Consider the following 71,285-nt stretch of genomic DNA (forward strand, 5'->3'; position numbering starts at 1 on the left):
CGAGTTGAAAACTTCAGGTTTCTTTCTTGGATGTGGGAAATTAGGGATTTTAGGGGGGGAAGTTGGGGATTTCGGGGGGAGGGGGGTAGGGAATTAAAAAAAATGGCATTATTTTTTTAAAAGTAAATTTTATTTTGTGGCGTTTTTTATAAAAACGCCGCTATTGCTTATCTATTGCGGCGTTTTTTACACAAACGCAGCAAAAAATTATTTTATTTGGAATAAAATGAGGGAATTTAAAAAATGGCGCTATTTTGTTAAAAGTAAATTTTATTTTGTGGCGTTTTTTTATAAAAACGTCGCTATTGCTTATCTATTGCGGGCAAAAAATTATTTTATTTGGAATAAAACGACACTGTTTTGTTATATAAAATCTAAATTTTTAAAATAAAATTATTTTTGTGGCATTTTTGTAAAAAACGCCATAAAAAATTATTTCATTTGGAATAAAACGACACTATTTTGCTATGCTAAAAATCTTTTATTTTGTCATTAAAAATTATTAGTTAAGTGATTTTATAAAACATTTATTATTTTTTATAAATTAAAATTTTATAAAAAATCAAGTACTCTCAAAATAAATATCGTATATTTTAATAAGAAAAAAATGATTAAATGGTGTACTTAATTATTAAGTTAGAATTATTCAATGTAAGCAATTAATCTCTCACATATCAAGTTTCTATTAAAGATTGAGACATTAATCATGATTTTATATTGTTCATTTCCGATCTAATCTCCATTTTATTAGAGATATTGTAACACCCCTTACCCGTATCCAACACCGGAATAGGGTACGAGGCATTACCAAAACACATACGCTTGTAAACGTATTTAAGTGAGTTATAAAATTTCAACTAAATTAAAACTTTCAAAATAATTAGAATGCTTCTATAACTTTTCACAATATATCCTCAAAATATTATAATCATAATAATTAGGGCCTACGAGACCGGTACATACTCATACAATTCAATGCTTCATTTCCATTTCATTTAATTCGCAATTTCTCATGCTCACAATTTAGATCATATCACTAGCAATTTCCATTTAATTCACGTACAATTCAATGTCACTAAGTTTAACACTAATACGTATTTATCATTTAACTCAACGTTTATCGATTATATCATTCAATAACACATTTATGAAATTCTTAATTTTGCAATGAAAATATCACTTTAGCTTAAATAACAACATCATCCCGGTATAAATACACTACCACTTATTCATTTACTTTAATTCATTTGGGCCCATTTGTCACTTACCATCCTTAATCAAATTAGGGGCAGTTACGGAAAATTGAGTACTTCACTTTCACTTTGCCATAGTATAACTATGGTCTTACGTATGATCACTTATCACTTGTCTCGATCGGATAAGTGTAGCCACTTATCACTTTGTTTCTTGATCGATAAGTGTAGCCACTTATCACTTTGTCTCTTGATCAGATAAGTGTAGCTAAAGCTATCACTTTTCACTTTTCACTTGTCACTTGATCGGATAAGTGTAGCAAGCTATCACTTATCACTTTGTCTCTTGATCGATAAGTATAGCGAAGCTATCACTTATCACTTTCCACTTGTCACTTGATCGGATAAGTGTAGCCAAGCTATCACTTATCACTTTCCACTTGTCACTTGATCAGATAAGTGTAGCTGAAGCTATCACCTATCACTTTGTCACTTGATCAGAAGTACTCAAATCCGGCGTTCCGCTCAATTTGATCATTTATTCAATTTTCGTATTTTTATTTTACTCTCTTTTCAACACTAAATACATTTCATCATACATTATATAATTCATGAAATTAACATTTAATCATTAAATTTCAGTCATATGAACTTACTATTTCATTATCTTACCACACTTGTTTCCTATACACATCACACAAGATATAAACATAGCATTCAACCATAGTCACAAGCTAGTATATTTAAACATAACTCTTTTTGGAACTAACCACATGATAAACCATTCATGAAATTATTTCATACCAAATCATATACCGAATATACGATACACACATACTATGAAACTTTATTTTCACACATGAGCTTAAACCAAAACCAATAATGCACAAATATAAGCATTATTTCTATTTCATCGTTTATCAATTATAATCAAGCATATGACCAATTATACACAAATCATTCATATACTTCCCAATTTTCCTCCTCCTCCTCTCCATTCCACATCCTTAATGTGTATAACACACTTAAACAACATTAGCTATAATTTTACTATTCACTCACATGTATATTCAAAGCTGTTTATCCGAGTCAGAGTCACTAAATTATTTTTATCCGGAGATACAGAGCTCCAAATTAAGATCCGTTAATTTTACCTAAAACTAGACTTACATACCTTCTTACCATAAAATTTTCAGAATTTTTGGTTCAGCCAAATAGTACAGTTTATTCTTTAAAGTTTTCCCTGTTTTGCTGTCTGACAGTTCCGACCACTCTTCACTAAAAATTAATTATCTCATTGTACATAATTTGGATGATGTTTTAGTTTGTTTCTTATAAAAATAGACTCATTAAGGATTCTAACCATATAAATTATAACTCATAATCATTTTTGTACAATTTTTAATGATTTTACAAATTCAGAACAGGGGAACCCGAATTCATTCTGCCCTTGTCTCACAAAATCTATTATATCTCATGATTTACAATTTCATTACTTACACCGTTTCTTCTATGAGAAACTAGACTTAATAAGCTTTAATTTCATATTTTATTCACCCTCTAATTCAATTCCCACAATTTTTGGTGATTTTTCAAACTCAGACCACTGCTGCTGCCCAAAACTGTTTAGTGTAATATATTGATTACCAATTTGACTCTAAACTTTTAATACATGATAATTTCGTCCCTGGGCTTGAAAAATGAAATTCTTGCAATATAATCCTTAATTCAAGCCTAGTATTTCTCATACATATCAATAACAGCCCATAGATTCCATGAAATTTTAGAATTTATCCATGATTTAATCCCTAAAACATGTTTTCCTCTAAAATTCTTTAATAAAACACCTTTAAACATCCATTAACATATCAATTTCATCAAAAAATATCAACAATCATATGAACTTATCATTAGTATCTTCCAAAACTTTCAACAAAATGAGAAACTAGTAGAATACTAAGTTGGACCTAATTGTAAAAATCTAAAAATATAAAAATTTCAAGGACAAAGCAAGAATTAAACTTACGTGAAGCCAAAATATGGAATACCAGCTCCAAACCCTCTTCCATAGCTGTCTCCCACCGAAATTTCAAGAAGAAATGGTCTTGAAATGCTTAAAATAAAATTTGGCCACATAAACTTTATTGTAATTCCAATTTTGTCCTTAATACATAAAAATCTTAGATTTTTTTAACGGTATGTCATCTCAGCCCTAAATTGGTCCATTTTCTCTTTTAGTCCTTCCTTATTTAATTGTTAAGCTATTTAATCACTTTAGCAAGTTTTGCATCTTTTCAACTTAGTCCTTTTAATTAATTAACTGCCAAAACATTAAAATTTTCTGTGAAACTTTAACACTACCATATTGACACTCCGTAAATATTTATAAAAATATTTACGGCTCGGTTTATAATATCGAAGTCTCGATACCTCTTTTCTCAATTTCTTGACTTAATAAATTTTATAAAATACAAATTACTAATTTAAAATCTCTTAAAATCATATTTGGCTCGTAATTATTGATAATAAAATTTACGAGCTTATTTTCTGAATTTGGTGATCTCGTACCACTGTTTTCGACATTTTTGAAAATCGGGCTATTACAGATATTTCTTCCTAACTAAAATATAATTATTTTACTAGATGTTCGATGTGGAATGATTTTAGTTTTTGTATTTTATTTTATTTGCTATAATTTGGTCCTATATATCCAAAATAGATAGTTACCTATCTCGTATCAATTTGTTACATATTTTTATTAATTTTTTAAATCTAATATTTAAATATATCAAATGGTTTAGATTAAATATTTTTAGTTATAAACACCGCTAATGTTACATTTTCCGCGCTCTGTAAGAAACGCCACTAATAAATTAAATTCTTGTAATGAAACGACACCGTTTTGAAAAATTCTAATACATATTAGCGTTTTTTTGCTATAAACGCCGCTAAAGCTCGATATTTTATAATTTTAATATTCAATTATTGTATATTGCATATCAATTTTAATATATAAATTTATTATTTCTCTTTTACAATTATATAAGAACTTATTTAATATATAAATTAAAAAATACTAATTAATCTAAACCTTAAACCCTAACTCGGCCCTGAATCTCTAAACCCTAAATCACTAACTCTTAACCCCAAACCCCAAACCCCAAACCACTAACCTCTAAACCTTATTTAATATAGAAATTAAAAAACACTAATTGATCTAAATCATAAACCCTAACATGACCCCAAATCCCTAACCCCTAAACATTATTTAATATATAAATTAAAACACACTAATTAATCTAAACCCTAAACCCTAACCTAACACTAAATCTATAAACCCTAAATCCCTAACTCTTAATCTCTAACCCTTAACCCCTATCCCCTAACTCATAAACCTTAAATCACAACCCTTAAATCAGAATCCCTAATTCCATAATTTATAAACCTTAAAATTGCAACTCTTAAACCAGCCCTAAATCCTAAATTAACCATATATATACCCTAAACCATATATATTAAACCCTAAATTATAATGATAATTAAATTAAATATTTTAAAATAATACTATCGTATCTTTTACAATTATATTTGAAATTATTTAATATATAAATTAAAAATCAATCAATGATGTACACAAAAAAATTTAAAATTATTTTAAATAATAGTATTTTAATTTCTTCATTTTTAACAAATATTATTCTATGTTTTTTTATTTCAACTTATTTTTACGTGTCATTATTTCAAATTTATACATTTTTAACATATATTCAATTAAAAATAAATTAAATAGTAAATAGCAGATAAAATGTTTTTGCGGCGCTTTTTCAAAAACGCCGCTAAAGCCCTGAGCATTAGCGGCGCTTTTTCAAAAACGCCGCTAAAGATCTGAGCATTAGCGGCCCTTTCTCAAAACGCTGCTAAAGATCTGAGCATTAGCGGCGCTTTTTTAAAAACGCCGCTAAAGATCTGAGCATTAGCGGCGCTTTCTCAAAAACGCCGCTAAAGATCTGAGCATTAGCGGCGCTTTTTTAAAAATGCCGCTAAAGATCTGAGCATTAGCGGCGCTTTCTCAAAAACGCCGCTAAAGATCTGAGCATTAGCGGCGCTTTCTCCAAAACGCCGCTAAAGATCTGAGCATTAGCGGCGCTTTTTTTAAAAACGCCACTAAAGATCTGAAAGGTACAAAACGACGTCGTTGGGCTTAGACTTTTTGCGGCGTTTTTCCGTATTTTGTACTGTGTACTGGTGCCACCATTGATGAGCCAAAGACCCAAAAAATTTTTATTATTTTTTCGTATTTTATATATCGATTCGACACGAAAAAAATAAAAAATTTTTTTATTTATATCTTGGTGCCGCCATTTCTGAAGCCAACACCCAAAATTTTTTTTATTTTTTTCGTATTTTTATATCGATTCGACATGAAAAAATAAAAGAAATTTTTTTGTATCATGTACTTAGTGCCGACCATTGATGAGCCACTCCCAAAAAATTTTTTTCAGATTTTTTATCGATTCGACACGAAAAAATAAAAAAAATTTTAGATTAATATCTTGGTGCCGCCATTGATGTGCCAAAGACCCAAATTTTTTTATTTTTTTCGTATTTTTATATCGATTCGACACAAAAAAATTTGTCTTGTGTCTTTGGTGCCGGCCATTGACCAAAGACCCAAAAATTTTTTTTATTTTTTCAGATTTTATATCGATTCGACACGAAAAAATAAAAAATATTTTTGTATCAGTGTCTTGCATCTTGGCCATTGATGAGCCAAAGACCCAAAAATTTTTTTTTTCGTTTTTTTTCCGTATATCAGTATTATATAATTTTAAAAAAAATACATGGGTTTCGGCCATTGATAGGCCAGAACCCAAAAAATTAATTTTTTTAAGTCTGACACAATGATTAGGCAATCATTGGTGCAAAAAAAGAGTGGATACTGTTCATTTCAGGTTATTTTGGTGATTATTTTTAAACTTGAGTTATTTTTGTAAATATAATATTTTTTTGGGTTATTTGGGTAAAAGGGCCTCAAAAGCACAAAGCAGGCGATGTATCCAATGCTATCAGTACATCAATGATTACATACCAATATATAATAAACATTATCATAAAAGTATTTATTTCATTTAACAATTTTAAATTAAATAACTTAAACTACAAGGAAAATTTAAAATCTACATATGGTTAAGTTAGGAATTAATTTTTTTAAATGAAGGTTGAAGTAAATTATTAGGATAAATCTTAAAATTATATATGAATTTTAGTTTAATGTGTAATTTTATATATGTACTTTAATTTTGTACAATTTTATTCACGAAAATTTAATTTGTTCTAATCCTCATAAATTATTAACATAATTATTGATATAACATCATTTTATATTTATATATTACATACACGTATAATTATATTTATCCAATATAAAAATATATTAATATATTTGTTTCTTTAAATGTGCATGATTGAATCAAAATTAAAGTTTCATGTGTATAATTATATCAAATTAAAATTTATGTATCGAATTACATATCGAATTAAAGTTCATGTATACTTTTGTGATTTATCCAAAAATAATATGAAGATGTAAATAATTAAAGTCTATTTACACTAAACACGGGCGTATCTTGGCTAATGATGATGCATCATTGACCCTACATGCATATATGCATGTTATTGCATCTATCATCCTATTCTTCGGGCCACAATTCCACACGCACCACATTAACATGCAAACATATATGACACACATACATACACATGATGTAATAATAAATTACTCTCTTTAATCGATTGGTCTAGCTCTAGCATATATGATTTTACCTTGAAATAGAATTATTAACTCTTCAAAGCAAATTTAGCCTCCATAATTACAAGTATTCCTATATGTCTTGTGGACCAGTATTTATCACCTTCATTAGGGTTTAGCTTAAATTACTCTATCTGTTGATTGCTTGCTAAGATAACACCCAGCACTTTAATTGTTCCTCGCTGTATATATATGTTATCTACACCTGAATAAAGCAAACTCATTACTTTACAAAGTGGGCAGACTGGTCCCCAAAAAAAGCATTGCCTACTCATATCAATCCACAAAATACTGCACTTCTTTGCATTACTTTGCTTCGTCTTGTGGCAATAAAAATTTATTGCAACAATCAGAATTTTGCTGCATTTGGCTGAAATTGGGTAGTACCTGAACCAATGTTGAAGGTATTATTGCAATATCAAAATTGATTGATGAAATGCCAAAAGTTTTAAACCTGCCCCCACTTTTTCTTCTTGAGAATTTTAAATGATTTTGCAGAGCAAGAGGAAGAAATGAGACTATCTACCTAACATACAACTATATCCTTTAAACAAAGTTCATTCACCTATAAAACCCCAAGAATTTTCATGGAAAAGAAATGTCTGGTATTGAAGATTTTGTGTGTAACTTGACACTATTATTGGGTTTTCGGTGGATAATTAGTCTTAAAGGAAGAAGGAAATAGAAAAGAACTTGAAAGACAAAGAGAAAAGGGGGAAAATGGGGTACTATATTTATAATTGAGAGGGAGAGCTGAGCAAGCAACAATCACACCTCCATTGTTGCCAAATGTTGTTATTGGCTATTGCCTGTTGCTGTTAAGGCTTTCTCTTTCTCTCAATGGGTTCTTCTTTGTGATATATAAATAAATTTTCACAGAGTAAAAGAAAAGGAGGAAGCTTTAAGCTTTTCTTAAAGCTGAAGCCAGCAATGGGTTTGAGTAGACCTCAAAAGCCTCCCAGTGGAATTCCCACTAGATGGGTTTCTCTCTTTTGCATTGTCAGTTTCTTCTTGGGTGTACTTGTTGTCAACAGGTTTTTTTTTCTCTCTTCTCTAAGTGGACTATGAAATGAACAGGTTCTTGTTTGGAGTTGCCAAACTTTCAGAGTTTATGTTGCATTTTAATGGTTTTTCTTAGAAGCTTTAACGATTGCAGCATTTCTCTGCCATCTTGTTTTTTAGTACATATTGGAGGGTTTTGCTAATTTGATGCAGAATTATGAAGCACTTATGTCTATGGTTTTATGGTTTCAATTTTTGAAAATCAGCTTCCAGTAATGTGCTTTTTGTTAGATATTGACCCAAATTCACCGGTTGTTGAGCTCTATAAGCCTGTATTATCACCAATAAACTTGAGCTTTACTAAGGTTGCTTTTTATTTTCATTTGTTTTCTTTAGGCCATCAAATTTTGTTCTTATCAATTGCATTATATCTGCATTTCTTAATTCACCATGTTGTTGTATGTAATTGTGCATTGACTAGTGGTGCATGGCGTTCGTTTACAGATTTTGGGATCCAGTTGAAGTGGAAGAGGAGGCTTCTTCCGCACAGAAACATCGGAGAAACGAAGTTCATCCCATGGTTATTTGTGATAAGGTAAGATCAGAGTACAATGATGTCATAAGCTATACATTGCATGCCTAGAATCTTGATGGTGTTATGTATGTTGTAACAGGATGTTTCTGTTCGGACAGGGAACATTCTTTCTCGAGTTTCACAAACCCGGGATGTAATTAAGTAAGTTCTTATGTCTTGCCGGAGAATTCTTTGGTAGGTTATGTTAACTTTCTCCTTTAGTACATCTAGTATCTCTAAAATGCATTTAGAACTTAAGGCAGTTCGCATTATACATACTTTCAGTACATTAGACAAAACAATCTCCTCATTGGAGAGGCAGCTAGCTGCAGCTCGAGCTGCCAAAGCAGATACCGAGGAAGGATCTCCGGTGGTTACAAAATCAGGAACCAAGGACTTGAATGAAAGCCGGAGAGTATTCTTTGTTATGGGAATTATTACGGCGTTAAGGAATAGAAAACGAAGGAATTCAATCCGGGAGACTTGGATGCCTCAAGGTTTGATTCAATACTCTTTTGGCATTCTACCAGGGAAGGGATGTAGTCAAGTATTTATACTTTTCGAGGTTATTGTTCTTAGGGGAGGAATTAAAGAGGTTGGAGAAAGAGAAGGGAATTATAATTCGATTCGTCATAGGACACAGGTAAATTCGATTGAAAATCGAAGTGTTTAACTTTAACATGCTAGTTAACTTTGTTAGAATGATAATGTATCCTTGATTCTCAGTTCAACCCCAGGTGGTGCTTTGGATCGTGCTATCAATGTGGAAGAAGGGCAACACAAGGACTTTTTGCACCTGGTATGCTCTCACTTCCAGTCCGGACCCGATTTAGAAATTCAAAACTTACGTAGAATCGAATGTTTTGTTTGGCAGAATCATATTGAAGGTTACCATGAACTATCAAAGAAAACTCAAGTGTACTTTTCTGCAGTGGTTGCAAAGTGGGATGCCGATTTCTATCTTAAAGTCGACGATGATGTACATGTAAATCTAGGTTAGTATTGCTACATTAAAGTTTCTCAGTACTTTCATTTCTTCTCAAACAGATCTATATCCTGGTGACTAACTTGATATCAAATTATTCAATAGGTGTGGTAAGTTCTACACTGGCCCGTCACAGACACGAACCCCATGTTTATATTGGTTGCATGAAGTCTGGACCTGTTGTGGCACAGAAGTAAGGATGAACTTTTTGTGAACAAGATTTTTAGTGTCATTTATATTGTCTTTCCCACCAAGTTACCCTCTTGCCTTTCGCATGCAGAGGCATCAAATACCGCGAGCCAGAATATTGGAAATTTGGTGAGGGAAACAAGTATTTCCGGCATGCAACTGGACAAATATATGCAATCTCCAAAGACTTGGCCACCTATATCTTTGTCAATCGGTAAACACTTATTCAGCAACATTTTGTCAATAATGATCAGATCGCTTATTCATTTGTGTTTTCTGTCCAGGCACATACTTCATAGGTATGCGAATGAAGATGTCTCCTTAGGATCCTGGTTTATCGGTCTCGATGTTGAGCACATAGATGATAGAAGTCTATGCTGTGGTACCACTCCCGCTGGTAAGATATGGTAGCCATTATGCTTGAATGGTACAATGTTCACTTTGTATTCTTTGTTTTCTCCTGCAACCGAGAGTGCACAAATAATCTAGTGTTTAAATTTCTCAAATAGATTGCGAGTGGAAAGCTAAATCAGGGAATCACTGCGGTGCATCATTCGATTGGAGCTGCAGTGGCATTTGCAAGTCATCAGTGAGAATGAAGGAGGTGCACCAGCGTTGTGGGGAAGGCGACCAAGCCATTTGGGATACTAGTTTCTGAAAGCATATCAGGGACCTGGGTATAGCATATTTGTGTATATTTGAACAAATTTTATGCATCGAACAATGCCGTCAACCCCGATCTTTTTTCCTTCCAATGTTACGGGGCAATCGGTACTGGAACTGGACTACACTAGTCATTGCATGTATTCTCATTTCCAGAAAATGAAAATGAAGATGTTTTAGTTTTAAAGCCTCGATTCACTTCAACTGAATTTGATGATAGCACCATTTCAGTAGGGGCTTGATTTGCAGCAATATTGGGAAACTCCGCAGAGACTCTAAGCTTCATTCTTTCAGGTAAAACCGCGAAACTTCTGGATTAAGACAGACAAAACTTTGAAGCCAAATTTAATGGATCATTTGAATCAAAATTTTGACAATGAATTTTTACAGCGAATCATGCAGGTAGTGTACTTTCGTCCATAACAATCTCAATGAGCCAACTAGAGCTAAAAGCTCCAATGGAAATTTATACCTGCCGTTGCCAAAACTCACCCCACTCGGGTGGCAGTTCTGTTGATGGAATTTTAGCCTTGAAAAGCAAACGCACTGGAGCATAAGTTAAGCATCCTTTGGAGGGGCAATGAGTTTAATTTGGTGAGATATTTATTTAAATATAAATGTTGCGGTGAAATGAGATTAAAATAAAAAATAATCATTATAGACATTAATTTATAATATATTTATAATACAATAAATAATTAAAGTTATATTTATTTTTTACCAATCAAAACACTAATTCTTTTGCCTTCTCCTTCTTTAAAACAGCTCTAGTGAAAAATCACAATTGTAGTGCAATAAAATGCCTCAACTGAATCAAATCACAGATGAGAAATCTAACCTCATCGGAGCTAAATGGGTATCCAAAGGGAGCCTTAGATTTCAAGGGACCCTTAATTAAAAGTATATTAAAGTCAAACCACGAGGTGTGGCATGTTGATTACACACCTTCACTTATGGGAAAAGAATACATTTCATGGTTAACCGTTTCATCTCTTCGGAGAACACCCGCAGCAAGGGGATTAATCACTTTTATTGATGTTGGAATACCTTGGTTTTTTTTTTTAAAAAAAAACATAATGACTTATTTAACTTGCATTGTTTGTCAAATTACCCCAAAATGAATGAAAAAGCTAACGTTTGTTAAATTTGCTAACGTGGTATCATGTGTATGTTATGTTAGCAATTTAATTTTTAAAAATTGAATAATATTTTTATAAGTTTTAATAATTTTAGTAACTTTTATTTTAAAATAAATTTTATAATTTTATTAATTTTTAACTTTTAAGAAATTATTTATTTATTTATGTGGCATTTACGTAGCAATCGTCATTTTAAAATTTTTAAATATTTAATAATATTTTAAATGATGGTTTTTAAGGAAATGATAGTTTTCAAAATTGTCATTTTAATTTATAATTTATAAATATATATTTAAAATATAACCATGAATACGTTCTAAAAGTAATGCATCTTGAAAAGTGGACAAAAATAGGAGTTTTGATTAATTTCCTTTTTTTTTTTGCATGAATAAAAAGTCTTACCGTATATTTATGAAAAAAGAGTGAGTGGTTGAGATTCTACCTAATGGGCCGGGTCCTTGTTTTTCTATCCAAGTCCTTCTTAAATTAAAAATATTAAACTCGAGTTCAATCACCCGTGTTAATTTTTTAAAATTAATTTTTATATAAAATAATTTTAAAAATATAGTACATCAAATCCACTTATAATAAATGTTTCCTAACAAATTAAAAATATATTTAAAAAAGGCTTTATACTTAAATAACGAAATGTTATCTGTAATTAAGTTTTCATACCAAATATTTCAACTGATTTAAATTCTTAAAAAATTATTGATTGATTTTTCGCTCAATTGACATGGGCATTATTGTGAGGACATAATTTCGAGTACCCTGAAACGCATTGTCCTCCTGTTTATAGGTTGGAAAGATGTTATGAATAGTTTTAGGCATTACGTAAAATATTATATATATATATATATATATATATAATCTCAATCTATGATTGAAATTGTTAAAAGAAATTCTTAAAAAAATTGAAATATTCCACCATATCAATCCACTTCAAAACTTGTATCTTAACATCTACAATTCATCTCTTATTATAAAATAACAGCCTCATTCTTATAAAAAATAAAATCTTCAAAAAAAAAAGTACTTGTGGAGGAAAAAATTTTAAATGTTTAAAACATTGTTGTACTGCAATTGGTGGGTCAAACTGAGGCTCTGCGGCTGTTCATACCATGCCAAACTTCATATTTCCACCACTTATTTTAAAAAGAAGGTTTAAATTTGTCTTCAGTCCCTCTACTCTTCAAACTCTTAAAATTTAGTACATTTACTTTTATTTTTAGAAATTCATTTTTTTTCACTTGTTTAAATTGAAAATTTAAATTGAATTGATAAATTTCGATTAAATTTAAATATGTTTCATTTGAATATTTAAAAGTGGAAATTCAATTGATGACACATATTTAAATTTAATAATATATAGTCAACATCGTTATCAATTTATTTTTAATTTTTAAATCAAATAAATTTCTAAAATAAAGTCGCGAAAATGAGGAAAAAGATTTGAGACCACAATATATATATATAAACATATATATTATGGTGGAATGTGGGATGTATTAGATTGAAGTGGAAGTACACACAAATTGCATGTGCAAAAGCATGGTCGGTTTATAGTGTTCTAAGTAACCGACACTAGTGGTAGTCGTCGGAGATCTCTCTCAACCCATAGCTGTTATGTGTTAACGTCAAAGAGGGAAAAAAGAAGAAGCACATACTATTAACGAATGATGTTATTGATGATATTTAAGTTAGATAAATTTTGAGACGATAGACATGATTTATGAAAAGGGGAACTCTAACTTCGATATTATCATTATTGGTTTAAAATTTCGAGTGGTTTTAGCTTGGATTTTATTGAGCTTGTAGACCGAATTTACTTTCTCGCAAAGTTACACTTGTATGTGACCATATAAACACGTGTTAAGTCTAAAGTAGAATACATGTCTACATACATAAAACCTATCTGATATATCATATCAATAAACAGTACACATATCATATAAATACATAAACACCATTATCTTAAAAAACGGAGAAAAACACTCAATACTCCATTTTGCCAATACTACTAAAATCATTTTGTCTATTTATTAATAGACCATATCATGTGATTTAACGATATTATTTATATAGGTTTATAATTAGCAAGGCGTATTTGTTATATGACACAATAACCAATGATGTTAGGTTGTGTGTTTAGGTTATAGAAGGATATTAAATTTGGAATTTAGTTTTTATTTTATTTCTTATTTTTGAATTTAAAAGTTTGATTGAAAATATCGTTACTTTTTTAATTAAATTTAAGATTATTATAATGTATTTTTATTATATGGCTATTAAATAAATATTTTTATTTTAAAATATTACACAAATAAATTTAATAAAAATTTAGTCATAATTAATAATTAAATCAAAATTTTAAAATCTAAAAATAAATAAATTTAAATTCTTTAAAATAAAAAAAAAACTAAATTACAAATATCTAAAAATTATACAAACTTTTGCGAGGCAGAGTGTTTTGGTTGGAGAAACGCATAGCAACATCATGCGTTCTACGTGCGAAATCATAGAAATTCCACACGAATATTCAATCGTAGTTTTACAACAAACAAATTATTATAGTCTATTATTTAATTTTCAATCTCTTCAAGCTATTGAATTAGTTTTTCTGTTTTGACAAATTGATAGAAAAATTAATATTTACTAACTTTGCTGACAATTGACATGACAATTTACGTGTATACCACGTCAACATTTAATTAATTTTTAAAAATTAAAAATATAGAATATTATTATAAATTTATTATTAAATCAATTTTATTTTTTTGTAATTTTTATGTTTTTTAAATATTTTTATATATTCTTATTTTTTGGAATTTTTAAAATTTTAATTAATTAATTGTTTATTTGACATACACGTAAACGCTACGTCTGCAAAGTTAATTGATATTAACTTATTCATCTATTTTGGGTGATTTGACAAACGCAAGTTAAAAAATTAGAAGAGTTGAAAATTTAAATAGATGACTAAAATGACCTTTTATAAAATTTGAGGGTTAAATGACTCATTATGCCATATTTTTAATGTCATCAATTGATATAAATAGATAACAATGTTAAATATATTAATATGAAAACTTGATTTTTTTTATTTGATTCCTAAATTTGGATTTTGTTAAGGTATGATGGAGTAAGTCACATCATCACTTGAATTTTTTAAAATATATAATTTTTTTATTTTTTAAATGATGATGTGGCGTAAACTCATAATAATAATTTTTCTTAAATATAACCTTTTCAATCATTATGCTCACACAATTTCTTATTTTTTATTTTAAGGATTCTTTATAAAACATTTTAATCTTAATGGTTATAAATGTTAATTTTTAGATTTCAATATATTAATTTTTAAAACTATTTAATATTATTATGAAAATAAATGAATAAATTATTTTAATTTAAGGTATAAAATTAAATCTAAAATAAGACCAAAATCATAATCCAATCAAGAGTACCGTGAAGTAATTTTTGTATGGTACTGTAACGCCTTTATTTGTGCCAAAATTTCCGGATATATAATCGCTCAAGATAGCATATAAAGTAGATTTACAGGAGAAAAATGTGCTAATATATTAATTTTTATAATACAAATTATTTAAGTTCTTTAGAATCAATTGCATCAAATATCTCCAAATTATGACTTTTATTTAAAATAGATCTTTAACTTTAAAATATTTCAATAATATCTTAATATTAACGTTGTTATATTAACAAGATACTTCCGTTACTAATATTATTAATTTAATCGTTAAATGATATATTAGATCTTATATGATATAATTTAAAATATTAAAAAATAATTAAAATGAAAATTTTAAAGAAAATTGAATACTGTAAAAAATTAATTATGAGGTTTTTAAAGCTTTTATAGAAATTATTGTTCATTCTCTCTTTTTAATTTTACTTTATTTTTAATTTTTAATTTTAAAATGAACTTGTATTTTAATATTACTAGTGAACACATGTTTAAACCATGAATTTACTATTTTAATTATTTTATTAAAACATATAAAAGTATGAAAAGTGACATCATAATAATATTAATTATAATTTAAAAGAAGGAATATTTTGTAATTTTATAATGAATTGGTAGGAATAACACCAAGTCATTTTTATTTGTTAAGTTTTAACATAATAAAAATATTAAATGTTTCAAATCATAGGATTATTTGGAGCAATCACATATATTGTAACTAGTCTGCATCTAAATAAGTAATCATCTATTTAAATTTAATATCAAAACATTAATTTTTTTAAATTGTTGTAATATTGAAAATTGTAAAATTATATCGATGTTTGGTTCATCAATTTTGTAAATTAAATAGGTAATTTAGGTGTAAGGAATAAATTGTAAAATTCCAATCACTATATATTTTAATTGGCCAAAAACTCAGGGATATAAATTGCAATTAGCTAAAGGTTCAAAATGGCAATTAAACTATTTTATAATATATGATAGTGGATGATGATGGGGATTCCATTAAGTTTAATTAGAAGTTAATTATGTTAAGTAAATCATAATTTAACTAATTAAAAATTAATTAACAACTAATTGATGTATGAATAGAAAATGTTAGTGGAAAATCTTTTATTTTTCTTCCTTCACCGTCCACCATTAATATAAAACTAAGGAAAAGCTTCAAGTTCTTCAAATAATCCGCTAATTTATGCCTTTTTCTTGTAATTTTATAGACTTGAGGTTATGAGAGCTTGATTTAGCTAGCACATGTATCAAATTGTAAAAATATTAAAATTTTTGAAAGTTATCATTGTTGATTTATTGAAGAATTAGGCTTGAAATTTATAGATTTTAAGCTTAAATCATGAGAAGGATCAGATTGTAAAATTATTTAGCTTAATTGTTAACTTTGTACATTAGGGACTAAAGTGAATAAAATATTAAATTATTGTGAAATTTATGTAGAAATAGAAAGTAGGGGATCCCTAATGAATGTATGAGAAGTCGATTGTAAACCGAGGTTAAAAATTGAAAGTAATGGCTATTTCAATTTAGGGACTAAATTGAATGAAATCTAAAATTCAGGGTATAAAAATGAGAATATATAGTTTCATTTATGTCGTGTCATAACATGAAAATATTTAGTATTGATGGATTGTATAAAATAATTGTTTAGATTAAGAATCTTATCAAAGTAGAGTTAACCGATGAAAACTAAAATTATTGATTAGTCCGGAAGAATCAACTTGTTTAGTGTTTTGAACAGGTGAGTTCACATGGAGCATATTATTTCACTTGGAATTATATGTGCATGCTTGTGTTTAATTTAATGTATGAATTTTGAATATAATTGAAATATCTTGGAATTTAGTGTAACTGGCTAGTATTGGATTGAATTGGAATATTGTGTAAAGTTGGTTATTATGTAATAATATATGGTACAAATGCGTAAATACTGATGATTACATGATATGGAAGCGTTATATGTGACCCATTTACGGGTGTATACATTTAAAGAAATAAATATATCAATTTATTATAAATTAGATAAATATAATACTTTATGCATGCAATATGTAAGTGTAAAATGGTTCTACATTGATAATTGTATTAATGATTAGTGAAAATTGAATTAAATGAATATTTCATGTATAAAATTGCACAAAATCAAAGTTTTTGTATAAAATTGCACATTAAATTAAAGTTTATGTATAGTTTTGAGATTTATCCCTAATTTAATAGTCATAGCTTTTTCACCTCTCAATGTTTTTATTAGAAAGGCATAATAATAAATTTAGCCCTCAATATTTTACATATTTTGTCATTTTGGCAATACTCTTTTTTGAACTAAATTTGACCATTAACATTTCAAAAGTAATCAATTTGCTTTTCTTAATGAAACTTTTGACTAAAATGTTAATTTTTAATGATGTTGGCGTGGCAATATATGCGTGCTTCATGCTAACATAATACTATTTGTCTTGTACCTCACATCAATAATAACTTCATAATTATAAAAAATTCAAATAAAAATAACTCAAAATTATAAAATTAATAAAAATTCACAAAATTAGCATTAAGTACACGTAATGCCATGTTTAAAAAACAACAATTTAGACAATATTTCTATAAAAAGAAGAAGCAATTTGATTGTTTAAAAGTCGATGGTTAAATTTAACTCTTTTAAAATGTTATAAGCCAAATTTAACTTAAAAAGAATAAGAGTCAAGTTGATGAAGATATAAAATTAATAATCAAATGTGTGATTATGCCTATTAGAAATGTATTTTTATACAAAATTACCCCTACTTACATTCACGGCTTATGGAAACGGAAATAGTTAGGATTTATAATAGTAGTAGAGCCAAGGGAGGGCTCTGGCTCCCTATTTATAATTTATAAAATTTTAAATTAGTAATGATAAAATTACACATTGACCACTCCAAAAAATAAAAATTTAATTTAATCATTTAAAATTATAAAATATATAATATTAAAATGATGAAATTATATTTTATTATTATAAAAAAGTATTTTGGTGTCAACTTAATCATCAAATTCATAGCTCTTTTTGTTTTGTTCATTAAATTCATAACTTTTAATCCTTATCTGGTTTTTGATCAGACAAATCCTCAACCAATCAAAAAATAAACTCAATTCATTACTTCAGCATTCCAAATTTATCAAAAATTATATAATATTTTAATTATTTTTGGTACTATATACCTACCCCTAAAATAAGATTGTACATACAGGAAAAGTAAAGAAGTAAAAGACTGTAGGGATGATGAAATTTGGATGCAGAAGAAAAACGCGGCGACCACAAATTTAAGTGGGAAGCGTATCAAATTCAAACACACACACATACCATCAATGCTTTCTCAGCCTAAACTTAAAATAGTTATGTTTTATATATATATAAAATGTTATTTTACAAAAAAATATATAAATTTTTAATGATTTCACAATTGGATCAAAATCTTGGTACAAATAAAAAATTAAAAATAAATAGAATACAAATATTATAATGTTTTTAATGCAATATATAAAACTCTAGTTAAAATAAATATATCTAGAAAAAGTAACACATATTAAAATTTCTTATTTTTAATATTATAAATACATTTGTTGTAAAAGATGTCTTTGATTTTCATTTTAAGGGAAAAAAAAGAAAAGAGGATCCCTTATCTAGTTTTACCCATTTATTACCAAACATCTGGCAAATTCTTTTTAATTCTGTCTGAATTGATGCACGGTTAAAAGAGAAAGGAAAAGAATTACCAAATTTAAACCTCAAATAATGAAATAATATTCTATTAATTTAATCAAAAGATAATTTATAAATACTAATAACCTTTCTTTAATAGTTACAAATAATTGTAAATTGAATAAAATATTATAATGCACCGTTCTACAAAAATACGAACTATTTTAATGAAATTGATGTAAAACTAGGAGTTACGAGTTTAAGATTAAACTAAAGGAGTAATAATCCTAATAGGTTAGTGAGTAATGACTTGTCGTCTAAATCTCTCTCTCTACAAGTATATATATGTATGTATCTGTTATATTTTAAAATAATAGTTTGGTGGTGTGTATGAGACTGAGTTCATTTATGGGCCTACGGTAATCCAGGGAACACGACTCTCCACCGCTTATCACCAAATCCTTATCTTTAATTCCCTTCCTCACTTGTTGTCTTGTTGCTCCACTGTGCACGGTTTCCATATCTTTTCTCTCCTCCATTCCCCAATAATTTCTTTCCCTTTTTAATGTTCTTCTTCTCCCCCATTTTCACTCCCTTTTAGCTTCAATTTGGTGGGTTCTTTGGTTTACTTTTCAAGGGTTTCTCTCTTCAAAAAAACCCTCGAGAAATCTATGCGCTTAACGCTTACTTTTTGATTCATTCGAGGGGTTCTTTTCCTTCTCTTCTTCTTGTTGTTTTAGAGATGGGTTTGGTGTCTGTTTTTTGGGAGATTTTAAAGAAACCCACAATTGGAGATGTGGTGAGGGAGTTACTGATTTTTATAGCTCCTTTATGGGTTGCTGTAATTGTTGGGGTTTTAGTTGGTTGGGCATGGAAGCCGAAGTGGGCAACTATAGGCAGGGAGATGTTCATGGATTGTTCTGGTTCTAAGGATTCGGCTCCTGCAGAATCTTCTGAGTCTTCTTTCAGTGGTTTTGGTTCCCTTCCGAGCTTGAATTTGATCAAGTTTCAGTTGCCTAGTGTTATCTCTTGGATTTCAGATGATGGGGCTCAAAAAGATTCTTTCTTTTTGTCACCTACTCTTCATTCCAATTGCAGGTTTGCAACTCCATATTTTGCCTTCTTTAATAGCAATTTTGTAGTTGTAAATGGTATAGGAGAGGGAATTCTAATGGGAATTGGGATTGTATTTGATTTGATTTCACCAACAACTAATGTCTGTTTAATTGGACAGTTCATCACAGAACGAGAAGCAAAAACTGGGTTTTCTGACAGATGATGATTTAGAGCATTTATATAAATTAGTTGAAGAAAAAGATGGAGGTCCTGCTTGGATTCACATGATGGATAAGTCCACCCCAACTATAGGATATCAGGCTTGGCAAAGAGATCTTGAGGTATCATTTCCTCTTCCTGTTATTTAATTTATCAGAACCAGTAAAAATCGAAAACTTATTATAAATAACCCTGCTGGTTGTGTTTGGGATTCATTTGCTGTGTTGAATTATGCTTTTTATTGCTTGTTAGATTGGTCCTACACAATATCGTAGCCGGACTGTTTTCGATGATGCCACTCCTGAGATGGTGAGGGATTTCTTTTGGGACGATGAATTCCGATCAAAATTGAAGTGGGATGAAATGCTTCTTAGTGCCGAAACTCTCGAGTCGTCTCCCACTGACGGCACCATGGTGGTCCAGTGGGTTCGAAAGGTTCGTAATAGGTTTTCTAATTGTTTCTTTTTCTTTTTGGTTGACTTTTGTTGTTTCTAAAGTTGTTTTATAAGATGTTCTCTGGTTTGTAGTTTCCCTTCTTCTGCAGTGACAGAGAATACTTGATAGGTCGTCGGATTTGGTCATGTGGTCGGACATATTACTGTGTTACAAAGGTAACATCCTATTCTGGTCCCTGGTTTTCGATTTTGATTAAAATCCTGGAAGTTAACAAGTCTTTCCTATTTTTTCCCTATATTGTTCTGTTTTCTGCATTCCTGGTTAGAAATAACTAGGCTGCAGCCGATAGTCTGACATTTGACCAAATATTAGTGGGAACAATATACCTTTTACATTTATAAGATCTTTTATGTTGTGAACAAAAATGAAAATTGTTCTAACCTCATTAAGGGAACACTTGACGAGATTGTTTCCTAAGCTTTGAATTAATCTTATTATTTCTTAGCTTAATCATCTTATCACCTAATAATAGGTCGATGACTATTAAGTCTAAAACACTTCATGCCATGACAACATCATTTGGTCAAATTTGTTTTGTAGCTAACTTAGTAGTATGTTTTGTCCCGTTTCAGGGAGTACCATATCCCTCTATTCCTAGAAAAACCAAACCTAGGCGTGTTGATTTATACTATTCAAGTTGGTGCATTCGTGCAGGTAATGGACTTTTCAACCCAACCTAGTTTAAAATTGTTTTTAAATTGTTCCTATGCTGTTAGGAAGTTTGAAACTTGTATTTTCTTAGTAGTATGCAATTCGTTTCCGGGGATAAAAAAAATGGAGAATGTATAACTCTTTGTTTAGATGAATTTTCTAGGAATATCATGTTTGAGTTTATACAAGTCTGCCAATAATTTGTATGCATCACGTTTTGAACAGCTGAATCAAGGAAAGGGGATGGCCAGCTGACTGCGTGCGAGGTATTACTTTTTCACCATGAAAATATGGGTATACCTTGGGAAATTGCAAAGCTTGGGGTCAAGCTAGGCATGTGGGGAACTGTCAGGAAGATTGACCCTGGCTTACGTGCATATCAAACCGAAAGAGCATCGGGAGCGCCCCTTTCTCATTCAGCTTCCATGGCTCAAATAAACACCAAAGTAACTCAAGACTATCTGACATCCTTGGAAAGCAATAGTAATGATTCATCAGAGCTTGAAACACACAATTCGTCTGAGAAACCAGGGAAGAACAACATTCCCAAACTTGTAGTTGTTGGTGGGGCTATCGCGGTTGCATGTATTCTAGATCGAGGGCTCTTAACCAAAGCTGTTATATTCGGAGTAGCCCGAAGGTTTGCAAAAATCGGAAGAAGGTTGTAATCCTGAATATTTTTGTGGGTCAATCGAAGGAAACCGCACCCACCAGCAAAGCAGATTGCCATTGCAATGAAGTGAGATGTTGGGGATGGATGAATCTTCTCACTTAGCCGCGTTTAAAAGGTTGGAAGATGGAAAGATTATATTAGTTTTTGCAATATTTGGGCGATATAGGAAGTTAGAATTGGGCACAAGAGAATGGGATCAGATAGTTGGATTTTTTAAATGGCCATGTCGAAAACAGATCTTAAAACCGAAACTGAGTTCCTTTTCTTGTTCGGTGGCTCTTCTATTTCAATATATATACTATTTATATTATATGTTGTTTTATTTCCTTGATTATGGTGTGTTCATGTGCTAGATTTTGAGTGGATGATGATAAACAGCCAGTGTTGGCAAGCCCAGCATTGTTTCCCTCTGCAAATATTTATGTTTTGAAGACTGCAGTGCCGAGTGGAATATGGTCATCCATATCCTTTGATTAATTTCACTGAGGTTGAGTTCATTAATTCCCTGCTTTTCACCCAAATTTTGAGGTTTGAAAGCTCAAATTCGATTAAATTATTTGGAGTTATTTAGTAAAAAGTGGTATTATTTGTGGGAGATTAATTTCAACAACCATTTCTATAACAATTTCATTTATTTATTAAACAATTCCGTTTATGTTTTTTATTTATGTTTTTTAGATTGGAACGTTAATCGATTTGATTGATTCAATCGGTTTGATTAAAATATATATATTTTTAAATTCTGATTCAATGTTAGTTCAATATGTTTTAGTAGGTTCAATAGTTGATTCAATTAATTTTTAATTGATTTAATTGGTTTGTACCGATTCCTAATCTAATCACTTCAAAGTCACTTTCAAGATTGGTTTTGCTTCAATTTTAATTTAAATAATTGACTAAGATTTTACCTGACTTTTATATATCTATAACGACATACTATCATAGAGAGATAATCATTTATTTCATAAATTTTCATCAAATGGAAAAAAGTAGGAATCAGATCAGTAAAATTATCATTTTTATGCATTTTATTTTATATTCTTTTACATGAATTATTATGAACTTTATAAATTTAACAAGTTTAATTAATCAATATGAGTTATTCATTTCAATTCAATTAACTAATTTGTCATGACTTATTAAATTCAAGCAATTAATTTATAAGTTTACGATATTCCAAATTCACGTTGAATATAACTTTCATTTAATAAAATATGATTAACAGATTTTTCATGTGAAACTTAAATATTTCATTGAGATAATATTTTAATTAAGATTATTTTATTTAATAAATTATAACTAATAGGCTTGATTATATGAAAAGACTAAAATATACTTAAAATTTTCAACAATATGCTGTTATAGAGAATCAAATTTATAAAGAAGGTATTTCATAACTATAATTATTGTTTTTATGAGTGAAAAATTATTTTAAAAGATTAAAATAAAACCTAAAAATGGAATTGGTTGCTATAGTGAGTCTGAGTGAATTATAAAAAATATATGTAACTAACTTGTAGACATAAATAAATATCTCACAAATATCCGTATCTGTTTTGCCATTACAATTTCTACTACTACTCGTGGTCTCCCAAATCCATAATTAAAGGATAATACAGCATTCATAGTTCCATTGATTTGAATTTGGATGAATGTGACAAACAAAATAATTTCAAGAATTCATAAATAATGATTATATTTATGACAAATAGATTAGTTTGAAGAGTTTATAAATAATGATTTGAGGACAAAATGAAAATTAATTATGTACTGTCAATTTTTATATTCCAACTTATATGATGCATAGATAATGATGAGTGATGAGGAGGTTCGATCTGCCATTTTGAGCAGGGAAATGAGAAAGAGTCCTGGGCCGAATGATTTTACAGCTTTCTTTTTAGAGCTGCCTGGAGTGTTGTGGGAAATGATTTCAAGGCTGCTACAAAGCACTTCTTCACAACCTCTTGTTATGCTACGACGTTCAATGCTACGACAGTTGTACTAGTTCCGAAGATGGAGAGCGCCAACCAGATCAAGGACTTTCGGCCTATTTCATGCTGCTCAGTTGTTCATAATCTTTAGAGGTGCTCGGGGTATTAGGCAGGAGGACCCATTGTTCTATCTATGAATATTCTTTCTAACTTGCTCGATGCTGCAGTGGAAAAGGGGATCTTTCAGTATCATCCGAAGTGCCATCAAATAAAGCTCACTCACCTTTGTTTTGCAGATAATCTTTTGATCTTTTGCAAAGGAACCTTGGGCTCGGTTATTGGTGTTCAGAGTGTTTCCGATCATTTTTATTTGATGTCTCGGTTGAAGCTTAATGCTGCCAAAAGTGAATAGTTTGCTTCTGGAATTTCAGTACTGGAGTTGGAGAGTATTCAAAGCATCTCAGGCATTAGGAATAGGAAACTGTCTGTTCGTTATTTGGGTGTCCCTTTGGTAACTAGGAAGCTATCTGAAACTGATTGTCAGCCGCTTGTTGATAAGATTCAAGCTAGGATACGACACTGGTCAGCTAAGAATTTGAGCTTTGCAGGGAGGTTACAGCTTATTCAAGCTGTGTTGTTTAGTACATCTAATTACTGGTGTCGGCAGCTCATTCTTCCCAAATCTGTACTGCAAAGAATAAATCAATTACGCTCCAGGTTCTTTTGGAAAGGAGCTGATGCGTCTGCCTCAGGGGCTAGAGTGAGTTGGATGCAGGTTTGTTCTGTTAAGTCGGAAGGGGGATTGGGTTTGAAAGACATACAGCTGGAACAAAGCTTGTTTGTTTCAATTGATGAGAAATATTCTTGCTGGTGAGGGCTCCTTGTGGTTTGCTTGGGTCAAGGCCTATGTCCTTAAAGGTGAAGATTTTTGGCAGGTTGTAAGCAAGGATGGCATGAGGTGGAGTATGAGAAGGCTGTTAAAGATGAGAGATGAGGCTGCTCGAGTGTTTTCTTGGTCTCTTCCGCTGTCTGTTAGCAAAATCTGGTGCGAGATTAGGAGGGCTGGGACCAAAGTTCAGTGGTATCCCCTTCATATTCCAAAGCATGCTATCATTACTTGGATGCCTATCCTTGATAGGCTACGAAACAAGGACAAATTGATTCAGTTGGGAATCATTGATGATGGGCAGTGTAAACTATGCTGTGCTTTGTTAGAAGCAAGGAGCCAACTGTTTTAGCGAGTGTGCTTCCTCAAAAAGCATTTGGGCTTCTATCCTTCATCTCCGTAGAATTCATACCATTTATTTTGAACGCAATGCATTTAATTTAATTTTTTTATCTCTTGTAATATCTAATATTATCGTTATTATTATTTTTACATTAATTACAAATAGACGTACAAGTAATTACCATCCAAAGAGGGTATCGGTAAGATACTTATTGGCTAAATACAGTAGGGGATACCTTGGACTCCGACGTGGCACATAAACTACACAGATTAATTCAAATGTCTTAAAAAAGCAAAACGGGACCGAAGAGTATAATTAAATTCCGTAAATTGAGGGAGCTGGTTTCATTTTATATTCTTATAAAAGCGCAAGGGAAGTTAAAAAACGCAAAGGGGCAGTCTAAAGGAAACCGGGAACTAGTGGTCGAGATCCGGCAAACTTTCGTCGGATTTCGTCCATTTGTCGTCGGGGTTCGATAGTACTCTCTCTCTTTCTAAGTTTCTAATCGCCGGAGTAGAAAGGAATTATCGAAAAATGAAGGGATCTACACATCTTGTTGCGACTTTGCTCGCTGCTTCCACGGTGGCGCTCTCATCATCTTCCTCCTCCGGAATCCACAATGTTTCATTTCCTCCTACCTCTTCCAACCAGGTATTCATTCTCATTTAATATCTAAAACTTTGTTTCTTCGGTTCTTGTGATTTAATCATTTCCTTTTCCAAATGTGAAATTTTGCCTGCTTCGATCTGTTGATTTAAGTTGTTTGTTTCTGGATCTGAATTGGCCTTTTGTTTTCATTTTTTACCCTTTCTGTCTAATATGTGGATAAATATTTTCAAAAAAATATATATTTTTTGAAATTTCTAGTTTTTGACATTGAATATTGATTTTATAGGGGACAAGAAATGGTGCGTCGAGGAATTTAACGGCGACAGAGCGGGAGAATTTCACGCCACGATTTGATGGGTTGAGATTCATAGAGACATTGATCACAGCTCACAGATAGGAGGAGATGATTAGTAACACAAAATACCGTCCTTTCTCTCCGTTTATTAATTAGGTTTTATTTATTTTGTTGGTTAAAATTTTAATTGTTACATTATGAAGTAACGTTTTTCTTGGTATTGTTTAATAATTCCTATCGTTTTTGGTTTTTGCTTCTTATTATTAGTAGCAATTTCTGTTTGGTTGATTTGATGGTGAAATTAAAAACTCCAAACTCCTCAACCTTACTAGATGCAGATTTGTTCTTATGCAGGATTTTACAATTATTTGTAGCAATTTGAAGCATTTGAACTAAAAAACAGCAAAGACTTCTCAAAGTTAACTATTTGTTCTGAATAAGCTTTATATCAAGAAGCAGATACATTGCATAATCAGGTTGACCCATTGATCAGAAAATCCCATTTGTAGCATATTTTTGCTAAGAAAGTTTATTTGCTTATATCAAGTTTTGGAGTAAAAGATCCCGCCTGATCATTTCTTATAGACATCTTGTCTACGATTTGTCAACCAAGCACAAAGGCACCGAAACCAACACTAGCCGATTAGCAATAACCTTTGCTATTATTTTATACGAAAAAAGAACATTTGTTGATTGGTGAACCCCATGCAAGCTTGAATATCATACTTGGATCTTTGGTAAAAAATCCAGGCATCCATTGGGCCCAAATCCCTTTGTGGGTTGCATTGAAGGAACAACTTCCCAAATCTCCTTTGACCTGAAACGCACTGTGAATCTAGCATTCATTTCTCCAGTAACATAGCATTGAACCCTAGAAAATTAACTGAGAAGGGTCTCTAGTGGCCTTCTTTGCAAATAAATCTATAAAATAGTTAGTAGCAGTGCCAATTGCCATCGACATCACCTACCACCATGTTTCTCAAAATAATTTCATAAAAATCTCCCATAACCAATCAACGGAGGCCAGAGGAACGGTGCATCGTACGTAAAAGATTCCATGGTTCTGAGCATCAATCAATAATTTTATATTATTAGATTACATTAAAACGTGTGGTTGAAATTAAACCATTCTTTTTTTTCCCTATTATTTGTCCTTAAAACATTTGCCCCTCTTTCTCTATTCTTCTTTTCCTCTTTTTTGGTGATGATCTTGAATGGTAGAGAAAAAATTATGAATATGAAAAAAATGATCTTAGTTTCTTCCATCGTATATGCATATATATATATATATATATACAACATTGTGTGACTATAGTATAAATTGAAATCCGATCCAAGAAACTAGTAAACTATAATGGTGGGCATGGATAGATTTAAAAAGTCACCATTAAAATATATTTATTTCACAAAATCTTATAAGCCGTTTGATTTCCTTTTCCGTTTCCATCTCTCTCTCTTGTGTATATAATAGAAACATTTTAGGCTCATATGAAAGGCAAGGAGGCATTTGAAATGAAAGGTCCTTTGCTTTTTATTTACTTTCATGAATGAACAAATCCTGGCCACAAGATGTTAGTGTATCAACTATTTGAGATAGAGGTCGTCTTCGTTTTTCTCTATTAAAATATCTACACCAAATAATATCAAAAAAATGAAACCAATGATTCTAATTTATTGTAATTTTAGGACCAGTAAACTAAATGTCTTTAAATTATAAGTTAAATCTTTTCATCATATTTATTTTTTCACATAATATTTAAAATTACTCGTGACTTCTCCTTAACCCATAAATAAAAAATAATATATTTTAACGCGTTAAAACTCATATTCTCGTAATATAATACTCAAAGTTAATAATAACTGTATTACAGGGTAAATTATGTATGAAATTGGTTTCAAAATAAATACGACAAATGTGTCTGCATTTTGGGTAAGAAGTTGATGAAAATTATTAAGGAAAAAAAAAGTTAATTAAATGGTGTCCATAAATCGAATGGCAAAATATCTGGTAGCCTTTGTAAACACATTGAAATTTGCAGCCACTCATCTCATCACATGTCAAGTTCAATGCTGTCGGCTAAAATAATCGTTAATCAAAACCAATATTTGAATATTCAAAAATTAAAAAAATTGAAAAAAAATATTAAAAAACGAATATGTGATTAATATATATTTTTCATTTGTTAAATGATATTCACTTTATATTTTTATTTTTGAATATTTTAGAATCATCAAAAAAAAATATCATTTTCTTAGTTTTAGGGTGATTTTATTTTGAACATATTTTTTTAATTTTTACAATGCTATAAATAATAATAGAAATTTTATCATATACACACGTATGAAAACTATATATTTTAAATACAAAGGTTAATTTTAAAATAACATATAATAAATAATGAAAACGTATAATTTGAAATTAATTAATAACAACACATAAAATAAATATGATATTAAGATAAAAAATAGATTAAATTGTGAGTAAAATGAAATTGAAATATATAAATACATCATATTAAGAATTCTTTTTCCTTATAGAAATCATATTAAATTTTTTTTTGAAAGGTAAATTCATAAATTCATTCAATTAATGGAACCATATATTTCAAAGAGGAAAAAAAAAATAAACACTCGTCGTAAATGGTGAAGAATAATCTACATTAATACAATAAAGGCTTTAATCTCAGCATCAATAGAACATTATGACACATTGACAATTGACTTTGTCACAACTCAAGCACGATATATCTGAAGTGATTGCAAGCACTTAATGCGATAACGAAATCAGCCCCGGATGGTCCAAAGCGGCGAGCAAAAATCGATAAAAGAATTGATCATTCACCAAACTAGAGAGGACGACAACAAAATCATCCCTAAATCACTTGTAAAACTAAAATTACATGCATAAGCAATATAAAAAACGTGCTACAATAGCAAGCAAAAACTTCTAAAACTGAAGACTTATTAAACAATGGAAATATAAACAAAAAAACATATAAAACTTAAGACAATACGAGTCCAAATCGACATGTGAAATAATTTATTATTCTGAAATAGTCTCGAACCAGATACAAATTAAGAAGTTGACGAAGAGCTACTCACTTTCCAAGAAAAACTACTGGTGGCTAGTGAAGTTTTAGTGAACAACAGGCATCGTCATCTATCCATCAAAAATTGTGAAGACAACAAAGATACCCACAAAATAAATTTGCAAAGTGAAAAGAGAGAGTAGTGAATGAGAAGAAGAAAGAAAAAAAGGGTTGATGGGAGAGGAAAAAGGCGGGCTATAGCTGGCCCGGAGGCTGACACCGCCGCTAAACAAAACAAAAGATAAGAAGCAAACGGCTTGGAGAAAAAGAGAGAGAAAAGTTTTTAGGGTTTTTCATCCATATTAAGAATTTTAAATGTACTACAATTTAATACAATATGCATAATATAATTGAAATATAAATATTATATAAAATAAATTTTTTGTTTAGCGGTGAAGTTAATGTCTTATTGATGTTGATAGCATGAGTTCAAATTCAATCATATACAAACTCATGATATCAATTCAGTCAATGGCTTAATTAATAGTATAAAAATAATAGTATAGACCTATACAATTGATGAAGGTAATATAGTATACATAATATAATTAAAATGTAAATATTATATTAAAACAATACTTTTGCTTAGTGGTAAAATTAATGTTTTATTGATGTGAATAACATGTGTTCGAATTTAACCACATGCAAATTTTTTATTAGTTTTTTAATAAATAAAAAGACTAAAGTACATTCGAATAATGTAGCTTAATTTAATTACGGAAGGACATTTCATAATTCTGGTGTCCAGCTGACTCATGACATCAGCTTAGTCACGAGCTTAAATAATAGTATAAATATACATTGGATGGAGGTAGTAAAATGTGCATATAATAAAATCAAAATATATGTAAGGCCAACGTAAAGCTTTGGTTGAGTGGTTTAAGGTTTTACTAAGGCCAACGTAAAGCTTTGGTTGAGTGGTTTAAGGTTTTACCAATGATATTGGTATGCGCTCAAATCTCACAATATACATATATTTTTTTAAATAGAAAGACTAAAGTATTATCAAATAATATAATTTATTTTAAATACGAAATGATATTTTTGTAATTTTCCTAATCGAGTTGGTGTTTGGTTGACTTGTGTATCAACTCAGTCAGAGACTTAAATAATAGTATAGATATACAAATCTATAACAAATATATTTATTAAAGTTTCATATATATATATGTGTATAATCATGAGTTTGAATTTTTTTTTGAATTAACGAAAATACCTTTTATTTCCCTCAAATTACTACATTCACACTTGTAAAATAGAAATTGCGATAATTATTACGCATTTAAAAGTATTATAATATAATTTGTAATTATTAGTTGAAAATGTTATGCTAATTTGAAAACAGAGTTATTACTTGCATAGAACGCTAAAATAAAATATAGAAAAATCTTGTGATAATTATAAATTAAATTACAAATATTAATTAAAATTTTGATGTAAAAAGTTTTGTTGATTTTATTGATGTAAAATAGAGTTATTTTATATTATGTTAATTAATATATTAGAGTTAATTACGTTAATTAATTATTGTTTTAAATAATGTTACTTTACATTAATTAGTTAAAGTAAAACTATATTAGATGTTGAATATGTTAAAATGTTTTAATTATGGTTTGCATTATTATTAGGGTAAACTATTAAAATAGTCACTTTTGTTTGGTTCATGTTACATTTTAGTCACTTATGTTTGAAATGTTACGTTTTAGTCACTTATGTTATCATGTTGTAACATTTTAGTCATTGAGCCGTTAGTTTACATTATGATTGTAACGATAAGTGATGTGTACGTTAAATCATCATTTCAAACAAAATTCTAGGTTAATTTATACAATCGGTCCTCATATTTTTTCGTTTGGAGCAATTTAAATTTTTTTCTTTTATGTTTTTTTTAACTTTCTTCCTTTTCCATTCTCTTATGCTTCTCCCTTGTTTTCCTCCTTTCTTCATTTCTTTCAACGTAGTTTTGCTATGTTTTATTTTTTTGAACAATTTAATTTTTTCGAGTGAGGTGAGCTTGTGGACTAGTTACAAATGGAAAACATAAAAAAACTATGTTAAAAGAAATGAACAAGGGATAAAAATAGAGGGAGAAGCAGAAGAGAACGGAAAAAAAAGTTAAAAGAACTTAAAATAAAATTTTAAAATTGTTTAAAATAAAAAATATATAGGGATCAATTGTAGAATTTAACCTAAAATTTTTGTTTGAAATGATGATTTAACACGCCACATCAGCTTACCGTTACACCATTGTTGGCAATTAACGACTCAGTGACTAAAATGTTACAACATGATAATGTAAGTGACTAAAACGTAACATTTCAAACATAAGTGACTAAATTGTAACCTAAGGCAAACAAAAGTGACTATTTTAGTAGTTTACCCTTATTATTATAATAATATTTATATTTTAATTATATTAAATAAGGAATATTATCTTATGTTAATTACCGTAGTTAAAAGTATAATAGTTAATTAAATGCGTAAAGTCACATGCAAAGCATGTAACATCGAAGCTTATAACACTTAAAAATTAGAACATAGTTAATGGGTGACACCAACTAAATAGTATAAATAAGCAGCCAGATTAAACTAAAATGATAATTTAAAATTAAATCACCTCCGATATTACTATTATTATTTTTCTGAAGGATGTTGTATTAAAATTACACTTTTCTTAACTCTATGTGATGACTTAATGCTTAAGGTTTGAGTTTCTTTCCTTATTTTAGAAAACATTGATTTTGGTTCCAATTTCAATAGTGGAAAACGTCATTATTTAGAAGTATTCTGTTTGGTGGAACTGTATCAATCTTTTATTAATATTGTCTTCTATCAAATGGTAAATAATTTTTTGAATTAAAATTTTCACATGATTAATGTGATTCGAATCTAGATTATATCTAGGACACTAATAATCAGTATCTGTTAAATAATTTAAAATGTGAATTATTTCTTTATATATTATTTTATATAATATATTTAAAATAGAAAAAAAAAAACTCGAAATAAAGTCCAATCAGTGAAGGTCGGGGGAATAAAACTATGCATAAAAATACATTTGTTGTACCCCACAAGTCAAGGACCTTCTCTGCTACATCCTTGAACCACAGGACTGTGCGGTGTCGTTTTGCACCTCTGTTATAAGTTGAATAAATAAGCTCACATTTAGAACACGGGAATGACGAGAGGTTGAGAACCGCTAGTTTCCAGCATATACCATGGTTCTTAATACTGTGTTTTGGGCCCCACTTTGCACGTGGGAAACAATCTTGAGGCTCTCAGACGGTGCAAGGACATTCAGCCGTTCTCCTGAAGCCACGTGCGATTGCAGGTCAGCCATGGATTCTGTACAAAAAGGCAGCTCCTGGGGTGAATTCATTGACCAACTTCCAAGTCCCTAACCAATAGCCATACATTTTCTGGGATTTTTGGAGTAGAACTGGTGAGTGAAGCTATGCATATGCATCTTTCTAACTGATTATGTGAAGCAACAGTTTCGTATGTTTCTGTTTCTTTGTTCATCCTATGATTCGAATTTGAGACTTGTTGGAGTTCTTATTATGTTTTTTTTCCCTTTCTAATTAAATGGTTTTGGAATTTGGGTTTGATTTGTTTTGTTGATTTTTGTTTTTCTTACAACTTGAAAGTAGAAAAGCATGGCAACAGTGACAGCTTCACACTTTGTTTCGAGGATTTCCCATGGAGCTGAAACTAAGGCCAATCTGAGTCAGACAGGGTTGAGGAATCAATCCATGACTCACAATGGGTTGAGGTTTTTAAACAAGGTAGATAGGTTGCAGATGAGGACCAATGCAAAGGCTGTTGCTAGGAACGCAGTGAAAGATGAACACCCAAATGACAAGCTATCTGGGAAAATTATATGTGGAACAGGGATGAATATTATCTTTGTGGGAGCTGAGGTTGGTCCATGGAGCAAAACTGGTGGACTTGGTGATGTTCTTGGCGGACTTCCTCCTGCCATGGCGGTAAGTATAAGATTTAGATGCAATAGTGCACATTATGTGTTCTTTTTGCTGCATCTTCAATTTTTCTGTTCATTTTGTTTATCAAGTGTGTGATGTTAATCCCCATTGCTTGACATTGATTAGGCCAAAGGACATCGTGTTATGACAGTGTCTCCTCGGTACGACCAGTACAAGGATGCATGGGACACCTGTGTCACAGTTGATGTAAGGTTTCCCAATCCTGTTTTGTTCCTTATATGTACAGTTCAAAGTGAATTGAAATGAGTTATGGGTCTGGATTGTATTGTATTCTTAAAGATCAGTTCCTAATATGCAGCTAAAAGTTGGGGAAGAGACTTTGACTGTCCGGTTCTTCCACTGTTACAAACGTGGAGTTGATCGTATTTTTGTTGATCACCCTGTGTTCCTCGAGAAGGTTTGGAACTGTCTTTATTTTTTTGTTAATGTTTCTTTATTAAAGATTGAATCAGTTAACTTATGTTCTTATTTCCATTTTTTTATCAGTTTATTCATTTTCATGGTTGTGATGATTCAGGTATGGGGAAAAACAGGATCCAAAATCTATGGCCCTAGAGCAGGTCTGGACTACAAGGACAATCAATTGCGATTTAGCTTGTTATGTCTGGTAAATTTTCCTAATTATGATATTGTCTCTTTCGAATTCCAATAATTGTATGAGCCCGGATCTTAACTTAATTAGTTCATGCAGTCTCCTTTGGGGTTTGAATATCAGCCTTGTATAAGATGTTTTATGTGAATAAACTAAAGGAAAATCAATTACTGCTCATCAAGCTGTACAATTTGCAGTATTTCATTTTGATTGCCACCTTAATGCTGGTTCACGATTCTGAATAACAGTTCATAATGTCAATCAAGTTAGTATAATTTCATCAATTGCAGGCTGCTTTGGAGGCACCAAGAGTTCTGAATTTAAATAGCAGCAAATATTTCTCAGGACCATACGGTACGGATTCTTCTTCTTTAAGTCTTAACCTTTAACGTTAAAAACTCTTTTGTCTTGAAATAATGGTCCTCTATCTTCTGCAGGAGAAAACGTTGTCTTCGTTGCCAATGATTGGCACACTGCTCTTCTTCCGTGCTATTTGAAAAGCATGTATCAATCAAGGGGAATCTATATGAGTGCCAAGGTAGGACGGCTTCTTTTCAAAGTGAAATCGGCTAATTTGCACATGCAGAAGCTTGGAGCTTATAGTGTGTATGATAAATAAATTTTTGCAGGTTGCTTTTTGCATCCACAATATCGCCTATCAAGGAAGATTTGCCTTTGAAGATTACTCACTTCTCAATTTGCCTGATCAATTCAAGAGTTCATTTGACTTCATGGATGGGTATGAATAAAAACATTTTTTCGTCCCTTTTGATATTTATGGTTCATATTGTTTCGATGAATTATTTTCGATAGTGATGGGCTTAAAATGGTTTCGATTGTCAGGTATGATAAGCCTGTCAAGGGAAGGAAAATCAATTGGATGAAGGCTGGAATTTTGGAATCACACAGGGTATTGACTGTAAGTCCATACTATGCCCAGGAGCTTGTTTCCGGTGAAGATAAAGGTGTCGAACTCGATCACATCATTCGTAAAACCGGCATCACTGGAATTGTGAATGGCATGGATGTTCAAGAATGGAACCCTACCACTGACAAATACATCAGTGTGAAATATGATGCAACAACTGTTAGTGTGCTTTCAATAACTTCCAATTTCTGGGTTCTGTTGTAGTATTAGAAGGCATGTTTTTTTATATCAACAAGTACTACTGCAGGTAACGTGTGCAAAGCGATTATTAAAGGTAGCTCTTCAAGCAGAACTTGGGTTGCCTTGCGATGAGAATGTTCCATTGATTGGGTTCATCGGTAGGCTAGAAGAGCAGAAAGGTTCAGACATCTTGACAGCAGCTATTCCAAAATTCATTGGACAGAATTGTCAGATTGTTGTCCTTGTTAGTATCTATATCTGACCCTCACATTTGAGTCTGAGCGACATAGGTTGATACTGCTGCTTCAATAAGCATAGTAGTTTAATAATGGATCTATTTTGTTTTCAGGGAACTGGTAAAACGGCCATGGAGAAGCAGATTCAACAGCTAGAGACCCTATATCCTGGAAAAGCTATAGGAGTAGCCAAATTCAATGTCCCATTGGCCCATATGATTTTTGCGGGTGCTGATTACCTTTTGGTTCCTAGTAGATTTGAACCATGTGGTCTCATTCAGCTGCAAGCTATGCGATATGGAACTGTAAATCCTTTTAGCCATTCCTTTCTGTGCGACCAACTGATTTGACTTTACTCATGAACTGGTTGCCTTCGTGTTACAGATACCGATAGTGGCATCTACTGGTGGGCTAGTTGACACAGTCAAGGAAGGATTCACAGGGTTCCAAATGGGAGCCTTCAATGTTGAAGTGAGTAGGAAGAAGTGATTGTCTTTGTATGAAGTGCATTGGATGACTTGTCTATATTTTTACCATTCATCTCTTATGGGATTTTTTTTTCCTTTTCTTTTTCAGTGTGATACAGTGGATCCAAGAGATGTAGATAAGGTGGCAAAAGGTGTCATTAGAGCTCTTGCAACGTATGGCACTGGAGCCATGAGAGAAATGATCCAGAATTGTATGGCACAAGATCTTTCATGGAAGGTTCGTATTTTGAAGTACTCGTATTTGACACTTATATTTGACTCATATTTTCAAATTTGAGTGAAATGGGTTTTTAAAGTGAAATCTATTTGATATATGCAGGGACCATCAACGCTGTGGGAGAAGATATTGTTGAGCTTAGAGGTTGCTGGGAGTGAACCGGGTATTGAAGGAGAGGAGATTGCTCCACTAGCCAAGGAAAACATTGCCACTCCCTGAATGTGGGCGGAGTCTAATTTTTTCCCGAGTCCCATTATAGCTTTCTGCAAGCAAAATTCGGGAGCATCATCTGTTAACTGTTGACAACCATTTGCTTCAACGGTGGAAAACCAACTCCCTTGTTCTGCCCTATAGTAAATACTATTTTTGAGGTTGAAAAGTTAAAAAGGCTTTGTATAAAGGATATATGTAGTAGTCAAAAGGTGTTATCTCAAGACAATGGAGAATCGATTTCACTGCATATAGCTGTTATGGGTTATACGAAGTAAATAAACGAGTTCAACTTCTAATTCCGGTTCGAAATTGAGCTCTGTATATATGCTATAATTTACTGGGATTTATGCCATCAACTCAATTGAGAAAAAAGAAAAACTAAAAAAAATGCTTATTCACTTAATAAGAACTACCATTATATATTTCTGTATTTTCGTAGAAATTTTTTCCACCCACACAACATTCAATTGAAGCATGTGTAATTTCAAGATTTATTCTGTCCATATCAAGTTAAACACCTCAAACTTTTTCCCACCATGTTCAACTAACCCATAGAAATGAGAGGAGATGAGAAAAAGAAAGAAGGAAAATAAATAGGGTTGGGTCAATTCAGCTGGTAGAGATATAACTTTTGATAGATAAAGTGGGCAAAGAAATTGAACAAAATGGAACTTAAAGTGGTAATCGATTCTAAAATCTTTACCACTTACTAGTATTGGCTAAACTTGAGAACAGTCATCTTCCAATTTTAATCGCCGAGTGTAGCAATCACTTGCTCATAATACAAATTAAGCACCTACTACAAATAGATGGCTCCTATCACTTGCTCATAATAAAAATTAAGCACCTATTACAAAATTTAGTGGCTAGTACTATGCCCAAAATTTCTTTCAAAATGAAAAATTGGAACCAAAATTTGCCCCTACCTTGAATTCTTGCCACCCTTTCGGTGTGAGTTTGGTCCCCATGCTAGTGTCATCTATCTTCCATAAAATGTGGGACCGCAGGTCAGCTTTGCTCAGAAAAGTAGTGTCACAGTTGAGCACAGCATAACCTCAAATGGAAGTAGCTCCAAAAAACAATGGTATTACAGAATGTTCTCACCTAGACTATTAAGAGGTGGAATGACTATACGATGACTCCCCTATCTCCATCTTCGATTCATTCACTCTCTTGTAGAACAACAGATAAGCGGCTGAAGTCTTGATGTCAGATTCGTTGACAGGAGAAACATGACCATCATCAAAATGATACCACCTGTTCTCATCAATCAACTGCCGCAATGGAAAAACAAAAAGATATCATTCAAATTAGTAAACTTGTATGAAAGCTAATCCAAACAAACATTAAATAATCCGTGATATGGATATGGTCGCAAAATGCATACTGTATAATTATTATCCACAAGAGATGGCTATTGAGACAGACTAATGTCAGCTAGATTACAACAGTACCTTAGCATATGCAGTGTAGTGCCCGCCACCTAGACCACCATAATGGTTGCTGATGGCATATAGCTCATATACATAAGATTGCCCATCTTTGTTCTTGACATATTTACTCAAATCAAGATTGTGAATTGGGAAATTCACAAAAGTATCAATTTTGTTCTTTAGGTATCGGCCATAAGTGAATCGTTTCAAGTGGAAAACAATAATCTCTGGTAGCATCCACAAGTCTAGCTTCTTTACAGCTTGCCTATGTTCCTTGCAACGTGGGCAATACCTGCATTAATAATTTTGGTCACACCATTAAGGCATCAATACTGCTTACTACGAGGACGGACTCCACAACTTTATTATCTGAAATCCATTTAAACATGTTTAAAGCACTTACCACATGTCATCAGGCCCTAGTGGTTCTTCCACCAAGAAAGCATCCAAACATGAAGATAGAGAGATGGCTTCCTGCCGCGTCTTCTTAGCAGCAAACCCTGCTTTATGAACTTCAGGGATGTCCTTCAAGTAGCTGGCATCATATAGGCCCTGTTCTTTGTCAGTCCAATCCATCACAACACTTAAGATTTTCCCAGGTTCAAAGAGGGTATCCTTCTTAAAAGCCTTGAAGTTCATAACCCTGTCATCTGTCAAAAGGAGCCGGAGTGATAAGTCCGTGCTCAATGCACCCTCAAACTCTGCATTTTCAATTGACTGAGCATCAGAACTGCTGCATAGTTCATCCAGACCATCTGAGAGGAAGTCACTCCCTTTGCCAATATGAGCCTTAGCTGAAGAATGCATTCTTTTGAAAGGTGACAATACTTTAGAAACAGCAGTTTCAATATCCGCTCCACTTGGTTGGTCTTCTCCCAAATAAGTTATCAATGGAGTTCCAAAAAGCTCTTTTCCACTTTTAAGATAATCTGTTGTGGATCTGGAAAGCCAAACATATAGGTTCAAATCTTGATCAAAGAAGAGAACAGCTTATTTATTCAACAAATTCCTGTGACTTTCACCCTCCCTAAAAAACCTAGTGAAAACATAAGATGAAATATCCCCCCTCCCCTTTTGATCCGTGACTTTCTCTCTCACCCAAGAAACCTTTTAGTGAAAATATAAGAAATATCCTAACTCCCCATTCATATGATAGCACTTTCCTGGTAGACCCACACACATTTACAACATAGATCTTAAAATAATAAGTACTGCAAAAGTCATGCACTCTTCTGCAGATTTTCTTAATCAAATTCATGACAGGTGAGTGAACAATCAATGGATGAACTGCATGATGCAGATAATGATGATCATAATAACCAGACAATGACAAAGATGGATGAAACTATGGATCCCTAGTTTTCCCAAATATCAAAGTGCCTACAGATAGTAAATTAAATTAAAACAATATAATTTGCTTGGACCAATTGCTAGATTAAACTTACTTTTCCTGCCATCGATGAAAAATTACTAGCTTAGTTTTCTCCATCCCCTTCTTCTGAATTCGGAAGGCCACAATATGTTCATCATCCTTTATCGAAGCCAATGGCTCCAAGGGCATCTCCAAATACCGGTAAATCTTGTTTTCATAGACCTGATATAGAATATTGAATGCATCAGCCAATCAAGGTAACCCATAACTGAAATAAAAATGAAATTAAGAATCAATTCAAGCTTTGTTTACCTCTGCAAGCAGAAGGTTCTCGTCAGTCTTTAAGCAACATGCAGTACGCAAAGCCAGAAGGAGATCTTTGCAGAATCCATTTTTCAGCACAGAGACAGTATATGGCATCGGGAGACCACTTCCATCACCATAAAACACTGTCACTGTCATTGTCCTAGTGATAGTTGAAGGTAGTGGCAATGACAAATACATGAAGGGGTCAAAAGTAATTGAAATTTTGTTGCAAACTGGACAAACCAGCGTTGACTTATATTGACCCTGAGAAGCAAGAGCATCATAAAAATATTCCAATTGTTAGTAGCATAGGAGAAAAGCATCCTACATTTCCATGCTCAAAAACTCAAAGTAGCACACATTGACATGAAAGATGAATGAAAATAAATGCAGAAGTACTGCAAAGCACTAGGCATCTATAGACTGAGAAATGGCAATGTAAGCAAAATGCAATCTCAATAATGCTTGAAAAATGGAATTGGTTGACAACCTGCTTAGAGTGGCACTGACAACACACTGACAACAAATCTTAGATCAGTAATTGCATTTGCCAGGTAAAAGAAAACCTGAGCGACTCTAACTTTCTGACAACTTTAAGAATGACTACAAGATGCAGCACTATATCAAAACATGCAGGTTCAACAAGAAAGTTACTCACTTGACAAACATCCACAATCACTGAGTCATTCCGGGCCTTGTGATTTTTCCAAGACTCAGCTGCAACTACCTCATCAGGACGACCGTCTGCATCCTTCAATTCAATATAAGGTTTTTCTTTTACCCGATTCAAGTCTTCATGCAACCCATCCAGTAAGAAGGCCAAAAGTTCCTAAATAAAAGATGCTCCATCATTAGAGAAAGCATAAATCTGATCAAAGTAGGGGATGTTCTGCTTCAAAGTGATACTATCCTAAGTTGCCTTTAAAGTATAATGCAAAAGGTCTGTAGTAAGCCTTTAGAATAAAAAAAGACATCAAGTTAAAGCTTAGGCTGGTTCAGATGTGCATTACACAACTATAACAGTAGTGAAGGCCAAAATATCTCTTGCCCAGCATACTACCATCACTAGAGATTAGACAACAGACAGCATGTTGCTAATACAGTCACAAACTGACAGGCCATCCTAGGAGTAATTTTGGGAGTACCAAAATCATAATTGTAAGTCAAACCAAGTATCCTATTTGTTATGTTCAAAAATTTTAACATCATCACTTTCTTTAGAATTAATATTGTAGCAGTAAATATACTCCAGTATCATAACGCCCGCTGTTTTATGCAAGTTACTCAGTTGCTGATACTGCAGAATAGAGTATTCATACCTTATAAAAGGAAAAAAAAAGAACTTACTTGAGAATCATGCTGGTTATAACCACTAAACTGGGGTGCAAACCGAGCAAGTTTTCCCTTAAATACACGTGGAGCAATTGCAGTTTGCCCAGAGGACCATAATTTTCGTAATAACTCACCAAATGCAAGTGCAAGCTCCCCCTGCACAGGTATAACTTAGGTTAGAGATTTAGCGAAGCGCTCACAAAAAGGAGTCAAAATTGTAGCAATGAATAGTTCATGGTAAACAACAGAAACAAAAATGGTTGACGGCACAAAAGCTTACATGCATTCCCAAAGGATTTTTTGTGTTGATCTCATCACTGTAATCTTTCAAAAAATACTCAACAAGTGGCGGCGTGTGCACTAAACATTGAAGAGCACTATTCATAAAACAAGTATTTCCTAGGTTCTGCAACCCAGCCAAACCCCTCTTCTCTCCTTTTCTAACAGTGTTATAGGCATCAAAACCATCATCTGTATCTTTCAATCCTGAGCTTAAGGAACTTCCTGGATACTGATTTGATTTGAAACCAGAGGAGTGACCGTTAGACAAGGTTGGCCCTCCAGCAATTGTAAAGGATGACCTTGAAGGTTCCATGGAAACCAAAGCTAGTTCATTTCCTGTAGAATCCAACCCAAATCTTGAAGAATGATGTCCATCAACTTCCTCCAAAAGAATCTGTAAAGTTTCATCAAACATACAGATAAATCAAAACCAAATAGAAATGGAAATAGTGAAGGGCAAGCAAAAGGTACTGACATCTTGATCCATCTGCAAGTTTGATTCCTCAAGGCTTCTGTTTGAAGCAGACAACTGTGTGTGCTTTCTCTTGTTGAAGTAATCCCAAATACGAGCCTAGCAATATATAATGAACCAAAATACATGATTGAAGTTGATTTAAAGCAAATCTTCTTCTAAAATATTATATAAAATACATGCTTAAAAGGAAAAAGAAAAAGACATGAGCACCTTATTCTGCTCTATTCCTCTAAGTGCACAAACCCTCTGGAAAAGCTCAGATAGAGAAGCCTAAACATATCATCCAACCAAAAAAAGAATAGAAGCAAAGGAAAAAAGGAGTTAGAACCTGCATGGTCTACAACAAAAATGCAAATTTTCATGGACATAAAGACTTGAAAGTGTAAGACTCAGAAACCAAATGGAAATTCCAAATCACTTCATAAATTAGTTACAATTGGAATGAGTTCCAGTTTCATCATAAATTTCAAAACTTATAATGAGCAGACATCAATACTACAAGCCTGTGTTAGCAAAATAGTTTCATCACTATTGCTTCCACTTGGCCTGAAGAATGACCAATCCTCAAGTTGCGAAGATCAAAAGCTATACCTTTCTGCTTAACCATATAACTGACTGGCTTTCATCCCTGGAATCTATCAACTTAAGACGAAGTGGGTAAACCTCCACATCAAAAGTTCTGTGATAGACACCCTGCAAAATCATCTTCCGTGGCAATGCTGGCCCACCTTTATACCTATAATAATAATAATAATAATAATAATAATAATAATAAACAGAAACAAGATTTACAAAAGGATATAAAAAATAATAATAAACAACAGAAACAAGTTTTACCAGCTACCTTATTGTACATTCAAAGTTGGCCCACATCAAAGTTGCTTATATTAATTGCTTTACCCAGGAAGGAAATACTAATTGTCACAGCAAAGCACCTTAATTGTATCTACATCCGTTTTATTAACATAAACTACTAAATCACAATTAGCATCGAATAAACATCAAAGGCTTACAACTCTTCCAGGAACCTATATCAATAGACCTTCAAGTTGTTTGGTAACTCGGTAAACTTTCGAAGTGACCAAAGCATATACCATATACATTCTATTTATTAATGCCAAAAATAGGCAGTGGTGAAGCATTACCATTCATGAAGCTTTTCCCAAACTCTTTGAGGCACCAAAACATAATCCTGGCCTTCCACCAAATTTCTGCGAAGCTGTATCGCATTCTCCTTGCAATTGCAATCACTCCCATTTTGAACAATATCGGAGTTATCAATGGCACCGGGCATTTCTGCCACCAGCGAAGAAGCCACATTCATATGCCGAGAATCAGAAGATTGGTTCCCAATTAGATTTGCATCAGCGTCTATCCCAACATACCTCTCCCACTTTCGAAACCACCTGCCAAAGAGAGAAAAAAAAAGAAAAAGAGAGAGGCAAATTATACCAAAATAAAAACTGGATAATTAATCCAATTTTAATTAAACACTGAGAAAGAATTTTACAAATTCAAAAATAAAAAGCATTTTCCTCATAGATTTCCCAAAAGCACAGCAAGAGAAGGGGGGGGGGGGAATTGAAATTCGATTTAAACGGACCTGCTGGAAATAACGAAATACAAGTTGCCTTCTTTCAAATTACGCTCGGATTCGTTTCTTAAATCAATAACGATCTTTTTCTGTTCTTCGGGCGTGCACGGCAAGCAACTAACCCCGTCCTCCATCATGAATCCAGAATCTTGAATCGTCATGATCGATGAAATCCCCTTTTTAAAATTAAAGCAGATTTGGATGACCTGCGGAGATCAGAAACCGCTTGTTCGTCGATGGAGAGAATGTAGGGAAATTGGAAAACACAATTAGCAATGAAAATGGAATATTCGAGGGAACCCTAAACAGCGGATCGGGTGAAAACGGAAGACTGGAGAGAGAGAGAAAGAGAACTCAAATTAAAATTACCGTCTTTTCAACTAACTTGCCTTTGTCTTGTCTTAACCCTTTATATACCCCTCTTTGATTTTTTATTGAACATTATTATATTTTCTTATCACTTCCACAATTAATTCTTAAAATATATATTTTTCAAAAATATTAAATCCCAAACTTATAAGTTTTAAGTAAAGTTGTAGGAAAATAGAGTTATGATTTGAATTATCCATTAAGCTTAAAGATTCACAACATTATTTGAAAAAAATATAGAATCTAAATAGAAGTGTAGGCCTGTTTTCTATTCAAATTGGGCTTTGGATAAATCTTTTAGGCTCAATCTAACTATTTATATAAATTTAAATACATGTTTATAGTAACAATTAAATATATATTATCTAACCCAAGTCCAAATAAAAAAAACCAAGCTTAAACCTAAACTAATCCTAAAACCTAATTTCTACAAAATTTAGGCACAGTTTAATTTCAAGAAACAAAGATTATTCCTTTTACTGATAAATGATTCGGTGTAATGGTAAGACACATTACACTCCTAAGGGAGAACGTAGGTAGGAGAGACAATTACAAACCTCGAACATGAATTATAAAACAGACATGCATAATATATAGAAAAAAAAAGACTATTTTTTGTTTTCTTAAAATATGGAAGACATCGAAAAAATGCATTTGATTGAATTTTTAAGAAAAATATACTGAAAATGAAAATATATGAAATTTATTAAAGAATAAAAAATTTAATAACTTGCTTTAAATCCATATAAACATAAAAATATTATTTTTTAACAGTTTTTCCAATATTAAATTTAGTTCCTTTTCTATTAATTAGGAGAAATGTTTTCATTTTTATTTATAAAATGTATATTTTAATTATTAAAAAAATAAAAAAATATTTTGAAAAACCAAAGAAAGCATATATTTTTATTACAGTCTAAACAAATCTTGCTCAGTTGCTTGAAAGTTCAACTTTCATCCCCCTGGCGTTTTATTCATTTTTGCTATCCGCCTATTGGTCCGAACTTTCGTCTTGGAATTGTAGGTCTGAGCCTGAGGTATTTTACTTCTTTTTTGTTGTTAAAGGGTTTATCAAAGTTGCTAGCTTATGTTGTATTACTTTATATTTATGACCATTGATCTTAAGTTCTTTTAGGTGTATTGGATTTAATATGTTGTGTGGGATTGATCTGCATTCTTTTGGAATATGGATTGATATGTAATATTAATTGGATTTTTATGTATTATTTTTCTAATTTGGAATCTGGAATTTGTTTTTCAGAATCCATGGCTTGATGTGCAATATTAGTGGATCTTTATGAATTGCTTTTCTCAAAATTAAATTAACATAATCACATGCCTATAGATACTAGGCTTGCAGTCAACACAAACAGAAGAATTGCTTTGACAAAAAGCTCAGAAGAGACATCCACATTGCAAACGAAGTCGTATAAACAGTCGCCATCGGCAAACGACGCTAACAATCCTCCATCCCTCTTATCGGAAAGACAGACAGAACAATTGCAGAAGGCAATTAAATAAATTAAGTAATCAAAGTTATTAAAAATTACTTTTTATGTATATATTTTCACCTTTTGTCAACCACATTGGAAATTACATGCAAAAGGTAAAAAACTAACGACAAGGAAAATATTAGTGAGAGGAAGTGATAAAAATGAGTGAAAATCCATCAAAAAAGAAAGGGAGGATAACTCATCTTAGTTTCAAATCCAAAGGCTCTTAGGAAGTCTTTCGGAGACCCGTTCGGTCAAAATATCTATCGGAATAAGGAGAGGTTACTGCTAGAGTTTCATGCCAACCCAACAGCAGATGGTGGAGATCAGAGCTATGGGCTTTCAAATATAAAGGTGAGAGTTTGGTGGTTTTGAACTAACTTTTTGGAGATCCAAACCAATAGGTAGAGAGAGGAGAGGAAGCGAAAGAGATTGACAACATTCGATCGGTGAAAGAACGACTTTAACGGTGGCGATGAAAACAACAGCGTTTGGTAGATTGCCTCCGCTTTGGTGGTTTGTTGGTGTGCTATGAGTTTTTTCCATGAGGCTTGATGGAGTCCGATTGCCGAATTTTAGCCCAATGGATGTAATGAATATATACTACTTTAAAATTAATTAAATTAAGATGGTGAAGAATCGAGAAAAAGATGAATAAAATATACATAGAATAAGTGAAATTTATTAAAAATTAATTTAATTAAGTTCCCAATTTTCAAGATGAAAAGATTAGTCAAATTATGACAAATTTTTAGATGGGGTCAGACATGATTAGTCAAAATAGAACATAAAAATTAACTATCTCTTGGCTTTACAATACATTTTGAATCACTAGATTTCGAGTTCGGAAGCTTAAGTTATGACTGTTTTAGTAAAAACTGCATGAGTAGAAATTTTTTTATGAGATTAGATATTATTACAAAAATTACGAGCTTTAGGATTCTAATTTAAGTTTAAATCATATTAGGTTCGATTTTTAAACTTAATTTTTATTATATATGAGCCCAAATTATACACAATGAACAATCAGTCCAATCATTATTCATATTAAGTTAATACAATTTTTAAATTTTCTTTTAATAGTTTCTCTTGAAATTTCTTTTAGAAGAAGTTTGATAATCTTTTTAGATTGTGGTGATCTTCAAACTTTTCTTGCTAAGTTATTTTTCTTGAATGGAGAAATTAGAACTGTTTGTCGAAGCTCCTTAGAACTTCCACATGTTATCTTCATCTTCTTCCATTTATGTTCTTTATTGTTTTTATTCTATTTTGTTCTTGTTTAATTATTCAAATATTTGATTTATTTAATTATTTTTTTATCTTAATTATTTATTTTAATTTTTCGACTTTGATTTATTTACGTTTGTTTCATTCATCCAAAACTCTAGATAAAATCCGCAACTTAAATAAATTTACCATCTATTATGATGGAACCTCAAGAGGGGTTACCTACAACCTCGGTGATTCCAAGAGAAGAACCACCAGAACACATGCACCAGAGCATGGATCAGCAAGAGCCAGAGCGACAAACACGCCAAAAGAAGTTTCCAAAGAAATGTGCTGATTTTGTCGTTTAGTACAGGTCAAGCACCAGAGGTCCAGAATAACGGTTTGGGAGACTATAAGATGACACAGAATTTCCTAGTTGGTTATCCTATTTTGTTATCTCGAATTCCGATTCTGTTTTCTTATCTTCCCTTCTTGTGAGTAGTGACTAATTTTACAGATTGAGCAAGTAAATTACACCATCCTCTCACGCACTACAGTTTGGGAGATTACTGTAGCTGGCTTTTGGTTTTTTATCTGCGTGGATATGGAGGGGAGAAACCGTTAAGTTTCATTTTACTGAATTTCTGGCTTAGTGGAGGTGGGTGTTCAACCGGTGGTCTTTAGTTTGTTTTCCTAAGTGCTTTTCTCCTCGTCATTAATTAATGTAGCTTTATATTTTAGAAAAAGTAAAAGTTGGTGAACCTCTTTAGAATCTTAGATAACCACTTGATGCATTTATTATTGATTTGATTCTCCTAATTGCATGTTAGGTCCCTTAATTTTCTTATTTGATTTATTTGATGTAGTTTTTGTTTTTAATTTGATTTTTTTGTTATTGAATTTAGTTTATGTTATATATGTTTATAATTATTTACTAAAGTTCCTATATAAAGATTTAATTTATTATATGATTTATTTAATTTATCATATCTTGCATTATTACCTTTAATTTTAATTTATATTACTTTATTCACTTTATTTTTCAAGCATGTTTATGAATAAATTCCCTAACAAGAAAATCCTTTCATTAAATATACCATCATTTTAAAAAAATTAGTATACAACTGATTAAGTCTTAATTTGATTGATATAGACATTAATTGATACACAGTATCAACAGAGGTCAAGATGAAGGTTAAGATAAAGATGGACGATTTTCTCTTTCAGAAGACATGATGGGAGGAGCTCCTTTTTAAATGAAATGCCTAATGTTACTTAATGGGTATGCTAGGCCAGATCCCACGACGTCAGATTTCGAATCGAATTATTATATATCTTATTATAATTGTATAATACTTGCTGTAATCTCATCGTCCCTTTTAGGAGAAGCATCCATGTACATATCCAATACCTGAGTGGAAGTCTTCCTATCCCGTGGATTTCACGCTCTTCCACTATGTTCTGTCTCTTCCTCAAAATTTTCCATTATGTCTTCTGAACCCTCTTACTTGTTAGTCATTTTTCGATTAATTTTGCACCGACAAAACTTTGATTTTCTCTGTAAGAAAGTACCCTGAATTATTTATACATAACTTACATGGAAGTGTTTGAAAGCTTATGACGTTATAATTGAACCATCACAGGTTGTATGCGATTCTGTCTCTTTCACTTATTCTACTTTAGTTCCAAACCTGTCAACTTAAGCCTTAAGGGAAGAAAATATATATATATATATATATAATATTGTAAAGAGAAAGTAATAAAGAAAGATTGAAAGGACCAGTCTCTATCCAAATGGGTCTTTAGGATTCTTTACCAAAATGGACTAGTCAAACTCTTTACTTGGTAAAGCAGTCATGTTTTAGTGGAACGTTTAGAGCATATTTGAACACATATCTATGACATAAAACTAGGGATAGTTGATTTCCCACATTACTCTACAAATAAAACATTTCTTTTTCTCATATATATGAATCATTGGGCCACTCTTACTAGTACGCATCTGATGTTTGGTTACGAATAAGCATCCACCACTGAGAGTGGTCGCTCGCTTTTCTTTTTAATTTTTATCTTTTCTTTACACTTTTTCTAGATTTGTGTTACCGTCGCTTGGATTAAGGAAGCTCTAAAGAAGAATCCCCCACCCGCCATATATTTTCTTCCCTTTCCCTAAACTCTTCTCCATTCTACAATTATTGTATGACAAGAAGAAGATATGGGGAACTGCCTGTTCGGGAGCTTGGGAGAAGCTGAGCCTGAGGGACTGATCAGAGTCATAACTTCCGACGGCGGAGTTATGGAGTTTTCAGCTCCAATATCAGCACGAAATATCATAGACGAATTCCCAGGGCATGCTATTTTCCGAAGCCATGATCCGTCCTGTAAACCAGTCTTTCACCATCAGGAGCTTCTGCCTGGAAAGTCATACTATCTACTTCCATTCAACAGCAAAGAAAGCAGTCACGGTAATGACGACCAGATTGTCAGACAAGGCCATCTCCGGTCGAACAGCAACCCGTCGTCTGTCATTGTTCCTTACAGGATGTCATGTGATCTCAAGGGGACTTTAAAGAGATCCCATACTGATATTTTCTCCAGGTACAACAACAGCGACCATGGATTTTGGAAAGTGAAGCTGGTGATCAGCCAGGAACAGCTGTTGGACATTTTGTCGCAAGAAACTCGAACTCAAGAACTGATCGAGAGTGTTAGAACGGTCGCCAAATGTGGAAATGGGGTGTCAACATCAGTTGGGTTCTCAGATCAATGGAGTCTGTCGAGCATTAGGAATGCTCCCTCTCACAAAGATGGCTTCTTGTTTCAATTGTGATAAACAATTGAAATAAGTATAGTATGAACAAGAATATTTTGCTATTTGATCTTTTTTTTTCCCTCTGTTTAATATATAAATTTGTGTCTACATAAATATTTCATATCAATCTAAATTTAAAACCTTCAAAACCAATATTTTGACGTAGAAAATAGTTGTACAGTTAGTCATTAGTTGTTGTTATTATTAGATCAACACTTTATAATGGTTGCTTGTAATTTTATTGAGCTGAATGAAGCTAACCATTCTCCAAAGCAAGTTTTTGATCATTTCCCTTAGCAGTCGATATTGGTGCTCATTACAAATATATATATATATTGATAAAATAAAGCTGTGATAAACATAGAAGTCGGAGCTCACATATTGCACCTTCCAATTTCTTCAATTTCAACCTTAAAAAGCATGTGTCTGGTTATTGGAAAGGCAGTCATAACAGATTGTATGTAGTCTTTGAGGTTGCACATGGTATTATCGGATTGGCTAGTAGTGTCACATCAACACAAACTAACGGTGCTAGTATAGAGGTACTAGCCTAATTGACAGAATACAAATTTAAAGACCAAGTTCAAAAAAAATTTAGGAACCATCTAAGTATAAATGGATAAATTTAATATTATTTTCTTTTTTAATCGTTACAATATCAAAGAAGAGAGAAGAAGAAGAAGAAAGTTCCAACCTACCTGTATTACATAAATGCTAGAAAAGTTTCTTACTGCTCATGTCTCATTGTCTTGTTTATTGTCATGTTATCCCTTAAATGAATTCTTTTTAAGTAAATTTTATGAGAGAAGTATGATGATGTTTGGGCCATGGTGTTCGGATAAGAAGCTTGATTGGGCTGCTTAGTTCCACGGTGTAGTACAGACCCAAGCTTTTGAAATCACAAATGCTAGCCTAAATGGAGATGGAGTCGAGAATTTTCATAAATTTTATTGAGCTAACTCAATAAACGATGTTTCTTTGAGTGGTTTTGACGTTGTTATACCATAGACCCTAAGCCCAAAGATTAAACATCATGCTGATCAATTTTTTGTAAACGGATAGGTGTTTTGGAAAAAGTATTTGGGGAGCCATCGTCAACAACCTACAATAGTATTTACCGAAGATCATGACATAGAAGCAATAAGCAACAGACACTATATTCACTCTTAGATATGGATTCATTGTTACTTACACTCTACCTTAATATTTCTTTCATGTTTCTTTTTTTTTTTTTTTTTGGCTTTAAGCATCAAAGAGCGTTTCAAAACACAAGTTGTAACACAATATTAAAGTGTTATATTATCAAATTTTACATTTTACAAGTTTAGGAGTTAAAATGGACTTTAATTATCAAATTCAGATATTAAAATGGACCCAAAAATATAGATACCAAAATAATTTATTTGTTTAAGTTCGGAAACAAAAATGAAATAACAAAGTTTAAAGTCTAATAATCTAGATAGTAATAACTATTGTTTCAGTTTTAATTTTATTTGAGTGATAATAAAAGTCATTCTTTTTTTTTGAAAGAAAACCCGAAGGTTAAAACTTTATTTAATCGCATCATTAAGAACAATATCGTGGATTTCTGTCGGAAAATCCATGTTAAAGTCCATACAGCTCTTGTTAAGGTTTGCCCATTTACACAGGGCATCAGCAACTCTGTTACAACACCTTGGGACCCATTTAACCGTAAAGAAATTGAAACCAACTGTGAACTTCCGGATTTCTTTCAACTGGTGGCCCATCAAGGTCAAGTCCTCCTTACTGCTGTTGAAACGGTTAACAATACTTGCGCAATCTGACTCAATCGCCACGCATTTCCAGTTTTTGGAACGGGCGTAATTGATACTCACTTCCATGGCATGCGTCTCCGCTCACTCAATACTCGAAACATTGTTAGACATGCCCACACCCCCCCAAGAACGAAATCATCTGTATCCCTTGCCACCAGACCGTACCACCCCGTATTCTCATGGATAGTAGCATCGAAATTAATCTTGATAACTCCTGACTCAGGTTTCTGCCAATCCCTTTCCACAATAGGCTTAGGTATCATTGGCCTGTCCAACAGATTAAAGATACGAAAGTCCCTATTTAAAGCCGCAGCCCTGTCCCAGTCACATTGGCATCCTCCTCTATATTACGAAAAACTTTACTGTTTCTACTATTCCAAATATTCCAGAGGGTAGAAATAAAATCCGACATAGCCTTCTTGTCCATCACGCGGGCAACATCCTCGATCCAGTCCATGCACCGGTCATAAGTACCCTCGAACAGCTTTTGATTTAACCCCCCATAGCGCAGCACTGCCCTGGCACTAGGGCACTCTCTCAAAGCGTGAACAAGGGTTTCCCTCTCAACACCACATCTCGGGCACATACTGTTGAAATCCCTCCGGATACGAGAGATATTCTCATAAGTAGGTAGAATGTCATGCCCCAGACGCCAGCAGAAAATCTTAATTTTTGGCAAGGTTTGCAGTTTCTAAGTAAGATTCCAGAAAAAACGGTGGGGGCCGTAGCCCACATTCTTCAAAGTCATTCAGGAGTAAGCTGACTTGGTAGAGTAAGAACCCTGGGGATTATGAAACCATATACGTAAATCATCCGGGCCATTAGGAAGAAAGGGAATTTTACCAATATGGTCCCCCATATTCTCCCCATAGATCACCTTCACTCTACATTCGTTCCATCCATCTTTGTTACTGTTCAAAAGATCACACACCTTGTTCTCCTGAACCTCCCTTCTATCGATACGGATGGAATCACCGGATAAGCCTTCGAAACCCCAGTTATCCTTCCAAATGTCAATATTGCAGCCATTCCCCACCCTCCATCCGAAGCCCTCCTGAAGCCAAGTGGTCGCCTTTTGGATACTCTGCCAAGTAAAAGAGGGTTTGTCGACCCACTTTGAATGAAAGACGTCGCCATCTGGGAAATACTTAGCCCTTAAAACTTTGTAACAGAGCGAGTCTTTACAACTCATAAGCCGCCACACCTGTCTGCCTAATAAAGCAACGCTAAAACGCCTAAGATCTCTGAAGCCCAGTCCTCCCATACCCTTCGGAAGGCACATCCTTTCCCAGGCCAGCATATTCCACCCCCTATTATTATCCTTACCCCCCCCACCACACCCTCCGGATCAAGGACTAAATCTTATTAATGACACCGTCCGGGATAAAGAAAACCGAGAAGGCATAGGTCGGGATCGACTGTAGAATTGCTTTAATAAAGATTTCCTTACCACCATTAGATAAGAGTCTCTTAGACCAGCTGTTAATCCTATTGGCGACACGATCAATAATATTCTGAAAGACCACCGATTTTTTCTTACCCACCGGGATAGGCAGACCAAGATAATCATCAAAGTTATCCACCATCTTCATTTTCAGCAATCTGCTTAAGGTTTCGCGATTCACGTTCGGGGTGTTAGGGCTGAAATAGATCATCGACTTGTCTGATAATAAAAGTCATTCGTGCAAGTTAAACATGGACCAATAGTATTGGTAGTAATTAAAATCCTCGTTTCCAAATTTTTCTAACTTAGAGTAATTTCAGAATTTGATGGAGGATGAAGGAATTGGCTTAAAATTGGGTTGGAAAAAAAATCTTAATTTATAAAGGGACAATCGAATTATTTAGCTTAGTCTATGGTGGGACAATGGCAATGGTGCAATTTTGTAGACGAAATCCTTTTCTCTTTTATTTTAGTTTCCACAATTGCAGCGCCAATATGAACAGTCTTCACTTGTTTCGAATGCCGCCGGGGTCCCTAGTGGGAACCACACCATGACGAAGTTTTCCTTTAGTTATCGATCAACTTTAAGAATCTTATAAATTCGTCGAAGCTAACACATGAAAAGTCCTTGATAGACTCTTAAGCGATAACGTAACAATTAAGGGTGAAAAAAAATATAAAAATTTTTAAAGTTCAGGGTTTAAGAATGAATGATTATTTATTTACCACCTTACTTTTTATACCAAATCAAAATCAAGTTTGTGGGTTTGAAATACAGAATTACGTATATGATGTGATTTTATTTTTGGAAAATGGACTCCATACGTAAGATGAGGATCGAATCCTTGACCACTGGTTAAGGTAGGAGAGATCCTTACTATCTCACCTAACTCCTGTTGTTAGTATTTATATGAGCTTTAAACAATAATTAAAAATATTTTTAATTAAAATGTAAAGTATAGAAATGGTCACTAAAGTATTGTTCATGTTCTATTTTGGTCATTGAACTTTTAATTCTTTCTATTTTGGTCATTAAATTATTCAAAATTAAATATTTTGGTCACTAAACGTTAATTGTTACCTTCCCAACCCGACCTAGACGTTAGACTCGAATTTAGGAGATTAAATCAGCCACCGAAATGGCCTAGTATGATTAGAGTCATATGAAACCATCATTTTAAAACATTTGTTTATCTTTAAAAGAAAACTTAGATTATTTTCAAAAAAATTTATGAGTCATCAAAAACCAATTAAGTTTAACATTTTTCTTGTAACAATGATTACCTTAGAAAAATTAGTTAATTTTAATTTATTTATTACTCAAAATTTATCTATAACCTAGAAGTGGACAAGTGATATTTACTTAATTTTAATAAAATCTATATTTCATGCATAAGTAATTCAACCCTTATTTCAGCATTAAAAAAACAATTTAAATATTATGCATGCTATATAAAACTAAAACCTAAGTCTCACACTATAGTTTAATACTAAAACAATACAATCTTTGAATAACAGTAAATGCGGATAATAAACTAAAATACTTTAATATTGATAATAAGAATAAATACAATTCGAGCCGAGGCCCTTCGGATACCATGTCCACTTCATAACCTGGTGAGTTATTTGTAGAGACGAAAATAAAAGGGGGAGTGAGTTAAGAAGCTCTGTGTGAGTTCAATCACAAGAAAATCATTGCAAGCGATTAAGCATACAAAAAAATGACACATAGAAATAATTCACAATAGCAATTTTAGAATATCGATATTTTAGATCACTCAACAATACATGTATATATATGTCATCTCAAAAATCCCAGTTTTGTATGCACATGCTTTGTGAATGTCATACAGTTTCGGTTTACTAGGAATGATCCTACCTCATTGCTACACACCACAATGAGAGTTCCTCTGAACTCCAACCACCTACACACCAGGTTGTGGTTTAACCACCAATGGTTTGTAAATAAATTCCCAATGGTTGTGGACACATAGGAAAATCTCGCAAATGGAATCTGCCTCTGGTTGTGGGTATACAGCAAAAATCTCGCAGATGAAATCTGCCCTTGGCTGTGGATTGCACAACAATTAACTCACAGATGGAATCTGCTTTTGGTTGTGGGTACACAACAAATTTGCAAATAAATTGCTAATCTTCCTTCGTTCACATTATCCCACCCATGCAATGCAATATGACATACTTATAACAAATCAATATGATAGTAATTAATATGCTTTCAATAAATCCAATCAACAAAAAAAAATGATTTATCATGTATTTGATTTAACAATAACATAAGGCATACTGATCATACAAAACGTAATACGAACGCATTAGGCATATCTTTTTCACATATCATGCATATATAGTAATAATTTAGACATTTATACCATGAATTTCTATACTCATATTATTAGGGTTCATTTAAGATAAATAAAACTCTAAAAATAGCTCGGGGACTATTTAGGGACTAACTGAACAAATAAAAAAATTCTAGGTAAATCTGTAAAACGGGGGACACACGGCTGTGTGGCCAAACCGTGTAAGAGACTATAGGCCGTGTGGAAGGGTTACACAGTCGTGTAACAAATTGCGGCTGTGTAGAAATTGCAAAATTAAGCTACAAGGGAGACATGACCGTGAGGCAAGCTATGTGGAAGGATCTCGATCGTGTGAGATTTGAACAAGCCTAGGGTTTCAGTGATACATGGTCGTGTGGCCCTAATCCTAGTCACACTTTGCCTTGATTCGTTCGTAAAAGAACACACACCTTTTACTGGGAGTCCAATTGATGTTCCTCGCAATCAAATCTGATCCGATTCAGCTAAATCAGGCCCTTTAAACGATATTTACACAAGAATTAATGGTTGATTTCAAGACTTGACAAGATTGTCGAAAGTTTTGGCAAGAATTGTAAGAGATTGATTAATCGAACGAAATATTTATGTTGGATAATAATATAACAACAAATTTGAGATCTAAACATCGGAAACGAGATGTACTTACCGATTCTTAGCAAGAATAGGGATGCTATCAACGACAATTTCAAACCCAATAGAAAGGACGATTGAATGGAGGATGATTTGATTTGGGAAAGCAGGTAATTATCAACAATTAAGATTATATTTTTTAATTATTTTATTTTTTATTTTGAAGCATATAAGATTAATTTTTTTGAGTTTAGACTTAAAATTTAATATATTTATTTTTATTTATATATTTATTTATTGAAAGCAAAACCTTAATATATGTATACATATTAGGGGCATTTTTATAAATATCTCAAGGCAGGGCGGGGCAGATTTACCTCAAATTCAACCCTAACTCAACTATTTTTTTTCCTAATTTCACTTGACCCCCTTAACCAAAATTTCCAAAAAAAATCTGACCCTAATGGATAGGGTCGGGTCGATACCCTTTGGATTTGGGGTTTTTTTTTCCATCCTTGGTGTTTATGCTAATATTTTAGGATTTTAGATTTGAAACATCATTGACGGTGTGGTTGGAAAAAGCCACCAATGTTGCCACTAGTAATGGCGGCTCTTAGGGATAGAAGAAAAGAAAGCTTTGTTTATCTAAAGAAAAAAGACGACAATGAAAAACTTGGAAAGAGTTTTTTTTACCTATTAGAAATGGGAGCTTTATAATGTTTTTAGAGATGGGAGCTTTATAATGTTTTTACTTTCTTCACCATTATTTATATTTTATATTTTTTTTTGAAATTTTAATAATTTATATACTTATTTGAATTTTAAATACTTTGAAAATTTTAAATAATTGATTATGTGGCATGCATGTGAGCCGCCACACCAGTAAAGTTAACAAACGTTAATTTTTTCATCCATATTGGGGTGTTTTGACAAATGATTTTAGTTCAAGAACTAAAAGTAGAGGTGCTCATGGGTCGGGCCCATAAAAAATTTTCGGCCCGGGCCCGGCCTGGCCCGATGGCCCAGGAAAAAAATCATAAGCCCGGGCCCGGCCCGGCCCATTTTTTTAATAAATACCAAAAATTTATTTTACAAATTTAAAAAATATTTAAAAAAAATTTTAAAATTTAAAAAAATTTTAAAAAAGTATTTTAAAAATATTTTAAAATTAAAAAATAAATATATTTATATCGGGTCGGGCCGGGCCGGGGCCAAAAAAGTTGTGCCCGAGGCCTGGCCCGTTTTCTAAACGGGCCTCGTTTTTTTACCCAAGCCCATATTTTGGGCCTATATTTTTACCCAAACCCTCCCATACATGCCGTCCGGCCCATGAGCACCTCTAACTAAAAGAGACAAAAAAATTGTTATTTTGTAAATGTTGAGGGCTAAATTTATTGAATTTTTTAGAATTTAAACAAAAATGACAAATTTTGTAAACATTGAGGGCTAAGTTTATTGAATTTTTTTTATTTGGGATCAAATTGATAGAATGTGAAAAATTAGAAGGCTAAAATTGTTATGAGACAAAAAAAACCCATATCAGCACATCTATTAATATTCAAATGGCTCTTAATGTTCAGTGATGAAATTATTTGATTTCATATAATTTAGAGGTCAAATAGAACGTGGGTAATAATTTAATGACCATTTTTATATTTTACCCTAAAATATATGATAAACTTTTTTATACAATCGGTAAAACTACTCATAATCACTCTTCAAACCTCAAATAGAAGGAAACGTGTTTCGCTCGAACTTATGTCCTCCTATACTTGCAACAATGCTAATACCAGCTGAACTAATACTTAGCGAATTATATTATAAACTTAAAACAATGTTTAAATATTGTTTTAAAAAAATTATTTTTAATAATGATCAATTTTTATATAAAATATGCAGGCTTTAATACGAAAAATTATTATATTTTATGGAAAAAAATTATTTGATCAATGTTTAAATAATTACTTTCCCATTTAAAAAAGAGAACTCTCTTTAAATAAGGTCTGTAATCATATATTTTAATTTCAAAATATGAGAATAATGCTAATTAAATCTATTTTCAGGGATTGCCTCTTAACACTTGTGTATCAACGTTGGTCTTTGAATACCAACCAACGAAAGAGAGACAACTTCACATGGGAAAGTGTGAATTTAAATTATTAATAATAGAACTTCCCGATCAAAATTTTGGAATTGGAAACAGGGAAAATCCTGTTAGAAAAGACAACGTAACGTAACGTCAGAATCATCATTTAATTAAATAGATTAAGTTAATCACTTCTCATTTTCATTTTTTTATTTCATTTTCCCTTTTTCCTTAATTCTTTTTCATTCATTCCATTATATAATATTAATGATAATGAACGACTATATCATAATTCGAACTTGTGCCAAATGACTGTTTGACAAAAGCTTTAACCATCACCACTTTTGCATTTGGGAACATGATTGTTAGCATTTTCACTTTTCAATTGGACTTCTCTCAATTAATCTTCGTTGTCGCTAATTGTCCGACGAATCAGTGCCACCAAAAGACTATGTTCTTTTTCCCCTCCTCTTCTATCAATTTTGGTCTTCCAAGAAATAATTGAAAATAACATGACCAACAACTAAAACCTAAAAAAATGTCATCGAATCATTGCCGTCTACCGCCCAATTGACTTGGGGTCCGACATATGTGACTCTTCTCAATCTTAACGTTGAACCCACCAACCAAATTTGGAAGGAGAGCACTGAAGGCTTCGATTCCATTAGATCTGTATGATTTAGGATCCAGTTTCTAGAAGTTCTTTACTTTAATTTATTTTTTAACACACTAATTTATGTGTCGTGTAATTGTTATTTATTAATAGTTTTACATGTTTATGTTCTCTTTTTGATAATTGAGGGTAATGGATGGATTGCTTGGAAATTGGAATTGAACCCAAGCTGCAACATATATGTTTCATTTATATTAAATTATAAGAAAAAGTGTGGTAAATGATTTAATTTTCAAACATTACAGTTTCTTAAATATAATGTTTTAATAAATAAAGACAATAAACTCGTCGAAAACTAATTTCTAGAAATATGATATTTATGCGAATATATTTTGAGATTGAAATTAAAAGTCCATTATTTTGTTGTAAAAGAGCGCAATGAGCGGAAGGAAAAGAGAGACCAAAACTAAGATTTTGACACAATTATGGGTTCCACAAAATTTTGCTAACAATCGTTACCGCTCTTACTACAAATTCAATTCTATATATGAACTGAGCTGCGATACTTGCTGCACAAAGAAGCTTGAAATTTGCTTATCAAATGGCCCATTGGATGATTAATATTATTGTTTGTTACGCTTTCATTCTCCATGTAAGGTCTTGTACTCTTTCTAACTCTCTATTAATAAATTTGATTGGCTCATCATATGTTAGATATTTCAGTCGAAAGGGATCTGCCATATGATTCAATAATAACTTTATTAATTCTAGATTTTGAATTTAGCAAGCTTTGGGGAAATTTAGTGGTTGGTGTTGTTAAATCGTTTCTAATCAAAACTTTGGGTAGCTGTATTTAACTTTCCTTTATGCGGCTGATTTTTCCTTCAAAAGTGGAAACGAAACTTTGATAAATTTTCGATTAAAAATGAACTTGTCGAGATGCTTAAAATGTTAGAGGATTTCTCCTATGTTAATCAGAGTAATTAAGAGTTCAATTTTTGTGTTAAGTATGGAATAGTTTTAAAATTCGTAATTAATATCTATCCTCTAAATCAACACAGATAATATCTATCTTCAAAGTTTTATTTATAGGACAATTCGTCTTCTCTTTAGGTTTGTTTTAATATATACCAAAAATATTTGATATATTATGAATAAAATTTTTAAATTTCACTAATATAAAAATGTATTAAAATATTAAAAATTAAACTAATAATTTTTTAAAATTACTTGTAAATTAAATACCGATATAAATATATGACGTCACACGATCGAAACCTTCAACGCCATTGTAAACCACATCTCTTCAAGTTAAAAGACTCTGTTTTCTGCTTCATTACTGACAAGACAAGATGTATTCAACATGATTGTTAGAATATGTCTGGCGGCTTTTTAAGATAAAGAGAGTTCAACTCAAGTCACGTTTGGATGGCGTTGCAGGTAGAATCTGTCGATCAGTACTAAATAGTTTAATAAATATTCGTTTCATTATTTAGTTACTAATTTTATAATTTTAATATATTATTATACTAAAATCAGAAAAAAAATCTATTTTTTAACTAATTGTCCAAATTTCTTTTTTGAAATCGACTTTTCATTTTAAAAATGAAAAAGGAGTCGTCACCAATCATTTTTATGAGATGTGATCAGATCATCTCATAATTTGATCATTTTAATAAAAGGGTTAATTTACTAAAATAATGATTTTCGGTCTACATCTAGGAAACGGGTTTGGGAGTCAGGTACGCATGAGGAAGGATTAGCACTCTCGTGACGCCCAAAATTGGTACCTAGTTGATTACTTGATTTCTTAGTGTCGAGAATTGAAAATTTGAAGAGAATTTAAAACACGATCCCTTTTTTGTATTAAGACATTACTTAACTAAATTAAATTTAATAAAAAATGCCTTATTTCGAGTTAATCAAGAAGAAGGATCATGCACTATGAGTTAGGACACGATGCCTTTAATTCTCGAAAACCAGAATAATCGTCGTTTGATCATTACTTAATTTTTTTTTTGTTATTTTAAATAGGACATTCGATTACTTCGGTTTTAGGAAGATGTCATACTCCGTAAGTTAAGAGCACAACTCCTCGAATTCCAAAAACAATGAACATTGCCTTGGTTTTAAGTATTTTCTATTCGTTAGATAAAACAAAGGTAAAATTTTAAATGATAAATATTTAATTTATTTAGCATGGTGTAAAAATGGATAAATAGATTTTAACATGATAACATAGTGATTAGAAAAATAAGGTAAAATGGTAGATGGTAAAAAGAATGAAATAATAACATCAGAATGATAAATAAATAAACGAAATAAGAAAATAAAAGAGTTATGCTCGTGAATTAAAATAAGAAACTATAACGATAATAAAAATACACCTATTTATAATAATAATAGCAATAATTATGTCGTGATTATCATCATAATATTAACATGAACGATAAAAAATACTAATAATAATAACAATACGGGCAAAAATGCACAAATAAAAGGAAACATAAACAATAAAATTTTTAAATATATAAAAAGGGTAAAGAAGTAATAAATAAATAAATAAATAATAATAAAAAAGTCATAAAAGGTTGATATAAAATAAATAAAGGACTGAATCAAAATTTAAATGAAATTAAGAGCATAAATTGTAATAAAATTAATTAATTAATTAATTAATAAAACATATTAAGGGACCAAAACCGAACACGCGAAAAGGAGCAGGGATCAAATGAGAAATTATTCCCAAACCCCCTAAACACATCGTTCCAAGAGGGACCAAAACGAAAAAATCCAAAATCAAAGGTATAAATTTAAAAAAAAGAAAAAGGACTGGATTGAAAATAAATTAAAAAGCCGAAGGATTAGGGAAATAAATAGACCCACCATATAAAAACATGCGGATCTTGTGCGGTTCCGGTTGTTGAGCTAAGCATCAAAACGACGTTGTTTTGGGGCTTCTGAAGCAGGCCAAAACGATGTCGTACTGAGGCCCTATATAAGTCAAAAATTTTAGAAAAAAATCACTCCCCCGCGTTAAAAAAAAATCCTCTCCCATCTCCTTTTCTTCCTCTGAATGCAGCCCAGGGTCAGGCCATAAGGCTGTCGGGAGCCTGCCGTGGCCACTGATCATCGGCAACGGTGACCGTAGCCTCCGGTGGCCAGAATTACAAAAACGAGGCTTTTCAGCCCCTCTTGGGCCCAAATCTAAAGGCAAAGCCTTCTGTTCGCAAAAAAAAAAAGAAGAAACCTTCGGCCCCTCCACCTAGCCAACGCACGCCTTTCACCCTTATTTCGTCGAAGCGCAGGCCAAATGTAACAGCCTAATTTTCAGTGGTGTCGAAAACAGTGATTCGAGATCACTAAATCTAACAAGTGAGTCTTAAAATTTAATAAATTAATAATTATGGGTCAAGTGTGAATTTAGAAGAATTTTTGAATTAGTGAATTTTGTGATTTAAAAAGAATTTAATAGGTAAATTGGGTCTAAAAGGAGGTATCGAGACCTCGATTTCATAAGCCAAGCCATAAATATTTTTATAAATATTTATGGAGTGTCATTGAGTTAGTATAAAAGTTTCGTTAGAAAATTTTAACGTTTGGATAGTCAATTAATTAAAAAAAAAACTAAATTGGAAATAGTGCAAAATTTGTTAAATTGTGATTAAATAGCTTAAGTGACTAATAAGGAGGGAGTTAAAAGGCAATTAGGCCCAAATTATATAAGCTGGACGGTTGGCAAGAAAAATCAGCAGAAAGTAAGGAGAAATAAGGGCAAAATTGGAAATTTCACAAATTAAATATATAAAACAAAGATAAAAGTGAAAAATCTAGAGATCTCTTCATAATTTATCAGCAAAAACGCCATAGGAGGTCTGAAACAAGCTGGTTTTTCATATTTTTATACCATGTGAGTTCAATTCTTGCTTTTTCTTTGAAATTTTCATGTTTTGTGACTTTTACAACTAGGTCCAACTATTGAATTCATTAGTTTTTGATTCCATGGGTGATTTTTAAGTTACTATGAATAAGTTCTGGAATTTTATGATGAATTAATATATATTTTAAGTTTTAATTTCATTATATTATGATTTTATTAAGTGATTTTAGCATAAAATGATTTTAGGACCTAATTGTGAAAGAGTTAGGAATTGGGGTTTTGAACTGAAATTATGAACATAAAAGGCTGTATAGTAGTCTAAAATGATTATAAAAAGTATTATTTGAGGAAAAATTTGTTCAATTAAAGTGTCAATTGAGTAGGGACTAAATTGTAAAAACTATAAATTCTTGGGGTAAAATTGTAATTTCTAAAATTGAAGGGCATAAATTGTGAAATGGATTAGTATTGAATTAGATGCTAATGAATGGAAAATTTTATATTATAGATCGGGAATCCGAAGATAAACGCGGAAAAGAGAAAGTATCAAACTAGTCTCTGAACTTTTACAACACCTACAAATCGGCCCAGGTAAGTTCGTATGGCTGAACTTTTATAATTAATTGTTAATGTGGAAATGATATAATGTAACAATTTGTATATTGTTGTTGAGTTATGATTATAGTAAAAATGAGAAGAAAATGAGATTGTTAGTTCAAATTAAGGATACGCAGGATTGAGTACATATGTTTGGTAATCAACGATGAATTGACGAATAAGTCCATGGTGAATCCATGGCAAATTGTGAAAAGTAGGTATGATGTTTCAGTGAAGAAAACCATACTGAGTTGTGAAAAGTAGGTATGGTGTTTCAGTGAGGAAAACCATACTGAGTTGTGAAAAGTAGGTATGGTATTTTGATAAAGAAAACCATACTGAGTTATGAAAAGTAGGTATGGTATTTCAGTGGAGGAAACCATACTGAGTTATAGCATTGTATAAGATTCAAGAAAATTGTGGCACCGGGCAAATGATGTACTCAAACCCGTAAGATGATCCTTAATTTGATAAGTATTTAAAAATGCAATTGAAGCTAAATGTTGGAATATACGTTGACATCTGATGTTGAGCTCGATTGAATAAATTCTTTGTTTGAGATTGTGGTTGGCAAGAAATGTTAAATTATTATTTGTTTATTAATATTGCTAGTGAAATTTTGGTAAGATTTTATTATGAGCCTATGAACTTACTAAGCTTTCTGTAAGCTTATTTGTGTGTGTTTGCTATTTCTTGTAGATTGACATATATATATATTCGGAGGATCAGATCTACACCAACGATCCGCTATAGATTTACTCGGGTAGATTTTGTTAAATAACTTTTTGATTTATATGGCATGCATAGGAAATGAAGTAAAAGTACTAGTATGAATAATTTACTTTCAAAATTAATTTCACCATTCACAATAAAGCTGTCCACCATGCAGTAGTTACTAAATTAATTATAACACAAGTTACAAAACTCGAAATTTAGATAAGTAAATTTTATATGAAACTAGACTCATATATCTTCTTACCATAAAATTTTCAGAATTTTGGTTTATCCAATTAGTACAGTTTATTCTTTAAAGTTTCTCCTGTTACACTGTTTGACAGCTTTGACCCTCTTCACTAAAAATTAATTATCTCAATATACTGATTTCAGATAACTTTTCGCTTGTTTCTATTGAAAATAGACTCATTAATAATTCTAAACATATAAATTATAACTCCAAATTATTTTTTTACAATTTTAATGATTTTCAAAGTAAGAACAAGGGATTTCAAAAGCTATTCTGACCCTATCTCACTAAAGTTTAAACATCTAAAATATACAACTCTTTTACTTACTACTATATTTCTTTCATGTGAAAATAGACTGCTCAGCTTTAGTTTCATATCTCACTCAGCTTCAAATTAAATTTATATTATTTTTATGATTTTTCAAAGTTACATCAATGCTGCTGTCCAAAAACGATTCTATTACATTTTAAAAAAAATTCAATATAACCCATTTATAATTATTTAACCTTCCGTGCAAATTTCAAGTCACAACCAATTTCGGTATTTCAACTAATTCATTTAGATACTAATAAAGTTCAACCAATCAACCATTGCAAGCTAAACATGTATATTTCAATGTCTAACACAACCATCACATTCATATTTACTTTGCATACTTAATTATTCATACTAGTACTTTTTACTTCATTTCCCTATACATGCCATATAAATCAAAAAGTTATTTAACAAAATCTACCGGAGTAAATCTGGATAGTGTGATCGTTGGTGTAGATCCGATCCTCCGAATATATATATATGTCAATCTACAAGAAATAGCAAACACACACAAATAAGCTTACGGAAAGCTTAGTAAGTTCATAGGCTCATAATAAAATCTTACCAAAATTTCACTAGCAATATTAATAAACAAATAATAATTTAACATTTCTTGCCAACCACAATCTCAAACAAAGAATTTAATCAATCGAGCTCAACATCAGATGTGAACTTATATTCCAACGTTTAGCTTCAATTGCATTTTTAAATACTTGTCAAATTAAGGATCATCATACGAGTTTGAGTACATAATTTGCCCGGTGCCACGATTTTCTTGAATCTTATACAATGCTATAACTCAGTATGGTTTCCTCCACTGAAATACCATACCTACTTTTCATAACTCAGTATGGTTTTCTTTATCGAAATACCATACTTACCTACTTTTCACAACTCAGTATGGTTTTCCTCATTGAAACACCATACCTACTTTTCACAACTTAGTATGGTTTTCTTCACTGAAACATCATATCTACTTTTCACAATTTGCCATGGATTCACCATGGACTTATTCGTCAATTCATCATTGATTACCGAACATATGTACTCAATCCTGCGTATCCTTAATTTGAACTAACAATCTCATTTTCTTCTCATTTTTACTATAATTGTAATTCAACAACAATATACAAATTGTTACATTATATAATTCCCACATTAACAATTAATTATAAAAGGTCAACCGTACGAACTTACCTGGGCCGATTTGTAGGTGTTGTAAAAGTTCAGAGACTAGTTTGATACTTTCTCTTTTCCGCGTTTATCTTTGGATTCCCGATCTATAATATAAATTTTTCCATTCATTAGCATATAATTCAATACTAATTCATTTCACAATTTATGCCCTTCAATTTTCGAAATTACAATTTTACCCCAAGAATTTATAGCTTTTACAATTTAGTCCCTACTCAATTAACACTTTAATTGAACAAATTTTTCCTCAAATAATACTTTTTATAATCATTTTAGACTACTATACAGCCTTTTATGTTCAGAATTTCAGTTCAAAACCCCAAGTCCTAACTCTTTCACAATTAGGTCCTAAAAATCATTTTATGCTAAAATCACTTAATAAAATCATAATATAATGAAATTAAAACTTAAAATATATATTAATTCATCATAAAATTCCAGAAATTATTCATAGTAACTTAAAAATCACCCATGGAATCAAAAACTAATGAATTCAATAGTTGGACCTAGTTGTAAAAGTCACAAAACATGAAAATTTCAAAGAAAAAGCAAGAATTAAACTCAAATGGTATAAAAATATGAAAAACCAGCTTGTTTCAGACCTCATATGGCGTTTTTGCTGATAAATTATGAAGAGATCTCTAGATTTTTCACTTTTATCTTTGTTTTATATATTTAATTTGTAAAATTTCCAATTTTGCCCTTATTTCTCCTTACTTTCTGCTGATTTTTCTTGCCCAACCGTCCAGCCTATATAATTTGGGCCTAATTTCCTTTTAACTCCCTCCTTATTAGTCACTTAAGCTATTTAATCACAATTTAACAAATTTTGCACTATTTCCAATTTAGTCCTTTTTAATTAATTGACTATCCAAACGTTAAAATTTTCTAACGAAACTATTATAATAACTCAATGACACTCCATAAATATTTATAAAAATATTTATGGCTTGTCTTATGAAATCGAGGTCTCGATACCTCCTTTTAGACCCAATTTACCTATTAAATTCTTTTTAAATCACAAAATTCACTAATTCAAAAATTCTTCTAAATTCACACTTGACCCATAATTATTAATTTATTAAATTTTAAGACTCACTTGTCGGATTTAATGATCTCGAATCACTGTTTCCGACACCATTGAAAATTAGGCTGTTACACCAAACCCTAAAGGGTTCTAGGGTTTTCGATGTCGGAGAAGACCTTCGACAACGGAGGGAGGTGAAACGACTTAGATAAAAAATAAATTTTATCTTTTTATTTATTATGTTTTCAAAAAAAAAAAAGAATCACCTTTGTTTTTTCTTTTAATGTTTTCTTTTCTTTGTATTTTTTGTTCTCTTTTTGAATCTTACAAAAGTTCGGCCTTTATAGCCTTTCAATTACAATATTTCTCTCTTTTTTCCCTTTTTGTCTCTGCTCTGTTATGTTGCTTCTATGCTTTTTTCTCCTTTTCAGGTACCCACGGTCAACGGCGATGACGGGAGTTGCGCCTTGGCTATTTTGGTGCAACGGTGGCAGAGAAGGCGTCAGGCCTCGGGGCGCGAGCATGCTTACGTGGTGGGGAGCGGCGCCAAAGGGGTTAGGTTTTTTTTTTTGCTTTTTGAGAATAGTGTAGATTATGGGCTATTGGGCTTCGGGTTATTAGGTATTAGGTTTAGCACATGGGTTGGGTTATTGGACTCTTTTTTGTTTGGGCATTGATCTATTTTGTAAATGGACTTTTATTTATTTATTGTTGTTTTGTTTATTGGGCCGGTTAAAATTGACTTGTTACACTAATAAAAGCAATGTATTAATGATACCAGTTTGTGTATACTCACAAGTCTATTATATCTAATAAATAAAACATATTATTATTTTTAATCATGAAGTGTTTTGATTGCTCACCTTATCCTTTAATAGTGTGTTTAGGGGTTGGATATTCATTCATAGAAATGGAACATATTTCATAACCAATCGTTTATCTCTTTGGAGAGCACCTACTACGAAAAAATTAGTCACTACTATCGGCAGTGGATGAATATTATATTAAAAAATAACAAATAATATAAGTAAGAATATTGTATTAAAAAATAATATGCGATAATATTAAAATTTTGTGCATTCAGGATAGTTGCAAGAACAGAGTAAGTAGTACATTAGAGAACTATATAAAATAAATTAAACAAAATGCTGCAGCTACCTACCGTGAGAAAGCATGTCATTTACAACAACAGAATTAATTAGCAAGGAACAAGTTGGGTGGAAAAATTTCATATAATTGGAATGTTCTAGCTTAACATTAAAAGTAAAAATTTCAACCCACCCAAAGCATGATGTCGAGTGTGTAGGAAATTGGTTGTTCCATCAATTTCCGGCCCAAAATCATGATTTAGCCTCCGAATTTAAGTTCAATAACGATCATGATTACGCCTAAGAAACTCACAAATTCATAAAGCATAACACAAGATTCCATCAGCACTTAATCCATGGTGAAATGAGACCAATCCTTTTCTCTTGCTCAAATCCATGAACCCACAACTAATACACATATTTCTATTTCTTTCTTTTATATCAAAAGCAAAGCCTTTTTTTTGCCTTTCTCCATTTTCACAAATCATGAATCTTGAATGTTTTTTTCCCCTTCTGTCTTGTCGCTTTACGTTTATAGCAAGAAACAATGGCCAAGTTGCTTTGCCAACTTGTCCACCTTATTAACTTCCTTGTACAAATTTATATAATTTGAAATAAATTGATGTTCCATATATATTTGAATAGGGTATAAGAAGGAGAGTAAATTTAAATTTTTTTAAAAAGGAGAATTGCAATTGAATTATAAAATTTTAAGGGTAAAGATCCAGCTCGGCATCATTTTTACCTCTAAAAACTTTTCACATATAAAAGAGAAAAGTACCTAATATAAAATACATGACACTCACATCTAAATCCTAATAACATCGTAGGATTAGTGAAAAAATTGCAATTAAGGGTTAGTTACTGATTGCTTTTGAAAAATGCCGTAAAAAGTTTGGTTTAAGATTTAAGTGTTTAATATTGCTATAAAAAATACTGTTGTTAAGAAATAAAATGTTCATTTTAAAGATATGTTGTGAAGTAAAATATGCCTTTCAATAATATTTAAATTGTTAATATTATTATATTTTAATAAGAATATAAAAATTATTGTAACTCATTATTAATATTTTGATATTTAAATATTTTAAAGTAATTAATATTTTTAAAAGTTGTATAATTTAAATTTGAATATTAATCTATATTTTAAATCTAAGTATATATTGTTACTAGTTTTCTTTACCTTTGCAATGCAAAAGGTTGGCTGTAACATTTAATAATTTTTAAAAGTTTTCATAAAACTAGTAGTGTTTCATTAATAATTAATGTACACGAAATTAAAACATAATAATATATAAATATTATAATATGAAATTCTTAGATTCTTTCTATATTCTTAGATTGTTCAATAAAGAATTTCTGCTACAAATTCTTTCTCAATTTAATATAAGAATAAATTTAGTCCTCCAATATTTACAAGATCTATCAACTTGGTCCTAATTATAAAAAAATCAACAAATTTATCTTCAATTTCAATGTAGCTTTGATTCTTAAAAATTCAAAAAAAAATTATACATTCATTTTCCATAAAAATTATAAAAATATTTATAAATAAATGAAGGAATAATATTTGGTACATTGTCAATGAAGTTTTTAAACTCCGTAAATAAGGTGGAGGAGTTGATAAGTGTCTTATAGGAGTATGATAAAATATTAAAATAAATATTTAAAAGAAAAGAGAAATGTAACAATTTTTAAGACCAAATAAAAAAATACACTACTAATATATCAAATATTAACCCATAAATGGATATATCTTTCTCTCATTTTCTAAGATGATATTTATTTATTAAAATAATAGTTTTATAAATAAAATAATTTAAAGAAGAAAACCATAAAACCTAAGTAAATTCATTTTTTCCATTTTCTTTAACATTAACAATCATCATATTTCAAGTTAAATGAAAAACTACGTAGGGTCTAAAAGAGTAAAAATCGAGGTGAAGTGTTATAAATAATTAACATTTATAGAGATGGTTGCTTTGTACATCAATGCAAGAGCAGGGTGGAGGTGAATGAGACAATCATCCCCCGCTCATTGCTATCTTTAATTCACTTTTCTCAAGGGCCAAGTACAGCAGTCGCGAATGATACCCCAAACTTTTTCATGCATATTTGGCACCAATATACAATATCATGACTGCATTACCCTTAACGCACCCCTTCCCTTTTCTCTTTTTCTCTCTCATGGCTGATTATGATCTGTTTTATTATTTTAAGAACTATTATATATCTCAGAAAGCAGAAAAAAAAGCTACCCTTTATTGCCTGATTTGAAGAGATCAGCTAAATGCAGTCAGCAGATATGAATCTATCCATTAATGGCCAGTCTCAGGTTCCTCCTGGTTTTAGATTTCATCCCACTGAAGAAGAACTTCTTCACTATTACCTCGGAAAGAAAGTAGCTTCTCAAAAGATAGATCTTGATGTTATACCAGAAGTTGATCTTAACAAACTTGAGCCTTGGGATATACAAGGTACGCCCCCAAATCAAACGCACCCTTCTACTTCTTCTTCTTCTTCTTCTTTTCTATTTTAAGTATAGGATTTTGATGCATTTCCTCTGTTTTTTTGTGGGTGGGTGTGTTACATGCAGAGAAGTGTAAAGTAGGTTCCAGTTCCAGCCCACAGAATGGTTGGTACTTCTTCAGCCACAAGGACAAGAAATACCCAACGGGGACCCGAACGAATCGTGCCACGGCTTCCGGATTTTGGAAAGCCACTGGTCGCGATAAGATTATCTATTGTGGGTTTAGAAGAATTGGGTTGAGGAAGACGTTGGTGTTTTATAAGGGACGAGCGCCTCATGGTAAGAAATCCGATTGGATTATGCATGAATATAGGCTCGATAATGACTCTAATGTAAGCAGTCCTCTACCATTTCCTCTCTCTTTCTCTCTCTATGTTCATGCATGCATGTAATATTGCAGTATCAATCTTACATAGGTCCAGAGTTTCAAAACCATTGGAGATTCTATGGCCGAAGATGGTTGGGTGGTTTGCCGTGTATTTAGAAAGAAGAATTATCAGAAAACCCTAGAGGATCCGAAAAGCTCATCTTCTTACACTTCACCGGATCCAGAGGCGCCGATGGTTTTCTCCGGTAACGAGGAGGTTCTAGATCAAGTTCTTCAGTGTATGGGAAAGACTTGCAAAATGGAGAATGATTTATTTACCAGCACGAACAATCCGAGAAGTTTTGAAGAAAACAAACATGAAATGTTTATGCATATGCCCAGACTGGAAAGCCCAACTCTCCCTCCGCTTCCCATTCATAGTCCACTCTTGGATCAAGAAACAAGCTTCAAGCCGTGTTACCAATCCATCGACGATACCCTGATCACTGTAACCCAACCATCTTCGATCAACCAAGGGGATAGTGGTGCTTATGATCATCATCAGACGGATTCAGTGATTGATGATAATAATGGATCCAAAAACATTTGGGTTAATGACTGGGTCACACTGGACCGATTTGTGGCATCTCAGTTAAATGGTCAAGTAGAGACAAGCAAGCAACAATCATATTTGAGTGACCCTAGTGTGGCTTTCAGTCTTTGTCACCATGATGATATTCAATTATCGAACATACGTTTGCAGAGATCAAATCAAAACTCTCAGGTTTATGGCGACGAGATTGATCTATGGAGCTTGACGAAGTCATCATCACCGTCGTCATCATCAGACCCCTTCTACCAGTGTCGGTATAATTGAAGTACGTATCATCAAGATCATACAAAGAAGCCTACTCATTTGTCAAAGTCTCTGAGGTATATGTGGAAATATATACGCGGATATATACGTACGTGTAAAAATGTGAATGCAAATGCATACGTATTTGCATAAATAAGGGTGAAATATGAGAGATGGGATGGCATTGTCAAAGTTTACTAAATAACGATGTGATCGATCTAATTTCCCCTCATTTATCTCTCCAGACAAGGTTTTTATGGAGTTTAATAGTGTTTTAATCTCGTTGAGGAGATTTTGGGAATGTTACATGAAATGATTGCAATGAGGCAATCATGACATTTTTTTTTTTCAAAATTCAGGATTGCATTTATAATAATTTATCTATAATAACTTTGGAACTTGTTAATTTGTACACTTTTATTCTCCTTCATTTTAGTCTTCTATCATGAGTATATTTTTACATCACAAAATGATAGGTTAAAATAAATTTATTAATGTAATAATTGTAAATATATTAATTATTAGAAGAATTCTCAATAATACTTAAAAAAATCGATAAATTAGTACCAAAACCTAAAATCAAATAATCGTATACAATATGTTAGTCCAAAAAATATTCGAAATACAATTACTATAGACTTAACAAGAAAAATATATTCTAAGTAATTTTATCTAATTATTCTAGCATTTCATATTTAACGAGCTATTCTATCTCTAATATTAAACATGTACTTATTGTTATATTCCATTGATGTTTGATCAAGTATAAAATTAATAACAAATACTATGTAATTTAGTTAATTGTTTAGTAGGTCAAAATATATAGAAAATTATCTCTCATCAATAAAAAATTTAAAATATTTAAATGAGCTTAGTAAAATAGCATATAACAATATTTTAAAAATGAAATATATATCCTAAAATTAAAATACTATTATTACGGTATTAAATAACTTTTAAACTTAAATCATATATAAACATGTTCGTAAAGCTATAGTGTAATTGTTTGTAATTACGTGTATTATTCCAATTTTACCCTCCTTAAGCATTGGAAAATGTAATCGAGGTGCTTTTAATTTTACTTAATTCAGTGACCCAATCAAAGATATATAACTACAAACAATTATACTCAAATCTATATTTAAAACACTTGATTAAAGTTGTAACAAGTATTAGACCAAA

The 71,285-nt window shown here is 31.7% G+C and overlaps 7 protein-coding genes across 12 annotated transcripts; 6 read left to right on the plus strand and 1 right to left on the minus strand.

Annotated features, from left to right (window-relative positions):
- Nucleotides 1-7,247: 7,247 nt before the first annotated feature.
- On the plus strand, nt 7,248-10,602 carry LOC105800187 (beta-1,6-galactosyltransferase GALT31A). 5 transcript variants are annotated; one of them, XM_012631162.2, is made up of 11 exons: nt 7,248-7,406; nt 8,509-8,599; nt 8,679-8,740; nt 8,864-9,075; nt 9,158-9,221; nt 9,305-9,377; nt 9,453-9,573; nt 9,669-9,756; nt 9,844-9,966; nt 10,037-10,149; nt 10,262-10,602. In XM_012631162.2, exons 2-11 carry the CDS (start codon nt 8,582-8,584, stop codon nt 10,408-10,410), a joined length of 1,023 nt encoding a protein of 340 aa, XP_012486616.1. In that variant the 5' UTR covers nt 7,248-7,406; nt 8,509-8,581; the 3' UTR covers nt 10,411-10,602. The 5 variants fall into 5 exon arrangements, with proteins under 5 accessions (XP_012486616.1, XP_012486614.1, XP_012486613.1 ...); XM_012631160.2 differs by lacking the exon at nt 7,248-7,406 and adding an exon at nt 7,506-8,036 and having other exon boundaries at nt 9,316-9,377; nt 9,511-9,573; XM_012631159.2 differs by lacking the exon at nt 7,248-7,406 and adding an exon at nt 7,509-8,036.
- Nucleotides 10,603-19,152: 8,550 nt separating this feature from the next.
- Nucleotides 19,153-22,097, plus strand: LOC105800186 (uncharacterized). The gene is made up of 6 exons (XM_012631158.2): nt 19,153-19,830; nt 19,967-20,129; nt 20,260-20,442; nt 20,535-20,618; nt 21,036-21,117; nt 21,340-22,097. Exons 1-6 carry the CDS (start codon nt 19,475-19,477, stop codon nt 21,780-21,782), a joined length of 1,311 nt encoding a protein of 436 aa, XP_012486612.1. The 5' UTR covers nt 19,153-19,474; the 3' UTR covers nt 21,783-22,097.
- Nucleotides 22,098-25,303: 3,206 nt separating this feature from the next.
- On the plus strand, nt 25,304-26,111 carry LOC105800188 (uncharacterized). The gene is made up of 2 exons (XM_012631165.2): nt 25,304-25,598; nt 25,843-26,111. The coding sequence occupies exons 1-2, from the start codon at nt 25,482-25,484 to the stop codon at nt 25,951-25,953; spliced, it is 228 nt and encodes a 75-aa protein (XP_012486619.1). The 5' UTR covers nt 25,304-25,481; the 3' UTR covers nt 25,954-26,111.
- A 6,108-nt stretch (nt 26,112-32,219) lies between these two features.
- LOC105800190 (granule-bound starch synthase 1, chloroplastic/amyloplastic) lies at nt 32,220-36,107 on the plus strand. 2 transcript variants are annotated; one of them, XM_052621086.1, is made up of 14 exons: nt 32,220-32,382; nt 32,588-32,926; nt 33,050-33,130; nt 33,243-33,341; nt 33,462-33,551; nt 33,827-33,890; nt 33,974-34,074; nt 34,166-34,275; nt 34,380-34,623; nt 34,712-34,888; nt 34,994-35,185; nt 35,265-35,351; nt 35,457-35,585; nt 35,688-36,107. In XM_052621086.1, exons 2-14 carry the CDS (start codon nt 32,597-32,599, stop codon nt 35,802-35,804), a joined length of 1,821 nt encoding a protein of 606 aa, XP_052477046.1. In that variant the 5' UTR covers nt 32,220-32,382; nt 32,588-32,596; the 3' UTR covers nt 35,805-36,107. The 2 variants fall into 2 exon arrangements, with proteins under 2 accessions (XP_052477046.1, XP_052477047.1); XM_052621087.1 differs by having other exon boundaries at nt 32,222-32,382; nt 32,591-32,926.
- On the minus strand, nt 35,837-42,984 carry LOC105800189 (ubiquitin carboxyl-terminal hydrolase 9). Its single transcript, XM_012631167.2, has 13 exons — nt 42,602-42,984; nt 42,144-42,404; nt 41,590-41,734; nt 41,209-41,268; nt 40,999-41,094; nt 40,522-40,917; nt 40,257-40,397; nt 39,568-39,738; nt 38,916-39,173; nt 38,677-38,825; nt 37,635-38,171; nt 37,253-37,523; nt 35,837-37,072 (listed from the first exon to the last, which is right to left on the minus strand). The coding sequence occupies exons 1-13, from the start codon at nt 42,751-42,753 to the stop codon at nt 36,911-36,913; spliced, it is 2,799 nt and encodes a 932-aa protein (XP_012486621.2). The 5' UTR covers nt 42,754-42,984; the 3' UTR covers nt 35,837-36,910.
- Nucleotides 42,985-47,668: 4,684 nt separating this feature from the next.
- Nucleotides 47,669-48,628, plus strand: LOC105800191 (uncharacterized). The gene has a single exon (XM_012631169.2). The coding sequence runs from the start codon at nt 47,879-47,881 to the stop codon at nt 48,491-48,493; it is 615 nt and encodes a 204-aa protein (XP_012486623.1). The 5' UTR covers nt 47,669-47,878; the 3' UTR covers nt 48,494-48,628.
- Nucleotides 48,629-68,416: 19,788 nt separating this feature from the next.
- On the plus strand, nt 68,417-70,335 carry LOC105800192 (NAC domain-containing protein 43). Its single transcript, XM_012631170.2, has 3 exons — nt 68,417-68,887; nt 69,007-69,272; nt 69,357-70,335. Exons 1-3 carry the CDS (start codon nt 68,701-68,703, stop codon nt 70,122-70,124), a joined length of 1,221 nt encoding a protein of 406 aa, XP_012486624.1. The 5' UTR covers nt 68,417-68,700; the 3' UTR covers nt 70,125-70,335.
- Nucleotides 70,336-71,285: the final 950 nt, after the last annotated feature.

Source organism: Gossypium raimondii, chromosome 9, assembly GCF_025698545.1.
Source record: "Gossypium raimondii isolate GPD5lz chromosome 9, ASM2569854v1, whole genome shotgun sequence".
NCBI lineage: Eukaryota > Viridiplantae > Streptophyta > Magnoliopsida > Malvales > Malvaceae > Gossypium > Gossypium raimondii.

What these genes read in the sequence shown, in the direction of transcription:
- LOC105800189 (XM_012631167.2), bottom strand. Translation starts at nt 42,753, where the DNA reads ATGACGATTCAAGATTCTGGATTCATGATGGAGGACGGGGTTAGTTGC. An exon ending in TATTTCGTTATTTCCAGCAG is followed by an intron (nt 42,405 to 42,601) that starts GTCCGTTTAAAT and finishes TCTCTTTGGCAG; the next exon opens with GTGGTTTCGAAAGTGGGAGA. An exon ending in ACTACACTGCATATGCTAAG is followed by an intron (nt 37,073 to 37,252) that starts GTACTGTTGTAA and finishes CCATTGCGGCAG; the next exon opens with TTGATTGATGAGAACAGGTG.
- LOC105800188 (XM_012631165.2), top strand. Translation starts at nt 25,482, where the DNA reads ATGAAGGGATCTACACATCTTGTTGCGACTTTGCTCGCTGCTTCCACG. An exon ending in CTCCTACCTCTTCCAACCAG is followed by an intron (nt 25,599 to 25,842) that starts GTATTCATTCTC and finishes TTGATTTTATAG; the next exon opens with GGGACAAGAAATGGTGCGTC.
- LOC105800186 (XM_012631158.2), top strand. Translation starts at nt 19,475, where the DNA reads ATGGGTTTGGTGTCTGTTTTTTGGGAGATTTTAAAGAAACCCACAATT. An exon ending in ACTCTTCATTCCAATTGCAG is followed by an intron (nt 19,831 to 19,966) that starts GTTTGCAACTCC and finishes TTAATTGGACAG; the next exon opens with TTCATCACAGAACGAGAAGC. An exon ending in AAGTTGGTGCATTCGTGCAG is followed by an intron (nt 21,118 to 21,339) that starts GTAATGGACTTT and finishes CGTTTTGAACAG; the next exon opens with CTGAATCAAGGAAAGGGGAT.
- LOC105800187 (XM_012631159.2), top strand. Translation starts at nt 7,933, where the DNA reads ATGGGTTTGAGTAGACCTCAAAAGCCTCCCAGTGGAATTCCCACTAGA. An exon ending in ACCTATATCTTTGTCAATCG is followed by an intron (nt 9,967 to 10,036) that starts GTAAACACTTAT and finishes TTTTCTGTCCAG; the next exon opens with GCACATACTTCATAGGTATG. An exon ending in CTGTGGTACCACTCCCGCTG is followed by an intron (nt 10,150 to 10,261) that starts GTAAGATATGGT and finishes TTTCTCAAATAG; the next exon opens with ATTGCGAGTGGAAAGCTAAA.
- LOC105800192 (XM_012631170.2), top strand. Translation starts at nt 68,701, where the DNA reads ATGCAGTCAGCAGATATGAATCTATCCATTAATGGCCAGTCTCAGGTT. An exon ending in TGAGCCTTGGGATATACAAG is followed by an intron (nt 68,888 to 69,006) that starts GTACGCCCCCAA and finishes TGTTACATGCAG; the next exon opens with AGAAGTGTAAAGTAGGTTCC. An exon ending in GGCTCGATAATGACTCTAAT is followed by an intron (nt 69,273 to 69,356) that starts GTAAGCAGTCCT and finishes AATCTTACATAG; the next exon opens with GTCCAGAGTTTCAAAACCAT.
- LOC105800190 (XM_052621086.1), top strand. Translation starts at nt 32,597, where the DNA reads ATGGCAACAGTGACAGCTTCACACTTTGTTTCGAGGATTTCCCATGGA. An exon ending in GACTTCCTCCTGCCATGGCG is followed by an intron (nt 32,927 to 33,049) that starts GTAAGTATAAGA and finishes GACATTGATTAG; the next exon opens with GCCAAAGGACATCGTGTTAT. An exon ending in GATTTAGCTTGTTATGTCTG is followed by an intron (nt 33,552 to 33,826) that starts GTAAATTTTCCT and finishes CATCAATTGCAG; the next exon opens with GCTGCTTTGGAGGCACCAAG.
- LOC105800191 (XM_012631169.2), top strand. Translation starts at nt 47,879, where the DNA reads ATGGGGAACTGCCTGTTCGGGAGCTTGGGAGAAGCTGAGCCTGAGGGA.